General features: G+C 36.0%; 3 protein-coding genes across 3 annotated transcripts; all 3 read right to left on the bottom strand.

Annotated features, from left to right (window-relative positions):
* Positions 1–2,120: 2,120 nt before the first annotated feature.
* Positions 2,121–4,808, bottom strand: LOC137400996 (uncharacterized). Its single transcript, XM_068087337.1, has one exon. It carries the CDS (start codon positions 4,806–4,808, stop codon positions 2,121–2,123), a length of 2,688 nt encoding a protein of 895 aa, XP_067943438.1.
* Positions 4,809–7,431: 2,623 nt separating this feature from the next.
* On the bottom strand, positions 7,432–10,204 carry LOC137401040 (63 kDa sperm flagellar membrane protein-like). The gene is made up of 4 exons (XM_068087383.1): positions 10,041–10,204; positions 9,573–9,695; positions 8,763–8,897; positions 7,432–7,895 (listed from the first exon to the last, which is right to left on the bottom strand). Exons 1-4 carry the CDS (start codon positions 10,183–10,185, stop codon positions 7,729–7,731), a joined length of 570 nt encoding a protein of 189 aa, XP_067943484.1. The 5' UTR covers positions 10,186–10,204; the 3' UTR covers positions 7,432–7,728.
* A 283-nt stretch (positions 10,205–10,487) lies between these two features.
* On the bottom strand, positions 10,488–25,479 carry LOC137400997 (uncharacterized). The gene is made up of 15 exons (XM_068087338.1): positions 25,270–25,479; positions 24,990–25,076; positions 24,385–24,505; positions 20,735–20,922; positions 20,450–20,527; positions 18,982–19,151; positions 18,040–18,083; positions 17,634–17,745; positions 17,275–17,430; positions 16,574–16,715; positions 15,807–15,999; positions 14,208–14,388; positions 13,696–13,808; positions 10,682–11,655; positions 10,488–10,511 (listed from the first exon to the last, which is right to left on the bottom strand). The coding sequence occupies exons 1-15, from the start codon at positions 25,477–25,479 to the stop codon at positions 10,488–10,490; spliced, it is 2,793 nt and encodes a 930-aa protein (XP_067943439.1).
* Between the last annotated feature and the right edge of the window lie 46,610 nt (positions 25,480–72,089).

Genomic DNA, 72,089 nt, shown 5'->3' on the forward strand with positions numbered 1-72,089 from the left:
GTATCTAGTTGGTTTGCAGATTCAACAAGTGACTAACTCTGTCAGACATGTAGATTTAGGTAGCTCCAACACATACTGTATATGATCTGGCTCCTGAGACACGCCTTGCTTGCTGATGATATGTTATACAAGTTTTACAGAGGCTTCATGAAACAGACACATTTTGAGGCTCAGAGTCACTCCAGCTTCTTTGAGACATTTCAATACCTTGCATGTCTTGTCTAGTGCCTCCTCAATGTCCGTGCTAAACACCAGTACATTGTCCATATGGCAAGCTACACCATCTAGTCGATTTAGAATGTTATACATGTAGTGATGAAAGATATTTCTCCCACTGACTGAGCCAAATGGTTCTCAATTGTAGCGATAAAATGCGAGCTATGTTCTGAATGCAAACGGGAGTTGTCATTCAGCTGTATTTGTATTTGATTTTGTCATGAACTTTTCTTCTTATATTCTGGCTGGTGTGTTTTCTGCATCACCGTTTAAATCGGCATCACTTATACCTGCACTATTCCACTTATTCAAGTTAGCCCAAATGTGCATTCGAATAGTCTTTTTTCAGTACTTGCATCATGCCAAAACACCAATCAATATGGTGAGCTACTTTAAATATTTGGCACTCAATCTCGATCTCATTTAGTGTTTTTTGACTAGTGTTTGTTGTGATTGAGACACATTGTACAGTTTGTGTAATTCAACTAATTTCACATCTTCCATCAGCTGAATTCTGCACAACTCAGGGACAGTAACTTCGAGCAAACCTGAGAATATGTCAGAAAACTCACAATAGTACTTCATAGATGTACTTCATAGATATACCTTGACTAATAGTGATATTTTACACATATTTACTGTAGTATTACATTGTATGAGAGAAAAAGATATATAAGAGATATGCAAATACTTTTACATAATAAGTTCTCATTTTAATTATCTCACAAATGAACGAATTGTCAACTCTGAGCTGTATTTTGGCTACATATATCACCGAGGCTAAAAACAGTTTCCTATCTGATGATTGTAGTTTTTACTGGTCATCTTACTACATCTGCATTCTGCATACTGTTACTTCTGCATCTAAGTCTAGTTTGAGTGTTGCGTTACTACAAAATCTACTTCTCACAGTTTGTCATTCTGCTTTAAAAAATTCACTTCACCAAGGAACTCGCAATCGTTTTCAGCCGTATCAGTGATATGAGCTAATTTGTTGTGACAATTTTTAATGTTACAGTTTCATAGCTTCTGTTCAGCTAATTTGCACTAGCTAGAGTAAGATCAGGTTTAGACTGATGTAGGAGCAGAGGTTAAATTTTCATCAGAAGTATGCAACTTCAGAAAATTATTAGCAAAAGTGTAAGTTACTAAGTAAAATAACGCAGTACCAGACTGCCAGCCGTGACACTCCAAAACCTCCCCTTATGTCACCCTTACTCCACCTGCACGTTTTACCAGAAAACACCGTAGTGCCAGACTACACCAGTAGGGTTACTCACGAGTCACCAAGACTCAGAAAGACTCTTAACAATCCTTTCTCGCTACGACAGCACAGAGTCACAAGCTACGCGAACGGAGCTTGGATTCCCAATGACAACATGGCCGTTTTTACTCGTCCGGTGGCGCATGCCCACGAACCCTTCCGAGCTATCGGCGGGCACCACGTGACTACTAACTCACATTTCCCCCAGCTTTTAAGAAGCTACCAGCTATCCCTCATAGTCATCTAAATACTGGGGACGCCGTCGCTCTCGCTGCGACCGCCTGAGCATTAACGGTTGAAGCTCAGGTTCATCAGGATCTACATCCCCGGACGGAACCCCAGCAGTCTGAGGCTCACCATCCATGTTTTGAACTTCATCCTCGGCAGTCTGAGGATCGTCCTCCACATCCCCCTCCGAGACCTCAGCCACCTCACAGGGATGCAGCTGAGGCGGTGGGGGAGCAGCAGAACCGCGTAATCTATCTAGATTAGGCCGGCCGTCTTCGACCAGTTCACGGATGCCATTTTCCCTACTACGGTCAGTGCCAAACCGCCGTTTGCGGACATCCCTCACATGCCTCGGCATGCCATCCACGCACACGTTGTGCTTTGAAACGACTCCAGTAATCACTCCCGGTGCTCACTGCTGAGTGCATGACGGAGTCGAGGGTTTCACCCACACCTCATCGCCGACAGCAAACTTGCCTTGACTGACCTCATCTAACCCGCGTAGATTGACGTCAAAAGGCACTCGCCATGAATATCGATACAGATTATTCGAGGGTACCGAACCCCCATCTGTACCCTTGCGAGGCGTGACATTATACCTGAATGTCGCCTCCTCGGGGCTAATTCTTCCCCTCTCGGCAATCCTCTTGATTGTCCGGTGATTCCTCTCAACGATTCCGTTGCCACTCGGGGCGTGAGCGGCACGAAATGTCAGAGAAATCCCCCACTCGTCAGCGAACTGTGCAACAGTTGCTGACCTAAACGCCATGGAATTGTCCATTAACAATTCGTCACACGGCCCTCGCTCAATTACGATCGTGCGTAACTGAGCAACGATGTGCGCTGCCGTCTCACTTGGCAAGCGGCGCCAGATAGCGAAACGTGACGGCCCACAATCAACCATGGACAGTAACACCTGGCCACCATAGTGAGTCACGTCTATGGCCACCCGGCACCAGTTCCCCTCGACAGCCAAGCTGCCTGTTTCCACGAGGTTCTCACCTCTCGGAGCCGGGTCAACGCGCTGACAGGCCTCACAGCCAGCCAGCTCGCGTTTGACCTGCTCCCGTGTCAAGTCACTGCGTACTTGCTGAGCAAGGTACAGTGTTCTCTCAACACCCAGATGGTGAGGCAAATGAGTCGCCCACACAGCATCCCCGAGGGTTTCGCCGGTGAAGATGGCAGCAGCAATGCTCTCGGCCTCGCCTCCACTCATCCCACGATGCCCGAGCCACTTCTTGGGCACCCTCGTCATCCTATCCGCCTTGTTTTCCACAGTAGGTACAAGACGCATAGTGACCGATAGGCCGTACTCGGTGATCGTATCACGGATCACCCCCAGCCGACGCTTCACCAGCATCTCTGCAGCACCTTTCGTGCGAACACGATTGCGCCCGTCAATTGTATTTGACATCCAATTGACAACTGTGAGAGAGTCAACCGCCAAGGTGAAGGTCTTGAACCCCCACGCAATAGCCAGGTTAACACCTCGTCCCACAGCTTCCAATTCAGCAACATTGATGTGTGAATGGTCTGACTCCTTCCTCAGCCACGACGCATCCTCAACAATGCTGCCATCAACCTCGATTGCCACACCGAGGCCCAGAGAGCTAGCATCTCTCCACACAACGACCCAACCGTCCGGTTTTACGTGCCACGGACCCCTAACAGGGTCCTCCTGGCAAACCCTTGTGTAAAGCTCACTAGCTAGCGAGCTGACCTCCTTTTCAACAGGGGCATCCCAGGCTCCGTTGCATCCCAGCCGCTTCAAGAAGCTGCAATAGGGCCGCAACCACTCAGCCACTGGGTAATGACCGACAAGTCGGCCACAAAACGAGAAAAGCTCTCTCTTAGTCAGCCCAGCTGGCTCAAGATGAATTTCGGAGAGTGCAGTTCCCCTCGACATCTGCAAATGTCCACGAGCATTTCCTTTCAGAGAAATGCCCAACAACCGACCTCCATCTAGGCCCTCCGGCTCTTTCGTCACCAGTCCATACTTAGCAAGGTGCTTCCTCAGCTCCTCCACACCAAGCACAGACTCCTGCACCACTATATCGTCGATATAGTGGTCAGTCCCTCGTCGAACCCGCTCGTCGAGTGAAAGAACCTTGCCTAGGATTTTGGTCATGATCCTAGGCGCACACGAAAGCCCGAAGCCTAAACGTGTCAGCGCATAAGGGACCCCCTTATACTTCACGACCTGGTATTTCCACAGGTCTTCCGAAACATGGATTTGTAGGTACGCGGACTTGAGGTCAACTACCCCAAGTTTGCCACGCAACTGTCTCCACTTTCGGATTTTCTCGCCGCACACAGCGACCGCGTCACCTCCCGTGTGACTCTCGACAAACGCGTTCAGCTCACGGTAGTCCATGACTGGTCGCACTTTGTCCTTCGTTGGTTGGAACACAGCCAAAAGGGGGATAATACCCTCAATGGGCCGACTCCACCTTTTCAACCAACCTTTTGAGATCCAGCTCTCAATTTCAGCACAGTACCGCTCATGCAGGTTAGGTGCCCGAGTACACTTGTACTCCGCGACCCGGGTCTGCAATCCTTTCGGAGATTCCCCGGACCACCGCCAGCTAACGGTCCATCGTCCTTGGGCAAAAGTGGCAACAAAATTGGGGTCGTCGACTCGCAGTGACACCAGATCACCACCCAACCCCGACAACGGTGTCACCCTTGCCACCCCGCATGCGCAGCCAGCCCCAGTATCCTGCCCAGCAGGTACTCCACAGCATCCATTCTGATAGGGTTTCCCCCACCTGACCGAATACTTCGCATCACTTCCTCTACGGACAGTGACGCCTCCAATGTGGTCAATGACGTCGCCACCCAGCAAGCAGTCAACCCCAAGATTGCACAGCTTGTCCATAACGAGTGCCGTAACGCCGAAACAGTGTCCCTGTACACCGACGACCACCCGACACTGACCCTTCACATGAGACGCCTTACCATCCGCTGTCAACAGCGGGTGGCTCGGCCTAAGTCGGGTTGAGCCTGTCAACACCTGCGGACTTACCAGAGTCCTCTCGCTTCCAGTGTCAACCAGACACTGAAAACCGCAACCATACAGAATTGCTCGAACGACCGGCATACGACTGCTCGTCGTAGGCTCGCCAGTCGCCCCGGACAGCCAAGGACTGTCCCGCAGTACACTCTTACTGCTTGCATGTGACCTCCAGCCTCCCCCTGTCACGCCAACGCCACCTCGGGTCCCCCTGATGTTATGGGACCCCTCGTAAGCCTGGCTTACACGGTGTCCATATGAGAGGATGCGGCGCCCCGAGTTGCATCCTCCTGATGAAAACCCGGCTCATCCTCCGTGAGCCCTGCCGCCGCCCCAGGCGGTGGCCGTGCAGGGCAATCCCGTACAAAGTGCTCCGTGCTGCCGCACGGGAAACACCCGACCCTCTTGCCAGAAGAGGTCTTTTTCGCCCCCGTACCAGACGAAGGCCGCTTAATACGTGGGCAGTCCTTCACCCGGTGTGGACCCCCACATCGAAAGCAACTGTCTTTGCTTCCCGGCTGCTTGCTAGAAGCAGCCCCCAACTGCTTGTCAGAAGCAGTCGCCGGCCGGTTACCAGAACTGGCCGCTGAGCTAATTGTTGAGGGGCGACCCTCAACAGCTCTCCGGGAAACCAACTTTCCCCTCACTCGGTTCAGCACTGAACCAAAGTCAGCAGTATACGCCTGATCGTGCGTAACTGCCCACTCGTAGACTGACTCGGGCAGCCCTTCATAGAACTTGGTCCTAAAAACCAGGTCCTCCAGCGTCACCCCCAGTCTACCGCCGAGCCGCTCCAAGCGGTCCAGGTACACGTCAACTGTCTCCCCGGATTCGAGTCGACAGCTGACAAAGCGACGCCATGCCTCCTGTCGAGGCATGGCGTACTCGGCAGTCAAAACTGCCTTCACGACATCCCACTGGGATGCGTCGCCCACCCTCATGCGTCCATGCACTGTGGCAGCAGTGCCATCGAGCATGTACGCAATCAGCGTGCACGGAGCAATGTGCTCCAACTCACACAGTCGCTCGTACTGCGAGAGCCATGCGGTTACCTCAACCGCACCATCACCGGCAAATGGCTGCATCTGTCGGCTCAGCCTTTCTAAAATAGGCCCTCGTGCCTGGTTCATCATACCCGCTAAAAAGCGGCATCTAAAACCAGCGGCACTGTTACAGCGCCCGCGGCGCCCTCGGGTGGCTGACCACCTCCGCCATCGGTAGATGGCTCAGATTTTTGGCTGCTCCCGGGCACGCTCATGGCCCGCTCATGCTCACCTCAGCCCAGCTGAGTGGCACCACCTAACAACAAGGCAAAGTAAATACAAATATATAAGCCGAAATAGCTTGTAAGTTACTAAGTAAAATAACGCAGTACCAGACTGCCAGCCGTGACACTCCAAAACCTCCCCTTCCGTCACCCTTACTCTACCTGCACGTTTTACCAGAAAACACCGTAGTGCCAGACTACACCAGTAGGGTTACTCACGAGTCACCAAGACTCAGAAAGACTCTTAACAATCCTTTCTCGCTACGACAGCACAGAGTCACAAGCTACGCGAACGGAGCTTGGATTCCCAATGACAACATGGCCGTTTTTACTCGTCCGGTGGCGCATGCCCATGAACCCTTCCGAGCTATCGGCGGGCACCACGTGACTACTAACTCACAAAAAGTATTCACTTATTTTGCGGATGACAGATTGTTCATTTTGAAAAAGGTGATTAAAAAATGCTACTACAATAGGCAGTGTTTTTCATATTGATTAAAATTATCTTATGCAGTCTAGCTTTCAAAACCGAGATTTCTTTAAATACCTCTATTTTAATAGACTTGGAGAGCTTATTGTGTTTAGTTTAAGAGACTTTTGGATATTTTAAGAGTAGAAAAAATGTTTTGCAAAAAAGAGTGTAGGAAAGAGAGAAAAGAAGAGAGAATGCAAGAGAAAGAAGAGAGAAGAAGAGAGAATGAAAGAGAGAGAAAAGTAGAGCGCGGAAAGAGAAAAGGAGTGAGCTTGAGAGAGAAAAGGAGTGAGCTCGAGAGAAAAAAGGAGTGAGCTTGAGAGAGAAAAGAAGTGCGCTTGAGAGAGAAAAGGAGTGAGCTTGAGAGAGAAAATGAGTGAGCTCGAGAGAGAAAAACAAAGAGAAAAGAAAGAAAAAGAAAAACAGAGAAAAAGAGAGAGAATGAAAAGGAGGAAGAAAATGTGAAAGAAAAGGAGTGAGAGGAGAAAAGAATGAAGATTTAGAAAAATAAAAAGAAACATGAAGGAAAAAAGATAAAAAGGAAGAGAAAGAGAAAGAGAGAGGTAAGGAGAGGGAAGAATAGAGGCGGGGAAAAAGGAAAAGATAAAAAGCGAGAGAAAAGAAGACAGAGAAATAAGGTGGGTTCTGCTCAAAACGTATGTTATAAAACTTGAGATAGCAGATAAATGTAGGTCATGAGACTAGATTTTCTGAGATAAATGTAGGTCATAAAGGATAATTTGGGTCACAAGACAGACCATGTAAGATAAATACCTTTTTCCTTGATCGTTGAGAATAGTATACTATTCCAAGTAGCTAAGTTACCTTTTGTCATGTAATAGAAATGACTAATTCATGGAACTAATATAAAAACTATGTATTTGCTGCACAGAAATTCACAAGCACACTTTAAGAAAAGGCTTAAAAATGTATAAAATAAATAGAAGCTTTGAAAGTTGCACTACTTTGTTCCCCAATGTCGAAGGCAATCAGCAAGAACCAAAAAATTAACTCTAACAGTAATAAGTTTGTGAGTTATACAAAAACTACAATTAAAATGTTCTAACCATTTAATAGCAACCAATTTCATGAGTTAAAATTGTTTGAAACTTGGGTATAACAATAGATTTGGTAGAAATATTTTTAGTAGTGAGAGATTGACAGCAAATGTAAAACTGTTTATGTAAAATACTTGAGGACAAAAAGTGTGATTGTCTGAAAAGAAAACATCTTAATAGTATATTATAAGTCAGAAAAACTAAAAATAATTATGACTCATAATATGCACTGTTATCAGCTCCTCTTTTTGAGATTTTTTCTTGCTTTCTCCGGCTGCAAACACTCCCAATAATAATACCTATGATAATAATAAGAACGATGCCTCCAAGAACTCCACCCATAAGTGCCCACATCCAGATTCCGCAAAACTCTCCATCTACAATTATTAGCAGGCATGTGAGACCACTTAATGTGTAGAACAAAGCTGCTGAAATTATGTAAAGGAGTTAGCTGGCCACTACTCAGGCACGATCTAGAGTGCAAAAATTGCTGCATGAAATGCAAAAGAAGGTAAAATGATTTCGTTCGTTTTATTCAAAGGAAGTCCCAGTGTAAGGAAGTGGTGTGCCAGGATGCGAAGGAAGTGGTGTAGCCACGATTATTCTGCTCTCGTAGCAAGAGCGCTCCTATATATATGTAATTGCCCCCGTACTGTATAATGGAATCAATGGAAAATCAATGCAAAAAATATAATTAATGTGATCACTAATATTTTGGCTTAGTTTTGGCCAAACTATAAGCGTTAAAAAGTATTAGCGATATAAACGCATAATAAAGACTGAAATAATATACAAAAAGTAATGCAAAATATATAAAAACAATACATGAACTTAGACTAAATTACTTTTCAGAGAATTTTCAGCAATAATCTCATATGCGTTCCCATATTTTCCCTTTTTTTCAAAATAAGCTCTCGACCAATAAATATGTGAGTGTTCAAATTATGATTGTCAGAACTTGTGTGTTCCAGTTTTTGTGTAGAAGCTTCAGTTGGATATAATTGAGAAGGTTACAGCTCAGGAAGCTAGTAGACTTTCTACTATTATGAGTGGTAATTGTAAACCAAGTGTTCACAACTCAACTTTAAATGTGAAGCTGCTCAGTTTTAAATCTGACCTTCAGAAATTATCTACTGCACCGTATAAGACTATCAACTTAAGCTGGTTTTTATACTTTTTAGTATTTATATTACTTGTAAACTATTAAAGAGTAGCCTTATAACTGGTATAATGAAAAATATTACCTTTACACAAACAAAGGGGTTCTGATTCAGGTTGGACTTCACATCTCTCTACCTCTCTGCAGTGATCAGCAGGGCAAGGCTTAGCACAAACCCGACCTAACTCATCTCTGTTTTCTGATAGGTCGACTTGATAATCTGCAGCAGAAAAAACCTACCTATTGTTCAACAAAGCATCTGCTGAAGTTTATGGAAATTTAAATATTACTTAGCGTAAGCTGTCAGTTCATCAGAGTCGCATACAAAAACAAGTGTGCAGCTATAGTAACATTTAATGGAAACGAACTCTCATGATAACAGCGTAACAGTATAAATATTTGACTATTGTTGTATTATGAGTACAAGTATTTGCAAAGATTTGTTTGTTTTGTTATATGTGCCTTCTGAAGTTTTACTGCATTTATTATGTTAGTAAGGGGTATGAAAACTTAGAGATAAAGACACAAGGAAAAAGAAACACTGGTAACCAGAACAACTTCTATCTGCTAAGTGCAATACAGAGAAGTTTCAGTTAGGCATTTTTACACTTCATTGAACCGTCAAAGACCTTGAGACACTATCAAGCATTGACCACTATGGCAACATGTTTAAAACTGGCACACAAAGATGCTATAATAACCACTAAATTGTTAGTAGATATTATTAAAGTGACTAGCACAATCTAGTTTTGATGACATATTGTGCATCATCAAGGATGAGCAAGCTCTATTTAAATTTAATATACATGTAGCTCAAATTTGGTTAGGTGGAATCATGTTGTTAAATATAAGATAAGCTTTCAACATAACCTTAGTTTTGAATACATGCACACACCTTGTTTACAAGTGCAAAAGTAAGATCCATCTGTATTGGTACAAATAGAGTTGATACTGCAGTTATTGAGAGTCGGGTCCTCACATTCATTGATGTCAGTAACTGTGGGCATTTCTCTCACAACTGAAACATGAAATAGATCCTGAATTACTTGTACTAGCAACTGAAACTATTTTGAGGTACTTCATATGAGGTTCAAGTTTCTCACTATCAATTGAAGAGCCCATTAACAAAACTCTGATTTGAAACTCAATTAAAAGTAGGTCTCTTCATAAAACATTCAGAAAGCGATGATTGGTTTGTTGCATCTTGTTAACAAAGTATAAAATGTAATAGTGATGTCTTTGCTTAACATGTTTTGGTTTGAGCTTAACATTTAGTTTTTCAAGTTTTCAAAACAGTCACTTAGATAAATTATCAAGAAAAATGAAAGATGCAAACTGTTTCAAATCTCCGACAGGTACTCACTAATTTCAGGATCATTGACTATGCTAGCAATATCTGCCCGTAAATCTGCTGAGCTCGAAGGACCAGCAGATTCTGAATCTTCTCCATTTCTCTGCTCGACTTCTAACTCGACATCGGCTATAATACTTCCACATCTGGTCATCATCGAGAGACATGTTGTCTTGTTTACGTGCCTTTGTATTGCCTCACATACTGCTGCCTGTTATACAAATCAGAGCTTATTAGCAAGACCACATCTGGTCATCATCGAGAGACATGTTGTCTTGTTTACATGCCTTTGTATTGCCTCACATACTGCTGCCTGTTATACAAATCAAAGCTTATTAGCAAGATGCTAAGTCGTAAACTTATTTCTATTCAAACTACACAGCAAGTCTTTTATAAGATAATACGTTGTCTGTCATAAACTACAAACTTGAAACGTCGATATTGCACCTTAGTTTGTATTCAGCTTGGTAACGATTTAAGTTCCTAAGAAGCAAAAATACATAAACACACACGATGACCCTCGAATATACATGTGGCACAATTACATGAGCAGTTAGTTGGTCAGTTTCTAAAAGGTCAAAAAGTTTATTACATAATTTTTCATTTGTCTACAATCAATTTTCCAATTGCTGTAAAATACTAAAAAAACTTACTGAGAAACTTTGGAATGTTTCTGTGATTGGAACTTGCAGATCAGGATCCTCACAGGAAAAATTCATAGACTGAAATCCAAGGATGCGCATTGACAAATCGAAACGCAGCTTGCGCAATCCACTAATTTCGGTTTTTGTTGTGGTTGTAGTTGTGGATATTTCTGTACTCAAATCAGAAGTGGCAACTAAGAGAGTGGATAATCTGATTGTAGTTTTAGAGGTCATCACAGGTTTTAGCGTTGTAGGTTTTGTCGTAGGTTTTAGAGTTAATATTTTTGTGGTTGGTTTAGGAGTTGATGTCGCCATCGGTTTTAGTGTTGATGTTTTTGTTGTAGATTCTAGGGTTGATGTTTTTGTTGTAGGTCTTAGAGTTGTGTTTTCTGTGATTGGCTTTGGAGTTGATGTCGCTGTTTTTTGTGTTGATGTTTTTGTCGTAAGCTTTGGGGTTGATGTTTTTTTCGTAGGTTTTAGAGTTGTTGTCTTTGTGGTTGGTTTTGGAGTTGATGTCGTTGTTTTTTGTGTTGATGTTTTTATCGTAGGCCCTGGAGTTGATGTTTTTGTTGTAGGTTTCAGAGTTGTTGTTTTTGTGGTTGGTTTTGGAGTTGATGTCGTTGTTTTTTGTGTTGATGTTTTTATCGTAGGCTCTGGAGTTGATGTTTTTGTTGTAGGTTTCAGAGTTGTTGTTTTTGTGGTTGGTTTTGGAGTTGATGTCGTTGTTTTTTGTGTTGATGTTTTTATCGTAGGCTCTGGGGTTGATGTTTTTATCGTAGGCTCTGGGGTTGATGTTTTTGTTGTTGGTTTTGGAGTTGTTGTCTTTGTGGTTGGTTTTGGAGTTGTTGTCTTTGTGGTAGGTTTTGGAGTTGATGTTTTGGTTGTGGGCTTTGGAGTAGAAGTTTTAATTGTAGATGTTGGAGCTATTGTTTTGCTTGTAGGCATTGGCGTTAAGCTGGTAGTTGGCTGATTTGGTGTTGTAGCTACAAAAACAGAAATTTTACAAACCATTTGATACAATGAAACTATCAATTGAAAATGGGTTTTTCCAAAGTGATAATGGAAAAAGAAAGAGTACTGTCGGTTGAGAATTGCAATATTAGCAGTCAAATTGTATTGCAGTGCAATAGGAAAACTGCAATGGTAGTTGCAATGGTAGCTGTAATGTACTGGGTGTTATTATGTACAACAAACAGCAATAATGAAAGGAAAAGATGATATGTTTATATCTCCCTCTTGCAATAAGAGAAATGCAATGTTAGAAGTAAAATGTCAAGCTGCTGTGTAATATACACAGGCCTGGGAGGGGGCTGTATATCATTGGTGATAGCAACCAATATCAAGAAGTTGTGATATTTATCTAAATTTCTGTATTTATAACAAAAAAATTATGCTGAATTTAAAAATCTAAACAGATTTTCGCTGGTTGTCATAGAAATAGATGTATATCTATAAAAAATTGTAGGTCTATTACTTAATTTTGCAGATATTAAAAACGGCTTAGCAGTACCACGATATTGGGCAGAGCCGCAGTATCATCAACAAAATCTTTAGAAAAATAATAACAGTAACATAGTGCACACCATCGGTCACTATATACTTCGATCTTGTAAATTCGAATGAATATTATTATAATTAAATCTTATAATAATTCTATAAAACCGAATAATTATTCTTATGATTAGATATTGTAATAATCTTATAAGAATCGTTACAAAAATATAATCACCATTTCCTTTACTTTCACTGCTTTGGACATCAGTTGGAATACCAAAGTACTCATTATAGGTTTCCAAAATGTCAGAGTCCGGTAGAATTGGCAAAAAAGAAATGATTACTTTTCAGTACTTCTACGTTAATTACAGAAACCTTCGGCAGTTGGACAATGCCATTGACTTGTGAAATGTGCACGTTTTTCTCGTGAAATGCGCATGACTTAACGGTTCTACTCTCTGTCACACGACCTTATCGACGTTTTGTTTGCTGGTCCTAATTTTGATTAAAAACCGCTATTCAAGTTGAAATGGCGGTTTTAGGCTAAATTGATCTGTCTAGTTATGTATAATCCGATCATATGGGTAAGTTTTAAGATATTGCAGTGACTTTTCAAAAACTTGGTAACATATTTAAATAGGTTTATGTGTGTTTTGTATCATTATTATACGTAAACGACTCTAAACAAAATGGTTAAACCTTTTGATTGGATTTCGGTACAAGGGTTTGGTAACGGCCGTTAACGGATAATTTTTCGGGAGTTGTGTGGGCATATGCATTTATCATAAAGCTCCCAAACATTTTCTTTGCTCGTGTTTGGTCATGGGATTATTAATTGAAAATAGGTTTTTTCAAAGTTTCAGATCATCATAAAATTTTTATGCCATGAATTAATTTTCTACTGTTGATGTTATAAATGTGCCCTAGTGTCTTTAGGCTGTAGTAGTTAGAATAATTGAAATAACAATAATGATATTGATGACAGTAGATGACAGTATAATAAAACAAGATAAATAGATGTAATGTGTTAGTGATAACATAAAATCAATAACATGTTAGTTATTGCCTCAACAGTTGTCAAAGATGGTAAGATATAAATGTAAATAATAAAATAAGCAACAAATAAAATTTGGTATACTTTCTGAGGTAACTTTATCATAACTCAATACAAATAGGTTGATTCAGACACAAGTTTAGAGTGCTCAGGATCAGCATTCCAATATAAGGGTTCAAGGCTCAAAGATTTGAATTTCAGGACAATTACAGGCAGACCTTAAAAAGCTCAAGTTAAAGGGAAAAGAACAAGCCATGAAAGTGTGTTAAAAGAACAACCAAATAAGTGATACAAGAGAAAAGTGAGCAATCCAAAATAAGAAATCAAATAAGTCCACTTAACCGGAATCTAGTTCAAAAAACTTTTGCAAAAGAGAAGTTAATGTAAGCAATAAGTACACTAGTAATCAGTAGAACCTGTGAATAGAGAAAATATAGAAGAAACCTGAAACTAGATTGTACATAACAATACTCACTGTAGCAGAGTTGTCCTTCATCTGATTCATCAAAACAGTCTGGCTCACCATCACAGATCCATACATCAGGCACACAAACAGAGGGAACCTGCTCAATAGCGTATTTGGACATTCTAAAAAAGACATACAGGAATCAAGTGAGGGAAAAAGAGCAATAATATCAAATCGGTTCCTTCTTTACTAATTCAAGCCATCTAATTTGTTCAAAAATTGTGTACTAAAATATAAATTTACGGTTATCAACACTTTTCATGCAAGTTCCATAAACAACGCTTACGAAACATTGCTTTGATGAGTTGGAATATTTAACCAATATTCTCAAAGAATAGTACTCTGTGGGGCCGAGTAAATTTTGCAACACAACCTTATATTGCATTACCAAATAAGACCCTTTTTTACTAATGACACATGAGGACAAGTTATTTTACATTGTGTGACATGAAGGTGCTTCTGATCTGACTATTCTGAGTATGCTTACCAAATACTACTAGTGTCACAACTTGTCAGCTTACCCATTTAAGCACTGTGTAAAGCCCTCTGGGCAGCTGAATTCTGGACAATCTAACTCATCACTTCCATCAAAACACTGTTCAATCTGGTCACATCTTTGACTCTCTCTGTAGCAGTAGAATAGTTGAGGTGTGCGTGACACCCCACCATCACATCTTGTCTCATTGCCATAACAATCTCGGACTAAAAGAAGATGTGGCTACCACTATTGACATCGAGATCACAGTAAATGCACTCTCCATACATTAATGTTTGCTGTCTGAAGTTGAAGGATACTCTGAACAATTTGAGTTACTAAAGAGCTTGTAATTCATGTACGCTATTATATATATGATAAATTATTAAGGTACAAAAAGGAACTAACAACTCAATATAACTTATGGCAGAACTAACAACTCAATATAACACAAGACTGAACTAACAACTCAATATAACATAAGTCTGAACTAACAACCCAATATGACACAAAACTGAACTAATAACCCAATTTAACACCTGACTTCAATGCTAGAAACTGGCTTGAGTAAAAATTTATAACCTTATCTTGTTTATGTTTACCTTATTTTTAATTTATAACCTTATATTAAACATAATCAGTAGACAGTGCAATAAATACTCTACATAAGTGAAATGGAGGGTAAATATGAGTATATACAAGTTAGCTATGCATATTCAATTTATATATAGTCTGAGATTTTCTGAGTAAAACACATAAGCAGACTTGCGCCTCTCTGCTAAATCTTATCATAAGCCTCTCCCTTGCGTAAGACGAAAGTAAAAGGCAACTTTACTGATGGTGAGCTCAATATTTTAATAATTTACATGCTAAAAGCTCACAAAGCACATAAAATATTTAAAAATTTACCTAGTTAGCTTAAAGTTGTGTAGCCTTTTAATGTTGACATTTAATATCAAACGCTCAAAGCAAGTGTGAGAAATTTATTCACAATGTAATACTGTCATGTATGAAGCTTCACTTTGTAAAACTGTGAGTGCATGTCAGACTATCATGATATTCTACTGCTGTATTCAACATTCTGCAGTAGTATATCATGCAATAGCAGCTTGTTGTTATAAGCTTTACTGCATTTGTATAAAGCATGCCTTTACGTTTGTATTAGCTCAGTGTTGTGTAGTCTGTTTTCTTATGCTGGCATTTCAGATCAAAATGCTCTAAACTATGTTTAAAAATGTATTCATAGTGTAAATATAATTGAGGTTACTTTCAGTAAAACCAATAATGCTAGGTAGTTATGTTATTTACTGTTGTGTTCAATATTCACTTGAAAACCACAATATTAAAAAGTTTTTTTTATCCGTTTTATTGTATTTAAGTAAACACACGTTTATTCATATGACAGATCTGAAACCCCTGTATAGGGAAAAAAGGTAAGATTATCATGAAACTTAGAACATCTTGTCAATGATGGCTGGTGACTTCACTAATTAAACTGTTCGAGACTAGTTGCACTATGTGATATCACGCAATGCAAGACATGAAATCTTTAAGATGGTGCTGTAATTAAGATCATTACAAGCATTCACACACTGTCATTATATTTCACAAGTGTGAACTACATGTGTAACACAATATCACATACCATTGCAGTTCTGGTCTAAAGTTTGATAGACAGTATCCTCTGGTACACACTCTCCTCTGTAGCACCATTGATTCTCACCACATTTAGTACCGTCTGCGGGGGCGATATACTGTGACCCACATTGTCCGGGCTGATTAGGTAGAGTGCAGTATAGGTTAAGGCACATTTCTATACCTCGTTCAGCGTAATATTCCTTAAAATAAGTATTTGAAAATTCCATTAAACAATAATATGGAAGTTTCATTAATGTACGTTTGTAAGCATTTACTTGTTCAGTTGTACGAAACAGTTTAGTGGTAAGGAATAATAGAAATAACTTGTATATTGTAAACAGGACTGTAGATCTACCCAACTTTGCTTCACTTTCTAAATAGCATCAATGTTACTTGAGAACTAAGGCTAACCTGGGCCTTTATTTTATTACAAATAGAGCTGTCAGAAACCTTGAAAACTTTGGTTCATTACTAGTCAGAAAAAGGCATAGAAATATCAAGCATAATAATCAGGGGCATAAAATAGCTCGCGATGACACCCGCTAGTCCCTGTCATACTGCACTGAACATGTGGAGTCTTGTGTGAGGTCACATCTCTATAAGCAACGTAGAGGCTTACGTTAACTTTAAAACTGGAAAGTTGCCAAGTTGCAGTATATGTATAATTTTTGGATAGCTCTACCAAAAGAATTAGGTTGCTATGAACTCCATAACTTCTCTCCTATACATCTTATCATGACTACTAGTGAAATACATACTTTGATTTTAACTTACTTCATAGCAAGCCTCAGTTCCTACAATCATGTAGCACTGATCATCTGCATCATAGATCTGTCCAGGGAGATATTGTGCTATGCTCTCTGCGATGTCATTAGAATAATTTGGCATAGCAGTCATCTCTCCTAAGCACTCGACACTAAAGATATGCAAGGTTTTTTTAAATGGGGACCATTATGGGTAAGGGACAGGGACGAGGGCACCCTTGAACCCATCAACATGTTTATATCGAAAGGCTATTGTTCTCTGTAAATAAATCAACTTACTAAAGCTATGAGTTGAACAGTGAAAACAAATTTAATCAGTGAAAATGTAGTATGTGTGTTAGAGAGTTTATTCGCTACCACAGGCAGTGTCCATCAAACATTAGTACAATAGTAATAAATATATAAACCTGTTTGACCTGTTAAAAATTATTTCTATGCAGAAAACCGAAATAACATTGTCTGAATCTTAGCAGACGTTTAAACTCATGACAGTAAGTGGACAAGATGTTCTACACGGGGTTAAGGCAGCATTTTCTTGCATTGGATATATATGGTCGTTAAGCAAGCAATGCGCAAGGAGGCAAGCCATATTTCACCAGTTTAACAAAGACAAGAGAGTGTTATACTTGTACAGCTACTGCTAAAGAAATATTACAATGAAGCACATAAAAAGCAAGAAATGAAATTAAAATGTTGTAAAGCAGGACATACTCTGAAATGACGCCATAGAAACTTCTCTGGGAGCAGCAGGAGAAGAGAAATTTGTTTGTCAGCATATCGGGGTTGCCCGCACTTGCTGCCATTACATAGTTGTCATCTGGACACGATTCCGAGTTTCCCCAAAGACTGTCGTGGCTTGACCCGAGGCTAATAAACACACACTAATATACTATACTGGTATAGACTATTACTAAACTTTAGTCTATTAAAACTGTGTGCTTGTAGCAGTGAGATAGGCTGGTGAGCACAGGCTTTCTCTGTGTTACCTATTCACTCAGAGACAGACTCTTAACCGATCAGCTAATGATTTAGACTTTGGTCCAACCTTTGGCGTGAATTGTAAATCTCACCTGTGACCGAGCTCATGCGCTGCCGTGAAAGCGTTGTAAGTCAGCAAACCTTTCATTTCAACGAATGAGCTAGAGAGCTCTGGATCACAGATTGTTCCCACCCATGCCAGACCTAAAATTATAGTAGAGTTAATATACTGTCACTTAGCTGCTAAAGTCTTCCACTTCAGGGCATGAGTATGAAGCCCGTTTAGCGTTTATTCTTGTTGAGCTCCAGCTATTCATGAAACAATCATTTTATAGCTGTTTTGCTTTACCAATCTTATTCCTCCTATTTTATTTACTTATCATTGTTATTTTTGAAAAATAATTTCCCAATTAATCTTCATCTGCAGGTTTATCAATAAATAGATCTCCCAAATAGATTCTACACAAAAGACTTAAGAGTTTTGGAAATTTCTCTTACCCAGAATGCCTTCTGATAAAGAGTCCTCATCGTACATGTCATATCTGTAGAACAATATAATGAGTTAAATAGACTAATTTAATTCACTACTGGCTTGTAGTAGGTCTAAACTACATGCATATAGCTTAAATGAACACGGTTATATAATGGTTTTCTATTTAAACTCCAAAGAAAGTTCCGATTATTATTAAAAAAGTTTACGGCTAACTTTGGACATAATATTAGTCAAGTGTCATGGGAATTTATTGTAGTCTACTTTCTCTAATAAATTTACAGAATGATGAGCTTTTGTAATGATTGTAGTATTAATAAACTATGTTTAACATTTTTGGCTTAAATCAGTGATTAAAACACCCAATGCAACTGTATCAGAATTATCTTTACCTGAATAAAGCATTCGCTGGTGTGTCTTTCAAACCTCAAGCTTATAGGCGTAATTTAGAGTTGTACCCACTACTGAGACTGGCATTATAAATATCTGCTAAAACCTTTACTCACAAAAACATTAAAATGAACTTTCGTTAAAAGATCATAATTTTGTTGCAGTCAGCTAAATTTTGACAATAGCCAGTTGCAAGCCTAATTAAAATTCCACGTACACTGAAAACATTTGAAAGCTGTGATAGTATATGTTAGATTAGCTGAAAGAAATTGTGTACTAAAAATATACAGGATACAACAGGATATTACAAACTATTTTATGTTTTCATTTTTTCACTACCTTTATAATTACTTCTAAACATAAATCTAGACATTCTATTTTCATAGTAGCTACTCTTTCTCAGTAGCTAATACTAACCACTAAATTCAAGATGACGTAGACATCAGTTTATATGTAGAGGTTATACTTGATACTAGATGACATAGACATCAGTTTATATGTAAAGGTTATACTTGATACTAGATGGCATAGACATCAGTTTATATGCAGAGGTTACATACGTTGTCAGCAGCATCACATGATCATGTGGAGGAAGGATGTTTGCTGATTCGTCTGTCCCTAGCCAATCGCTGAGTCTGGATAAAGCGCCACTGGCTCCTATATATGTCTCTCCCAACTGTGCTAGGTAAATACTGTAGTCTTCTGTTAAGTTAGAAAGTATGGTTGGATCCTGGATAGGAAGAGGTCAAAGTGAACAACAAAGATTTTCACGATTCTAGGCTGATAATTTATTATATAAAATATCGGTGCCGGTTCATCTTAGGTCGGTACAACGTGCATACAACACATGCACAACGCACATTCAAGGCACTTGCAACGCACAAACATTGTGGATACAACGCGCATACGCTATCATTACAATGCGCATAAAACGGTCAATAGAAAATAAATAAAATACTTTGTGTAATGTTTTAGACCTGTTTTATTAACAGACAATAAATATAAATAGAATATTGAATAATAATATAATATTATTACTACTATTATTATTATTATTACACATTAATATTTTGGCGCATGCGTTGTTAATTACTTGTGTCGGCGTTGTATCTGCAAGGTTTGTACAGTGCAAGTGCCTTGTATGTGCGTTGCGCTTGTGTTGTACGCGCGTTGTGCCGACCTAAGATGCACCATTACCAAAATATCTGTGTATATTATCAGACATGACAGACTTCTTTGAAAAGATAGTTACTAATAAACTACTTTTATTCTATGGAAAATGCTAATAATCATCCAGAAGAACCGTCATAGCCTAGAGATTTGAGCGGCTGATCAGAGATAAACAGTTTAAGGTTATGAATCTAAAGATGTGAAGTTCAAAGGTGATGGCAAGAAAGGGAGCAAACATTTAATTGCTTCAAACAAGGATATAATGGCCATGAACTCTTTATCTCACAAATTCATGAGAATATTTACTGCTGTGCTATTTGGAAAGTCTGATATAATATAAAGGCTGTTAATATGCTGATTGGTTGATACTCTGATTAGGTTACATGGTGATTGGTTCACCCATTTATCAGCTCACGTGGTGATTGGTTCACATATTTATTAGTTCTCATGCTGGTTGGTTCACCTATTTATTAGTTCACATGCTCATTGGTTCATATATTTACTGCTTATTTACTACTTGGTCATATATCTATAATTAGTTCAGATGCTGGTTGGCTCATATATCTATTAGTTCAGATGTCAATTGGCTCATATACTAAGCATAACAAGCTGACTGGCACATATTCATGATATTCAGTAGTTCATATTTTGATTAAGTTAAACACTCGTTGGTTCAAATGCTGACTGATTCGCATGCTGATTGATTCAAATTTTGAGTTTTTTACTGTAAGTAATGACTAATTTCAGTCAAGTACAAGATAAGTACAGTAAACAACAAGCAAAAGACGTTTATTATTAATACTACAGCAAAAGTTACACACCAAATGTTATTACCAAACTGTATGACTGGTTACTCACAGTTATAGCGACAATTCCAGCTAGCTTCACGGAGATAGCTATATCATCATTCTGCATTGTGTTGTAGTGTGCATCCATCTAAAACATACACTTAACTACTTAGAGTCAACACTAGATACTGTCTCCTTTGGGTTAACTACTACTTAATTATAGTACACATGCTACAATAAAACACTCATTTACAGAAGGAAGTTATAGCTTACAGTGCAGTAGTAAAACATGGCTCAACACGTGCACCCTGTCTGCAAACACAAACCACCTGTCCTACTCTGTCAACAGACTTACAATGACACTCATGTGGGCGAGGTAAAGTAGAAGGTTTGTCATATAGTCTGAAGCTCCTTCTCCTCGAATTTCTATCAGCTCAAAGAACTTCCAGACAGAATAATCTGCTAGCATTACAAGTTCTACCTCTGCTGAAATTGGAGCTATCTCCTCGACTTGCCTTCGTTTTCTTTGCAAGTCAACTTTTACTGAAATAGACAAAATAATGCTAAAAGGACTAACTAGTTTGACAAACTTATCAATAGAATTATCTATAAAAAAGTATATGATCTGGTGTTTTACGTGAGTACATTAATGTTCGGAGATGTATAAGATGGACCAGAACAATACCAAACATAAACGACAAGCATTAACTTAACTATAAAGAGGAAATATTAATAAAGTTGTTTATCAATAGAAACTATTCTAAGGAAACTGCGTCTTCCTTCCTTCTTTCATAGAATTGATAGCACTCACAACAAAACTGATGAAGAATCCACCGTGGTATACTTTCATGAACAAATAAATATAAGGCTAAATATTCTATACAAGAGCAGTCTAAAATTGTTTGGAAAAACCAAGAAAGATATAGAATCACCAAGGAATACAGATTGTGTTTAGTAATTACATAACTATACAGTTTAGAGAGGACGAATGCTTGTAACCATTTTGAACAGGAACAAAATGAACAAATAAACTAGCAACCTTACACAATCATGTGGAGAAATAACAACAGCCTTACACTACTATGTGGTGAGATAACGCCAGCCTTACAGTACCATGTGGTGAGATAACGACAGCCTTACAGTACCATGTGGTGAGATAACGTCAGCCTTACACTACCATGTGGTGAGATAACAACAGCTTTACACTACCATGTGGTGAGATAACTTCAGCCTTACACTACCTATCATGTGGTGAGAAAACAATAGGTTTTACACAAATGTGCTGTAAGAGTACAACAGCATTACACTACTGCGTGGGTGAGAAAACAACAGCATTTCACTACCATGTGTTGAGATAGAAGCAGTCTTACACTACCTATCATGTAGTGAGAAAACAACTGCCTTACACTTCGTGTGTTGAGAATAAATTACTGGCTACATTACTGGGTGATGAAAAAACAGCCTTACTCTATGTACTACTGTATGTAGTAAAAAAACAAAAGACTTATGTAATTTCATAGTGAGATAATAACAGCCATACAATACCGTCTGGTGAGAAGACAACATGCTAACACTATTGCGTGGTGAGAAAACAACAGTCTTACCCTAGCTTGCGATGAGATAACAACAGCCTTGAGCTACTATGTGGAAAGAAATCAACAGCCTCATACTAGCATGTGGTGTACCACCATGTGGTCTTGTACATACAAGCAGGTCTTCTGACCTTAGACAGTATTAATAGCTTTCCAACAACTGTGGAAGCACTTAAAATAGTAAAATTACTTCTGAATCAAATAACACATTGAAGCTTCAAGCTTGCAAAAATCAATAAAAAAAACACCAATCGATTAGATTATTATTATATTTCTTTTCACACTCTTTCAAAGAAGTGATGGTTGAGAGAAAACTGAAGAAGAATAATGATTGCAGTATAGTGAGTCTGATGGCATATTTATATTTATTACGAATAAAAGCAAATAGCTTAGTGCACAGCTTTTGCTACTAAACATAAGAAACTTGCTATCTAAAGAAGTTCATCTAGTGTGTCATTACATAGTAACATTCTGTAAGCAGCCATATATTATTTTCTATAGTTGAAAAGAAGTGCTCCTGGTAATTTGGCGATATCTTCAGAATTAATAAACAAATTACCTTGAAATTCTGGAATTTTGCTCGCAACATATTACTCACAACATATTACACACAACATATTAAGCGCAATCAATGTTATACAGCCCCCACAGGATAGGCGACGGCTATCATGTGGACAGGGCTTAACGATCGAGCTCTGTTGGGATGAACCCGAACATAGCACCAAAACAAACAAGTATGCTGAATAAAGCCCCTTGTAAATTTACAAATGTTATGAACAATTGTGGTTATTTTACTGATCTGTCAGTTTCATTTTGTTGTCAAATAAATATAGTTGCCCAATATTGTCACCGTTATAATCAGTCAGTTGCTATTCACAAGCATTCACGATATTAGTAATCGTAAAATAGCCCAAATTCGGTTTTATATTTAGATTTTTAGTATGAAAACTACACTCCACAGCTTTGCCTGCTGTCCCATCTTATTGGCCAAGTAAAACAATGTGACAACGATAAAAGACTTTGCCATTTTATATTAGGGGTTCCAAAGTATTAATCAAAAACTAGGAAAAAAAGGCCGTTGTTCGGGTGATTTTGGGTAAATTATATTCAACTTTAAGCATATACTACAACCCCTACCTACTTCAAAATTAGTAAAAGTAGATAATTTGAAATGTTTTATTTTACATGGATCCATTTTTTAAGTTAGGTGTTACTCCTACATTGCAGAAGTTCAAGGTTTGCTATTGTGAACCGCGGGGCCTACTGACTGAATGAGCTGATGACATGATAACAGCGAGTCGTGTTTTCCAAAACCTAACAAGGCAACACGACCACCCCGCGAGAACTGTGTTGGCTCCGAAACCCAGGCTAGCACAATCCCAACAGAGCACGATCATTAAACCCCGCCCATATGATAGCCATTGCCTATTCTTGGGGCTGTATATCATTGGCGCAATGTATTATGTGCAATGTATTATGCACAACGTATTACAAACCATGTATTACGCACAATGTATTATGCTCAATGCATTACGCACAACGTATTATGCACAATATATTATGAACAACGTACTAATCACAATGTATGACACACACCTTATTACTCCCAATTTATTACACGAAACGTATTACGCGCAACGTATTACGCTCAATGTATTACATGCAACGTATTACGCGCAATTTACTATGGGCAACGTATTACGCACAACAGATTAGGCACCACATATTACGCTCAACGTATTATGCACAACTTATTATTTACAATGTATTACGCACAACATATTACGCGCAACATAAGTACTATATGATGTATTATGCAAAATACGTCATGCACATTTTACCCAGAATTTCATATTCTTACATAAACTGGAGATGAAATAAACAAAGTGTAACTACACAGCCAAGTTTACTCAGGCTAAGGTAAGGATCAGGTGGGAAAGCAACTCCCCAAATAACCTCAGGCCCTGGCTTCAAAGTGTTAAAATTCAAATACTAAGGATGACTCATTTTACTCTAAAAATAGCTGCAGACAATAATGTATACCTGTAAAAACTATGAAAACATGGGAATGGCATCTTATTGTGTAAATATTGAGCAAAGCAGCTTGTGAGATTCCTTCAACAACAGATGCTAATGATGACTTAGTTTACTCTAATCAGCAAACAAGGAAGACAGGCTATCTAAGTTGAGGAGCCATGATTGAATGACAGCATTGCTAGCACACCCTAGGAACCTTTTACAAGACACAATAACTTGAATAGGCTAGTAAACATTATAAACTAATGATTCAATAGATATATAACTTATAATCAGCTTACGAGTTTTACCATAAGACCAAGCCTGTGCAACTCAACTGTTAAACTAATAGAACAGCCCTTGAAATTCTATGAGGTAAGACGTTGTTAAACTGTACCTCCATCATTTCCGTAATTGGCTCTTTCTCGAATAGCTCTCTTAGAAACCATAACCTTATTCTTGCTGACCTTGTGTGGTTTAATGTGGAACTCATGAGCTCCTAGCCGAAAGACTCCTCCCTGGTAGTAAAGAGATATTAATTATAGCTCCTCTCATAGTCAGAGCAACTCAACAGAATCTGGCGAAGCGATGTTTGCCAGTGACCAGCAGTTTAGAGAATATGTATAGTATTCATGAACAAAATTATATAAAAACCTATGACATACATTAATAAATGTGAATAAAAGAAATGACAGTTTGTGAAATCTTTGTACACAAAATTAAGGACAGTTCTCTAAGTGGATTAATGAGGTGTCACAACAAACATTGAATGCACATCTGTTAGAGTTTAATAGAAAATTACATGAATAGCTCTATGGGTATTGTATATATAGATAAATTAGTCATCAATTTTACAGGCTTCTTTTAGGACAGGATTTTTCGACAGGCTAAACATATCTAGTACTTCTACCGTAGTTATTGATTAGACTTGAAAATTACTTATTACCCAATAGTTTTCAAGTAGTTAATAAACTCTAGAATTTGATGGAACTAAATTATTACCTGTAGAATGGGCTCCACTTCATCTCTCTCTCCATACTCGACAGCAACTGCAGCACCATGTTTCACGTCTTTCACTAGTTTCACATGCTACAAGTTTAGGTATGAAACAATAATATAATATTGATACTAGAGGTTTCATTTTGTTTTAACTTTCTTTTGAAAAAAAAATTTATTTATGTGATTGCAAATGATTTGGAGTTACTACACCTTCAATGTTTATACTTACAGTAGAAATAAAACAACAACAAATACTGGTAAATAACTGTAAAACTATACTAACTTTTACTCTATTCTTGACTTTCTCTGTCTCACTCTCTGACATTCCTAGAAAGTTCAAAGAGATTTCACTGAGGTTCTGTTTGCTTTCCTGGAGCATAAGCTTGTGTCGCCTTCCGTGTGACGTGAAGTCCAACTCTAAGCCGTCACTTCTTCTCTCGAGCTTTATGTCTACCAGCTCATCTGGCTGTAACATCTCTTCATTTCTTGTCATTCCTCTCTCATGAGCTAACACTATGCCTTCAGAGTGAAGCTTTTTCAGTTTTTGCCAATCTTCTAAAATATTCTTTTAAGTTTAGACAACTAGCCACTTAGAATAAAGTATAGGAAAAAGATTCTTTATCTGAACGCTCCAATATTTTAATTTAAACATGTATTTGATAAGCTAAAGCTTGCTTAAGATCCTTGCTTGCACTGGGCTATTGTAACCTTTGCCATACCAGCCTATGCGAATGTGTATCATAGGCTAGAGTGGAGAGAAATAAAACCACTATACCTACTATAACAAGCTTAAATTAGTGCATCATGTGATAGGACCATCTGTCAAGTTGTAGACAAAATATCTAATTGAAGATTTCCGTAATCAATTGATTTAAAATTTATTTAGTTTTAAAGGTATTGTAAAGCCAACAAGGTTGCCAGCGCAGTAATAATAAATAGATATGCTCTAGCAGTACACACTAATAACAGATAATAAATAGATATGCTCTAGCGGTACAAACTAATATCAAATAACAGATGCACAGCTTTATTTGACCTTGTAAATTCTTCAAACTTTTAGCTAGTTCTCTATCTATATAATACTTACACTTATATACTATTTACACATACATGATATTTACATCTACTTAATATTTACACTGTAGACGAAGCTGATTGTGTCATGAACACATAATAAAAAATTCTTGTACCATATATGATGTCTGTATGAAACAGATATATTAATACTAACACGAAACATAAGAATGTTAGCAAATGGAAAATGTAACATATGAATGTGCAAATGTGAAATTTAGATATTATCATATAACATGTAAATGTTTAAGTTTAACATATAAATGGTAACATGTAACACAAATGCTTTCTCATTATCTCTATGAAAACATTTATGCATTGTCCGCTACATCAGGGTAAGAATATTCATTGAAACCCACCTGAGAGGGCTGTCATTCCTCTCAGAAAAGCAATTGAGAAAACGCATTGCAATATCAATCTAAGGTTCCCTTCCATTGTGTTCAGAATAAGTGAACAGGGACTGACCGCTACCCTGTTTAAATAAAAACCAACTGCGCTGCTCTAGCTGCACTAACGGATTCAATCGTTGACGTAATTCAACATAGCCTGATACTGAATGACACAATAGGGGGAAACTAATGGAGGATAAAGGAGAAAAACAAATAGACGCCCAACTACTCGACGCTTGGCCTACTTGAATGATTCCGTAATACTAAACTTTTTTGTTAACTCATATACCGAACATAACATATGAAACCAGCTGCAGTGAATCACAATTTTCGTGCTTGACTGTATTGTTCATAGCGTGAAACTAGCGAAAGAATATGACACTACTGTATACAGTTGCATCTAGAGCAATTAGCAAATTTTTGAATATGGAAACACCCCTTAACCTAACCATTACTCAAAACACTGGTAAATTTTTCTAAAAAAGTCTAAGTAGCCTTTTACTGAACCAATACAAACTATAAAAGATTTATCACAAAGGATAGAAAAGTCAATAACAAACGAGAATCCTTTGAGTTATCTTCTCACAACCCAAATAGCTTGCAGAAATATTAGTAAAAAAAGAGCTTGTGATCAAATGGCTGAAAGAAATTGCTGAAGATTGATAAAGCGAAGAGCATGCTTGACATTGATAGAATAATGTACTCAAGCAATACTCCATAGACCTTTACACAGGTAGAAAATTGATACCATTTTACAACTGTTAAGTAATTATTGGCCCATGCATCTGCTAGCAGGCGCTACTAGGTGACAGAAGCTGTATTATTACTTTTCAACCAAATTTTATAAAGACATCTAGCATAGTACATGTTACAATTGTTGAGTAAGGGGTAGTTGAGTGACTCACTATGAAGGTGGCATGAAGTGTTTGGTAAACATCTAGGTGCTTAATGCTGTTTGCATCTATTTATGGAAAGATGATAAATGCTGAACCTTTGTAAAGTTACAGATGTTTGCTTCATATGTTCCACCTTGTGCAGTATATTTGGTAGATGCCTGCCTTTGGCCTACTTGACAGCCTTGTTATACATTTACCTTTGGTGTTGAATAATAGTCAGAATGAATATAACATAGCGAATCACAATACAAGTACGTGACTGTATTGTTCATAACACGATACTAGTGAAAAAATATGATGAAACAGTATACGGTACTGTTGAAACTGGAGCAAAAGTTCAAATTTTGGGAAAAGGAAACATCCCTTAGCCTAGCCATTACTCAACATGTTTATCATTCCTCACAGTAACCCTGTGACAAAAGAATGATAGAAATGTTTCTAATATACTTCCGATAAGGAATAGAATGAATGCGCATATCAAAGTCAGTTGTTCCGGTTATTAATCACTTTAAGCGTGGCCAGCGTATCGCACCACCGATATGTCGACAAAAATTCTTATATCAATTGTTTACTAAAATGAGTAGATGAGACGGTTATTAGTCAGAATTGTCCCATCTCTCGTCAGAGTACATCGCTCTTTCGTTCCTCAATAACTTATGCTGTCAAAGATAACCGGTGGTCAAGAGCACCTGACTCGCGATTGCAACTTAAAATTCATTATCCGAAAAGATCACTGGTGATCTACTCTTCAGTTTGTAGACAAATCCCTAAAGTAGACTCGTCTACAAACTGATAAACAAATGTAACTGTAGTTTGGTGAAACAAAGTGAGATCTGGGAGTTAGGGCGTGAAGAGGGGGTAAGGAAACATCCCTCAATCTAGCCATTACTCGACAGGTTTATCATTCCTTACAAAAACCTTGTGAAAAAAGAGCGATAGAAACGCTTCTAATATACTTAAATAAGGAATAGAATGAATTCGCATACTAAAAGAGGTTACTCCGGTTATTGAATGCTTCAGCTCAAGTGCAGTCAGCATATTACATCACTAGTATGTTGACATAAATTCTTATATTCCTTGTTTACTTGAAGAATGAAGGAGTGAAAGAGACAATAGACAGCACTATTTAAGGCATATGGCCTTTTAATTCCTCACTGACTTAAGCTGTCAAAAATAACCGGCAATCCAAAGAACTGACTCCAAAGTCCCTCCCCCCCCCCCCGACCTGTAAATGACAGTTTCAAAGTCAATATACAGACAGGTCATAGGTCATGGTTGAAAGTGAGTCTGACCTTAACTTTCCTTCTAACAAATTAACCGAGTAGACTTGCCTAGACTCTAAGAGGCGAGTCTAAGTGAAGTTGATAAGATAAGGAAAAGATGTAAAGTCTTCAGGCAGTTTCTCAAAGATTTAGCATGACCTCTGCTTAGCTCACTTCAAATATAAACTACCCTTACAGTAAACTAAATAGCATGCAAACAAAGACTGTGTGTTTTTAGGAGAATTATTACAAAAACTATGTCTCTTTGATCTTGGCTAGACATGTCTGAGTCCAGTGCCAAGGAGACCTCAATGACTGGAGACATGTCCGTTTGCACGGAAATTTAAGGTTGGATGTCATTCCTATCACGCTAGGGGCCTTTTTTGGGAATTGAACCCCAGTTTGTTGCTTGCCGATCAGGTGTTCTAGACTACTAGATTTAAAGTTATTGCGAGCAAAACGGCGTAAATCAAAACAATATTCCTGAAAGATGGAATTTTGGCTGTCTTTGATTGGTAAATGTTGCCAAAGCATTAGGCAAGGTTCTGCAATAATACAATAACTGGCCTCTCAAAAGACCCATTGTACATTGATGGAGCCAAGAACTGGCCTCTCAAAAGACCCATTGTACATTGATGGAGCCAAGAACTGGCCTCTCAAAAGACCCATTGTACATTGATGGAGCCAAGAACTGGCCTCTCAAAAGACCCATTGTACATTGATGGAGCCAAGAACTGGCCTCTCAAAAGACCCATTGTACATTGATGGAGCCAAGAACTGGCCTCTCAAAAGACCCATTGTACATTGATGGAGCATTACTAGATGCTCTGGCTCAAATCCATGCACCATTTAAACAAATCTCCAACATAATATAGCTTGATGGAAATATAGCGCCTGACTTGTAATTCTGTATTTAGTTTTTCTCAACCCTTATAAACGCTTGCAGTCGATGTTGCCTAACCAAGTTGTGCTGCTGTTTCATTATATCTGATATACTGCTGCAATTTTTAGCACATGTTGCAACCTTCTGTATAACACTTGTAGCTATTGAGAGTGTGTTGAGATTTGATAGATAGTCTGTATAATACCGCCTATGAGCTACTGGGATTTAAGTATAATCGTTATCATTAAACTAGTTCATCTTTTGTTGGTAAACTATAAAAGTTTATGGTTTTCGTTTTGTGGTTAAATGTGAAAACGGATAAGCAGAGGAGAGGAGGTCAAAGTGCAAGCTCTAAAGACTGCTTGCTTACCAGAAAAAATTTGAAAAGTCAACATAAAGATGTAGGATGCACCAGCACAGTACTGACATATCAACAACAAAACTCATGTTTGCAGGTTCCTGTGCAAACCTTCATCTACTTGATGTACTTTTTTCGAAACTGACTATTCATTATCGGTTTATGAAAATGCTGGAAAAGGTTTAATTTTAAAACATGTGTAAAAGTAGATTTATCATATTTGCTTAGAACGCTAAATTTCAACAGCTGTACCGTCATTGTTGTAAGGGAAGATTCACTGAAAAGTGTTTTGGTAAACTGATGCTAGACTACTAACATCTGATTGGTTGAAACTTGAATGAAGTTGAGCTGAGCTACACACTATAATACTCTTGTTAAAACATCAAACAGGCGTTGGCAGATATAGTGAGTTATTGTATGCAGGTTTATTTGGCGAGGCTTTACTAGTGAGTAAAGTGCAAATAGCAGATTTTTGCTTTGAAACTTCCTAAGAAAACCTCCCAAGTGAAGACAACCCTATAACAAAGAGAGCATTCAAAATGCCAACTTCACTGGTGACTCCCGTAAAGCCAGCATATTTTTTTAATTTGGAATCTGTTGTAACTTATAAAATGTATTCTGTATACACAAATAGATAAAATACAATTATGAAGCCTATCTATTTTTGATATAACTAACATTAAATCTGACAAAGCATGGGTATTCTTCCTTTTACAATGAAGTAGCATGCTAGTGGGTGTTTAAAGGTAGACTTGCAACAAAATTCACATTACAGTTATTTGGTATCAAAAGATTCACCATGTCTTACTCTGTTGTGTGGTAGGTGCAAAATATGTGGAAATGTGATTACAAGCTTTTAAAAGCTCAAAAACGAAAAGCCGCCGTAGACTGAAATCTGTTTATTTATCGGATGTAGTCATTGCAGTTTGGCTATTGTCTTGTCACGTGATGTTCTCACGTGAATTGAAAGGCCAATAAAAAGCTCAATATAAAACTTGTCGTAGCACTAGTTTATGACAAACACTTCAGGTTTTACTGAGGACCCCGTATCAATTATAGATGTATATTGTAGATGTATTATATATATAAATATATATATATATATAAATATATTTATATATAGATATAATGCATGAGTATATGCTCCCTCACTTCGGTTTGGTTGAGCACTCTGTGAGAGGTGCGGCACTATTAGCCTTTGTGCAAAGCTCATCACTTTTGTGATTTGAGCACTCTGGTGTCAGCGCATTGACTTTCTTAAAGTCTGTGAGGCAACTTAGTTGTTTCATGGCAGGAAGTCAACTCTCATTGGTAATGGGATTTGCATCCCTTGCCTAAGCTCTGAGCTGCACTGATGAGGCTTCAATAGCCGAAACAGTACTGTCTGTAGCATGAGTATATATATATATATATATATATATATATATATATATATATATATATATATATATATATATATATATATATATATACAATAAAGTATAGGCTAAAAGTCAGCATAAAGTGCTCGATACTAAAGTAGAGCTTACTATAAATTTGGTAAGAAATTTATTAAAATTTGACTAAGCAAAAAATTACTAAAAGTTTCGTATTACACAAAAGGTGTGTAACACTCATCAGATAAAATGCTTAGTGAGGACTATACACAAGATTCTGCATTAGCTGGTAAGCTGAAATAAAAGCTCAGGTATTAAAAGCTAGATGGATAAGATCTATTATGTAATGCTATTTCGTAAAAGGTGTTTCTTAGCATGTCTACATGTAGATATAAGTTCACTACGTTTGTTAAGAGTTGCCTTCTCAGGTCTGTAAATGATGAAATATTTTTCTAATGTACATAATCTGCACTTTCCGGTGCTTTTAGAGTATGGCTTGGCGTGTGATAAAATCTTCCAGGCTATGTTGTAGTCAGCGCCGCTTTCCTTGAGTTCCCATATGTGGCTGCTTAGCTCGGTAGAGTAGCGTTTAGAAATGTCCTTGAATGTGGATTTGTGAAGGTTATATCTAGTTTTGAAGCTGTTTTCGGTTAGCCCTACATATGTGGCTGCAGGTTTATTGTTATCAGTGGTAGTTACGCTTGCCTGGTATATCACTGATTTTGCTAAGCAATTGTCTGGTAATTGCTTAGCAAAATCAGTGATATACCAGGCAAGCGTAACTACCACTGATAACAATAAACCTGCAGCCACATATGTAGGGCTAACCGAAAACAGCTTCAAAACTAGATATAACCTTCACAAATCCACATTCAAGGACATTTCTAAACGCTACTCTACCGAGCTAAGCAGCCACATATGGGAACTCAAGGAAAGCGGCGCTGACTACAACATAGCCTGGAAGATTTTATCACACGCCAAGCCATACTCTAAAAGCACCGGAAAGTGCAGATTATGTACATTAGAAAAATATTTCATCATTTACAGACCTGAGAAGGCAACTCTTAACAAACGTAGTGAACTTATATCTACATGTAGACATGCTAAGAAACACCTTTTACGAAATAGCATTACATAATAGATCTTATCCATCTAGCTTTTAATACCTGAGCTTTTATTTCAGCTTACCAGCTAATGCAGAATCTTGTGTATAGTCCTCACTAAGCATTTTATCTGATGAGTGTTACACACCTTTTGTGTAATACGAAACTTTTAGTAATTTTTTGCTTAGTCAAATTTTAATAAATTTCTTACCAAATTTATATATATATATATATATATATATATATATATATATATATATATATATATATATATATACATATATACTCATGCTACATGCTATATATATATATATATACTCATGTATATATATATATATATATATACTCATATATATATATATATATATATATATATATGCTATAATTCTATATATATATATATATATATATAGAATTACACACACACGCGCACACACGCACACACGCGTGCACACACGCACACTATGTATATTATATATCATATATATAATGATTATTGCATTGCAATATAAAACTAATAGTAATAAAATTGTTTTAAACTTGACTTAAACTTTCGTCTTACTTAATTTTATACATGTGTACATATATTTGTATGTATATATATATAAAACAAAAAAAGGCTTTTCTTATCATAAGCTGGTGTTGATTAAACAAATAAACAGAGCATTGAGTTTATATATTATGCTATTGGCAATAATTTATTTTCAAATAAAAATGTTTTACAAATTATGCTATAGAACAACATTACAACAAAAAAGGACAAAAGGCGTAAGTTAGCCACTAAAATCAATAAGTGGTTTGACATGGAATGTTTAAAATACTTTTCTCTGTTAAAAGAACGGATAATAGGTGCGAGATTGTTAAGCCACTAGCAATGATATTTTGGGCAATGTAGTTGTTAGTTGCTGTATGCAATTTGTTCATATCATGTAAGTTGAAATGAGTTAAAAACTTGTACATGTAGCTGTTTGATAGAATACAAGGACACAAACCATAAAATACCCTTGAAACTTTTAGTAGGCGTGTATCAAACAATCAGTATAAGTCAAGTAAGAAGATGCAAAGATTTAGGAAAACTGTTCGTTGGAATAAGATATGCTGGAATATAAATTAGATTTGCAATTAAATGGGATGCTTATGTTTAATAAAACGTTTAACCAGAAATATAAGTCAAATGAAACCTTCTAAGATGTGAAACATTTTCAAACTAGCATCTTTTAGCTTTGTTAGAAAGATCACTGTCAACAGACACCCATCTCTGCAACTTCCTATTTTGTTTAGCCTCATGCCTCGTCACATCATTCTCCCTAAAATTCTTTACTTTCACCATTTTTATTCATAACATTAGTCTTTCAGTGCCCTTTTTATCTGAGACAAATGGCTTACTGAGGCATAATAATTGAATATTGGGTGCCACATAAAGACATGTAATTATAAAATGACTTCCTGCTTTTATTCATGACAATCCTTATGTTAAGAGTTATCCTACCTATCACAGCAGATTGACTAAATACCAAAGCTCTTACTCATTGTTTTAAAATAGTTTTGAGGACCAAGCTATAAAAACCCTAGCTAATCAGCAAACTGCTATACAGTTTTTTGTGTTTCTAAACTTGTTTTTACATCAACTTGAGACAAATCGTTGTTAGACCAATTGGTATATTAAGCGTGTCGGTTTTGTACTGAATGTCTTTAGCCGAATTGGTGTATTAGATATTGGTTTATTAGTCTCAAAATAACATTCAATAAACATAGGTTGGTGTGACTTCCAGAGTTCCTGATGTAAAATTTCTAGCTGCTGTTTCACTAGATGACTGTGTCATTTCTGATAATCAAAGCCTCAGAGTTGAGCTAGGTAGAATAGATATTGATTGAATTTTTTACAAACTGTTCCAGTGTTAGTATTGGTTTTATAGGATCTGCAAGATAGATATTGAAGAACTGTATCAAGTTTGTTAAAGTCACGTATATAAACCTGATCACCTTTGTTGAGCTCGGATAGCTCCTTAGCATTGTGACGATTGTCATATGAGTGTTTCATTTTGACTTTATAGTTTATCTTTCTTCCAGCGATGAGGTAATGATCTGGAGTGTGATGAATGAGATTGTTCAGTTCTGTAAGAGTCATCTACCCATGAGCATTTATGCTAGAAAATATCTGTTTTGAATCTTTGCGCTGTGGTAAGAGAGTAGAGCAAGAAAAAAATCAGCAGCTTTCTTGATGCTTATCGTTTTTATAGTTTGGGCAAGTTTCTCTGCTTCACTGTTTGCTTGTGAAAACCAAGGAAAGGTAATAATGTTTTGGAAGCAATATTCGCATGTAAACCTTTTGAACTCCTGACTGGCATAACAAGGTCTGTTATTGAAATACCAAAGAGGAATGCTTTGGATATCCTGCGTCTGGCGAGTTTTAATTTCATAGATTTAATACAGCAGTACTCATCAGGTTGGTGAACTCGAGAATTCTACTCATCTGGAGTAGTAGTCCACAACTTGTTGGCATCCGAGACTCACAAAGTTTTGGCTGGCGTTGCTGAAAGGTTTTGCTGGTTTTCACCATCTCAATTACATTTGGTCATGTTCTAGGCATTTTTCATATTCATTTTGCAGTTTCAGATTGATGAGTTTTTTCTCTGCTTTTCTGAGTTGCTAAATGGCTAGTATTAATGTGCTTTAGTCCATCACTTCTTTTTCTAATCAGTATCACTATTTTTTTATTGTTTAGCAGTAGACTGTTGACAGGTGTAAACTTTGGAGTTGAAGATTTTAAAGAGTGGTTTGCAATCAGTATCAAATGTTACATGTAGGTGTCGTAAAATGGTCATCTCAAATTTTGAGCACACCCATGCTATACATATATGTATATGTTACAAGCCCATCTAACTTCTGTATTGGTCAAACTTATAGGTTTAGACTCAATGAGCTATTGTGACCCATCAGGGTGTATATCTAAAATAATATGCTTCCTAATCTTTAGTTAAAAACATCAATCATGAGGATGATAAGTTTTTTTACGCCATACCATTTAAGACAAGAAACTTTGGTGAGTTTTTCTATATATTCCTAATAGCTTGCATCAAATCGATATCTCGGTTCCTTTTTTCTTTCGATTCAGTAATGCACATAGTACATTGTAGTTTGGTTAAGTTGAAGTTCCTAAAAGATAATTTATCTAGTCTGTTTGCAGATCCAAAAAATGACTCTTTCATAGATGTAGAGTAGAGTAACTCTAAAATATACTGTAAAAGGTCTGATTCTCAAGGCCCGTTTCACTTGCTGATGACACGTTCTGTGAATTTCATTGAGGTTTCATTAAATACACAAGTTTTAAGGTTCAGAGTCACCTCCAATTCTTTGAGACATGTCAGCATCTTGCATGTCCTCTTGTCTAGTTTTCTTTCAATGTTCACGCGAAACACCACTACATTGCCCGTATAGCACAGTACACCGTCTAGTTTATCCAAAATGTCATACATGCAGCACTGAAACCTATTTCTTGCACTGACTAAGCCAAACGGTACTCAATTGTGGCAATAAAATCTGAGTTCAGTAATGAATTCAAACGGGAGTTGTCCTTCAGTTGTATTTTAAATTTGTATTTGATTTTGTCATGAACTTTGCTTCTTACATTCTGGCTGGTGTGTTTTCTACTGCACTGTTTGAATGGGCATCACTTATAACTGCACTATCCACTTAGTCAGATTAGCACAAATGTAAATTTAATTAGATTCCCTTTTCAGTACTTGCATCATGCCAGAACACCAATCAGTATGGAGAGCTACTTTAAATATTTGGCATTTAATCTCCATCTCATCTAGTGTTTTTTGACTAGTGATAGTTGTGATTGAGACACATTGTACAGTTTGTGTAATTCAACTGATTTCACATCTTCCATCAACTAGAATGTAAAACTCGGTGAAATTGACTTTGAGCAAACCTGGGAATATGTCAGAAAACTCATGATAGAACTTTATAGATGTACCTCGACTAGTAGTAATATATTACACATGCATGTATTTACTGTAGATTGCAGTGTATGAGACCAAAATATACATGAGAGATATACACACATTTTTGCTCAATGAGTTTATATTCCGATTACTTCACAAATAGACTGATTGTCAGCCCTGTTTTTTAGCTACACATATCACCTACATGTAGACTGAACAGTTATTATCTGATGAGCTGTGTTTTAGCCCCACATGTCACCTACATGTAGACTGAACAGTTATTATCTGATTGATGAGCTGTGTTTTAGCCCCACATGTCACCTACATGTAGGCTAAACAGTTATTACCTGATGAGCTGTGTTTTGGCTACATATATCACCGAGGCTAAAGAACAGTTTCCTATCTGATGGTTGTAGTTTTTTTTAGTCATCTTACTACATCTGCATTCTATATACTGTTAGTTTGGCATCGGAGTTCAATTTTAACTATGCTAAGCGTTCTGTGCTATTACTAAATCTGATGCATAAATATGCTCTCCATGGTTTGTCATTCTGCTCCTAACAATTCACTTCACTGCCGAATACTGTGTCATATTTATTTCGTCGAATATAGTGATATAAGTTTGTCTGTTGAGATAAACTTTCCCACAATGTCCCAGCTTTTCTCAGCATTGGCATTTGATTTGCTGTCTGATCATCTAGACCTCTTGTGAGCATTTCCTCTACACCCGTTGCATTTGGTTTGTTTGCTGTCGGACTTGGACACTGAGTTGTGCTGAATACTTTTAGGTTTTTGTTTGCTCCGGTTTGCTGCTTCATACCTTCTGCTCAACTGAGCTGCGTTAGCCAGAGGAAGAACAAGTTCCGACTGAAGTAGGACTGTTAATCTTTTACCAGGAGTGTGCAGATACTAAGTATTATCAGCAAAACATTCATTTTTATTTTGCAGATGGCATGTTGTTCTTTTTGAAAAAGGTGATTAAGAAATGCTGCCAAAATAGGCTGTGCTCATTATATTGGTTAAAATTATATTAAGCAGTTTTGTTCTTGAGACAATAGTTTCTCTAAATACCTTTATTCTACCTTTTGAAAGGCTTTGAAAGCGCCAAGTGACTTTCGAATACTTTAAGAGCAACAAAGATGCTTTGCGAAAAGGGTGGAAGAAACAAAAAGGGGAAAAAATGCAGCAAAGAAAACAGGAGAGAGTTGGAAAAATAAAATGAAAAGAGAAAGGTAGAGAGAAAAGTTGAAAAAAAAAATTAAGAAGAGAAATAAAAGAGAAAGAAGAAAAAAAGGGAAAAAGAAGGTTAGGTAGAAAAGGGAAGAGAGGTGGAGAAAAAGAGGGAGCGGGAGAGAAGGATTCAGTTCTAAAACTCCGTTATAAAACTGGAGAGGAAAAATAAATATAGCTCATGAGGTAAAATGTTCTGAAAAAGAATAGATAATGAGACATAGGGGATAGTTCAAGTTGGGAGAGAGTTTGTAGGGTATTTATGATATTTATGATATTTACCTGTATAAATGTCTATTGCCTTCACCCTTGAGCATAAAAGACCATCCCCAAGTAGTTAATTTACTTTTTGCTATCTGATAGAAATAACTAAAACTAATTTATTAAATTAATATAAATATTATGTATTTGCTGCATAGAGTTACAAAAATAAAGTTTAATAAAAGGCTTAGAAAATGTAGAAACATACATATAAACTGTAAAAGTTGCACTACTTTTTTCACCATCAAATGTAAAATAGTATATATGAATATACTAATGTTGAAGGAAACCGGCATAAAACATAAAATCATCTCCTAACAATAATAACTATGAGCTATGCAAACACTATGATTAACATTTTGCAATCATAAAATAGTGACAAATTTTATGAGATGAAATTGTTTAAAAAACTTGAATGATAATAATAGATTTGGTAGAAATAGTTTTAGTAGTGAGAAATTGCCAGCAAGTGTAAAAGTTTATGTAAAGTGCTAGAGGACAAAAAGTGTGATTGTCTGAAAAGAAAATATCTTAATAATATATTATATTACTGGTCAGAAAAACTAAAAATAATTACGACTCATAATATGCACTGTTATCAGCTCCTCTTTTTGAGATTTTTTCCTGCTTTCCCCGGCTGCAAACACTCCCAATAACAATGCCTATGATAATAATAAGTACGATGCCTCCAAGAACTCCACCCATAAGTGCCCACATATAGATTTCACAATACTCTCCATCTGCAATTATAAGCAGGCATGTGAGACCACTTGGGGTGTAAGAAAAAACTGCTGAAATCCATAAACTTAGAATAGAACAGAAAAAAAAACTTTTGCAAAATTTTCATATCAGTTGCCATAATTTTCACATTTTCTACATATTTTTTCAATTAGGCTTTACACCAATAAATATATGGTGTTCCAGTTTTTGTTTAGAATTTTTATTTAGATATAATTGGGAAGGTTACAATCACACTTATTCCAATAAGTGCAAGAAATTAAAGTAGAAAGATTATAAGGGGGAACAGAATGAAAATGCTGGGGCTATTCACTGGAGGTGCATGAAAGCATTCATTCTAACACATTCTGACACTTGACATTGGAATTAGCAACGAATATTGGGAAAAATAAGTATTTTAGAATCTTGTTAGATAAACGCATTACCAAGAGGAGACAGAACACTATCTTAGTAAAAAACGGAAAGAAAGTGCATTTTTGTTGAAATAGAAGATAAAATTTATGTTCATATTTTGAGCAGAAAGGAGGAAAAATTGCAGACATATTCCAACCTGAAAAACAAAGTGTCAAGATTGTGGACTTTAAATAAAAACAACAGTATTATCAATATTATTGGTGCTCTTACTAAGAAATTGGTGTTTCGTCTTTTTATGTTGAAACTAGCTTTACTATACAGAAGTCAGCATTTCTTCCCAGTTCAACAATATCGAGCAAGTTTTTCGAAAATTAATAAGAAAATAGGCTTCTGGTGACTAGAGTCCCTCGGAGAGATTTTAGTTTCTGCCAACTACGGTATATGATTTTCTGAAAAAAGGGGAGTAATGCTAATGAAAATAATACTATAGAAAATCTATATTAGTATTAATAACATATGAAGTATATAGAGAGAAAGGAATGACCGTATCAGATAAAAGATTGCTACATGATCTCAAAGATAGATATTGTAAGTATCTGGAAGTTTGTGAAGCTAGTTGAACTGAATAAAATAATAGAAAAAGTCAAAATGGATGATGAAAGTTTTTGAATCAGAACTGACTAGAGGCTGTGTAATTAGCTTGATGCACAGACATGAAATGAATGGTTTGCTTATTTAGTAGTTTACATGCTAATTGGTTCGTTTTTTTACTAGTTCATATGCTGATTGGTTCTGGAAGTGATAGAAGTTAATTGGATGAAACTGAATAAATAATAGAGAAAATCAAAATGGACAATGAAAGTTTTAGAGTCAGAACTGACTAGCGGCTGTGTAATTAACTTGATGCACAGACATAAAATGAATGGTTTGCTTATTTAGTAGTTTACATGCTAATTGGTTCGTTTCTTTACTAGTTCATATGCTGATTGGTTCTGGAAGTGATAGAAGTTAATTGGATGAAACTGAATAAATAATAGAGAAAATCAAAATGGACAATGAAAGTTTTAGAGTCAGAACTGACTAGCGGCTGTGTAATTAACTTGATACACAGACAGCTGCAGAGGAGCATTGTACAACTGAGATACTTGACTGAACAGTTGGTGAATTAGAGGAAATTAACTGAAAAAACAAGAAAACTGATTTTGTGAAATTAAATGTAGATGTAAACAATATTGTATATCAGTAGGAACCATGAAGGTATGGGAATGACATTTTATTGTGTAAATATTGAGCAAATTAGCTTGTGAGATTTTTTAAACAACAGGTGCTTGTGATGTCTCAACTTAGTCTGATCAGCAAACAAGGAAGACTGGCTATATAAGACGAGAAGCCATCATTAGATGACAGCATTACCAGTGCCTCCTAAAAACTTTTTACAATATGTAACCACTTGAACATTTGCGCTAATGAATATTATAAACTACTAGCTGTGCTTTCCGGTGTTGCCCTGGTACTAAAAACCAGCTTATAAACAATGAGAATTAATGAAAGCTGTCTGCCACTTGCTATTAGCCTGGCGCAATGCTAATGGACAATTTTAGTAAGCTTAGTGATGGGAGCCATTCGTCTCACATTGCGGGAGACGATCACCCAACCACCCTGCGTAGTACGCAAATCCGTTGGGTATTTCCTCTCATATAGCGACATATATCAGCCAGTGAGCTAATCAATCTCTGTGGTCTAATGGGTATGGCATCGGACTGGTGAACAGGAGGGTCCAAGATTAAATCTTCTTCGGTATGATTCTTTATTCCAAGAGTTTAATAGCTATAGCCGAAATGACTGACAGATTCACAGACTTTGAGAAATATATACATAGATTGATTCAATAGATATATAACTTATAATCACCGTACGCGCTTTACCGTGAAACCCAACTCTATGCAACTCGTCTGCTAAACTAATAGAACAGTCCTTGAAATTCTGTGATGTAAGAAGTTGTTAAACTGTACCTCTATCATTTCCGTAATTAGCTCTTTCTGGAATAGCTCTCTTAGAAATCATAACCTTATTCTTGCTGACCTTGTGTGGTTTAATGTGGAACTCATGAGCTCCTAGCCGAAACACTCCTCCCTGGTAGTAAAGAGACATTAATTGTAGCACCTCGCATAGTCAGAGCAGTTCAACAGAATCTGGTGAAGCGATGTTTGCCAGTGAGCAACAGTTTAGAGAATATGTAGAACAATCACAAAAATATATAATTATTTAAAACACCTAAGACATACATTAATAGCTGCTATAAAAATACTACTTTCTGGCATCTTTGTACACAAACTTAAAGGCTGTTTGATAAGTCGGTTGGTGAAACTACCCAATTAACATTGAATGCATTTCTGTTAGAACTCTATAGAAAGTTTTATAAAAAGCTCTATAAACAGTGTATATATATATATATATATATATATATATATATATATATATATATATATATATATATATATATATAGTGAAACTCGAATAACTCAAACTTCAAGGGACCGAGCAAAAGTGTTCGAATTATCAGAGTGTTCAAGTTATCAGAGCACTGTCACAAGTTCATGTATTTACTTATTTATTAGTAGATACATGAACATATACATACTATAATATAAATCAAAAGCACAAATGGCTTGTTTCAAATTAAATGCTTCTAATGTAAAGTTTAAAACATTTTTATCAAAAAGTATAGAGACTTTTTTATCACTTGAGATTGGTTTGTTGTTTGAGGTGATGTTATTGCCAGGACGTTTTTAGATTGACATTGGCAAAACTTGATCGTTGCTGAAATGCTCAAAGAGAAGACATCTTTTTCTTTTGAGCGTTTTACCCACGATCAATTTTGCCGATTTTTCTTGAAGTTTATGCAAAGATTACCTTACTTTACCTGGGATTCGTTAAGAGCAACACTCCGAGGCAGTTCAATTAAAAGTTATACGAGGTTTTACGGTACACTGTATATCACTCACGCTTTTTGAATGGATACTTATTGAATGTACACACGTATTTTGTGTTTAGGTCAAACGATGAATAGTTTTTTTTAGCTAAGACAAAGTATACGTTTGATTTCAACAATTTTTAAGACAATTTAAACATTCAACATTCCGACGTTAATTCAACGCGGAATCAACGTCGGATATATATATATATATATATATATAAATAAATCTATATTTATTACCATCAATTATAAACGGTGTATATATATATAAATAAATCTATTAGCAGGTTTACAAGCTTCTTTTAAAACATAATTCCTCCAGAGGCTAAAAATATCCAGTACTTCTGCCGCAACAATTAAATGGGTTTAGGAATTACTTATTACGCAGCTGAGAGTTTTCAAGTAGCTTGTGTTCTTTTGCTTTTGCTGGAATAATAAATTATTATCTGTAGAATGGGCTCCACTTCATTTCCCTTTCCATACTCGATAGCAATTGCTGCATCATGTTTTACATCTTTTACTAGTTTCACACGCTAGGAGTTTAGGTACAAAATAATATTAAAATAATAATATTAAAACTTTTATTTTGTTTACATTCTTTTTAAAAAGAAGCAATTTTTCCCTAACATTGCGAATGATTTGGAGTTACTATGTGTATAGATAATTTACTTTATTGGCAATAATTTCATTTCAAATAAAAATGTTTTTTAAATTATACCATATAGCTATAATCTAACAAAAAAGAAAAAGGGCAACGGTTAGCCACTCAAATGAAATGAATGGCTTGACATATAGTGTTTAAAATACCTTTCTCTGCTAGGAGAATGAATAATAAAAAGCAACCCAGACAAGTAAATACATGTAACTGTAAGACTATACCAACTTTCACTCTATTCTTGACTTTCTCTGTTTCACTCTCTGACATTCCTAGAAAGGTCAAAAAGATTTCACTGAGGTTCTGTTTGCTTTTCTGGAGCATAAGCTTTGTGTCACCTTCTGTGTGACGTGAAGTCCAACTCTAAGCCATCGCTTCTTCTCTCGAGCTTTATGTCTACCAGCTCATCTGGCTGTAACATTTCTTCATTTCTTGTCATTCCTCTCTCATGAGCTAACTCTATACCTTCAGAGTGAAGCTTTTTCAGTTTTTGCCAATCTTCTAAAATGTTAATTTAGGTTTAGACAACTAGTCACTTAAAATAAAGCACAAAAATGATTCTACAGCCGGTCACTCTAACAGCCGGTCACTCTAACAGCCGGTCACTCTAACATTTTGAGACATACATGTATTCGATAAACTGATTTAATGATATAAGATATTTGATGAAGCTTGCCTAAGTTTTGTGTTTGAAGGGGGCTACTATAACTCATGCTGTACCAACTTACATATTTATGTTTGATAAGCTAGGTAAAAAAGAATTCATGCACAGTGTAACTGTTTAAAGTATGAAGTAAAAAAAGCTTGGCAGCTAAAACTACTATAGCTACTATAGCAAGCTTACATTAGTGCATCATATGATAGGACTATCTGTCAAGCTGTAGACAAGATATTTAATTGAAGATTTCCGTAATAAATCAAGTTAAAATTTATTTAGTTTTAAAGGCATTGTAAACCCAAAATGGTTGTCAGTGCAGTGATAATAAGATTTATTATCACTGTACTGACAACCATCTATTTAATATATATGCTCTAGCAATACACATTTATAACAGATAATAAATATATATGTTTTAGTATTACATATTAATAACAGATAATAAGTAGATAATCTCTAGCAATACACATTTATCATATATAATGAATAGATATGCTCTAGTGATGCACATAAATAACAGATAATAAATACACAGTTTTAAACGACCGTGTAAATTCCTTATACTTTCAGCTTGTTATCTCCCTATGCTAAACTTATACTTATTTGATACTTCCACTGTATACATAGCTGATCATGTGATGAACGCATAATAAACATATCATAGCTGATCATGTGATGAACACATAATAAACATATCATAGCTGATCATGTGATGAACACATAATAAACATATCATAGCTGATCATGTGATGAACACATAATAAACATATCATAGCTGATCATGTGATGAACACATAATAAATTTATCATAGCTGATCATGTGATGAACACATAATAAACATATCATAGCTGACCATGTGATGAACACATAATAAACATATCATAGCTGATCATGTGATGAACACATAATAAATATATCAATGGCTCGTATGTAACACAGATGTTAATAAGCAACATGTGAATGTTTACAAATAATATATGGATATTATTATGTGAAAAATGTAACATATAGTTGTTATCATTTAACATATGGATGTGAACATGTGACATTTGTATAGTTGCATGTAACATATAGGCGTTATCATGTAACATATGGATGTGAACATGTGACATTTGTATAGTTGCATGTAACATATAGTTGTTATCATGTAACATATGGATGTGAACATGTGACACTTGTATAGTTGCATGTAACATATAGGCGTTATCATGTAACATATGGATGTGAACATGCGACATTGGTATAGTTGCATGTAACATATAGTTGTTATCATGTAACATATGGATGTGAACATGTGACATTTGTATAGTTGCATGTAACATATAGTTGTTATCATGTAACATATGGATGTGAACATGTGACATTTGTATAGTTGCATGTAACATATGAAAGCTATGAAAATATTTATGCATTATTCCCTACATTCGTGTGGGAATATTCATTGAAACCAACCTGAGAGGACTGTCATTCCTCTCAGAAAAGCAATTGAAAAAATCCATTGCAATATTAATCTATGCTTTTTTTCCATTGTAATCGGAATAAGTGAGAAAGGACTGATCACTACCCTATTTAAATAAAAATAACTGCGCTTTTTTAGTCGCACTGAGGAATTCAAGCTATGACGTCATTTGGTATAGCCTGATTTTGACACTATAGGGAAAAACTTATTAAGCATAGAGGAAAAAACAAATAGACGGGCAATTATCTTTACGCATGACCCGCTTGAATGATTTTCTTATAATAAACTTACTTAATAGGTAGTGTGAACATAATGTATGACCCACTGTCGGGATTCACAATCTTTGCACTTGAGTGCATTATCTGTAACATGAAACTAACAAAAGATTATGATAATATGTATGATGACAAATACTGTGTGGAAACTGAGGGAAATTTAAAAATTCGGGATTAAGAAACATCCCCTTAACCTAACCATTACGCAATGCATTATTAACTTTTTTAAAATGTTGTAGATGGCCTGTTACTAAACCAAAACACCGTAAAAAAGAATTTATTACAAAGGATAACGAGGTTGATAATAAAACAAAAGTCCCGTAAATTGTTATTTTTCATTGCCCTTAAAGATTGTAGAAACATTAAAAAGGAAAAAAAAGTATGTGTTAGACTGGCTGTTTTGCTAAAAAAATTATGCAATTGGGCAGAGGTTGAGAAAAAAAAATACATGCTTAATATTGATAGAAAATTGTACTCAAGCAAAATTCCATAGACATTGACCCTGGTACCAAAATAAATAATGGGCTACCAGGCTCTGGCAGGTTCTAGCAGGTGCTAGCAGGTGCTGTATTATTACTTTTCAAACAAATTTGGTAAGGACATCTAGTATATTACAGCGATTACAAGTGCTGATTAAAAGGTGAATGAATGACTCACTATAAAAGTAGCATGAAAGATGTGATAAACATTCAAAGAGTTCCATGCTGACTGCATTTATCTATGGTGAGATATGATAACTGCTAAATATTTTTAGAGTCATGTATGGTTGTTCATATGGTCCAGCTTGTGAAGATCTGTGGTAGATGTTCTAGTCTGCTTTTGACCTACTTGACAGCTTTGCTTTACGTTTCACCTGTTGTGTTAAATAATAGATGGAATAAATATAACATAGTGAATCACAATAAAAGCATGTGACAGTATTGTTCATAACAGAATATTAGTGAAAGAATATGATGATACAGTATACTGTTGAAACTGGAGCAAAAGTTCAAATTTTGGGATAAAGAAACATCCCTTAGCCTAGCCATTACTCAACATGTTTATCATTCCTCACAGTAACCCTGTGACAAAAGAATGATAGAAATGTTTCTAATATACTTCCGATAAGGAATAGAATGAATGCGCATATCAAAAGAGGTTATTCCAGTTATTGAATGCTCAAATTTAAGTCTGGTCAACACATTACATCACCGATATGTTGACATAAATTCTTATTTTGGTTGTTTGTTTTAAAAATTAATGGATGAAAGAGACAATAGTCAGCACTATTGCACCTATTTTTAAGGCTCATGGCCTTTTCATTCTTCACTGACTTAGACTATCAAAAATAACCGGCGGTCATAACCTGCGAATGGCAGTTTAAAAATCAATATCCAGACAGGTCATTGGTCTTGATTGAAAGTGAATCTGACCTTAACTTTCTCTCTAACAAATTAATAACTTTCTCTTTAACAAACTCTGAAAGGCAAGTCTAACTGGAAGCTGATGAGAGAAAAGAGATGTAGAGCCGTGTGAGGAAAGAACCAGTTCGATGTTTGCTTGGCTTACTGCAAGTAAAGACTGGGTGTGCTTTTTAGAGTATCGTTACACAAACAATGACTCTGTGATCTTGGCTGAACATGTTTGAATTCAGTGGTAAAAGAACATGAACATCTAGAGATTCCCAGTTTAAACAATTTGTGGCCTTTTAGGAATTGAACCCTAACCTGTTGTTTGCAGGTGATGTGTTCTAGAGCACAAGATATATAGTTACTATAATATTACTTAAGAGGAACTATTTTGGTTGCCTCCGATATATAAATTTTCTCAAATTATTAAACAGAGTTCTACCATAATACAGCAATTAGCATCTCAAAAGATCTGTAGCACCATGATGGAGCATTACTCTATTTCCTGGCTCAAACCCATGCCAATCTAATTCAATTTCTAACATAATTATTAATGTTTGATAGATATTTAGTGACTGACTTGTAACTCAGTTTTAAGTTTTTTCCCTACAGCTAGTAATTCTACAGGAAGAAAATGACCAGCTGGTATAAGTTTGCTAGTCTTGCTAAAGCTTCACCGCTGCTTCCTAATATCTAATATTGTGTTGCATTTTTAAAGTATCTGGCAGTTTTTTGTATAACACTCTTAACTATAGAAAGTGTGTTTAGACTTGCTAGATAGTCAGTATATTACATGTGCTACGTGTAATGTTAGTGATGTGATGATACACTCCCACACGCCCAGCAACACTGATACAATGACAAAGTGATATTTATTAATATATATTTTATAATATATTTTATTATTATATAAATATTGTATATTATAATAATTATATATAATCCCACGACTAAACGAGCGGAGCGAACTTGAGAGTTTTTATGAAAAATGCATGTGCACACAACTTACGAAAATTTTTCATCATCAACTTCGCAAACCTTTGTATCAAAATCTCATCAACAAATTTAACCATTTTTTTGTAGAGTCGTTAAATTATAATTACGATACAAAACACATATAAGCCTATTTAATTATGTTACCAAGTCTTGGGAAATTGTCGACATATTCCTAAACCTTACCCATCTGATCAGATTATACACAAATAGCCACATTAATTTGGCCGAAAATCTTTATTAAAACTGGCCAAGCCTTACTTTTATCAAAATTAAGACCGGCAAACAAAACTTCGAGCGACAGAGAATAGAACCAAATTTCACCAGTCTATAGCATTGTCGAATTGCCGAAGGTTTCTGTAATTAGCGTAGAAGTACAAAAAGCGTTTCTTTTTTGCCTATTTCAAAGTAACTGACATTTTGAAAACTTTTGAGTACATTGGTATTCTAAATGATGCCTAAAGCAGTGAAAGTAAAGGAAATGACGATGATATTTTTTTCTAACGATTCTTATGAGATTATCACAACTTCTTGATATTGTTAGCTATGACGTTTTGAAATTTAAACAAAATTGTGCATTGGTTTTCTATTATTACTGTATTACTGTATTAATAATTTTGGTTATTCTAATAATATCAGTGCATTTTACTTCTAATATTGCATTTCTCCTATTGCAGGAAGAGAGATGTAAACATATTATCTTTTCTCTTCATTATTGCTGTTTGTTGTATATAATAACACCCACACCCAGTACATTACAGCTACCACTGCAGTTATCCTATCGCACTGCAGTGCCATTTGGCTGCTAATATTGCATTTCTCAACCATCAGTACCCTTTCTTTTTCCAATATCACTTTGGTCGTGGGCTGTATGACAGGGGAATTTCTAGTAAATTAAATTTATATTTATATACAATATATGCCACCGAAGTGAATAATTATCTAATGTTAAGAATATTCAACATTTAAAGTTTAATACCCAAACCAAGTGGTCAAATATACAAGTTTGAAGACAACAATAGAGTTAGTACACCTTTTATATAAAGTTTGTATAGCATAGAATACTAGAGACTTTTAAACAATAGAAAAACCTGAATTTTTATGTTGGATACAAGCAATAAATTTGCTACTTTGAGTTAAAATGGTTGGTGGTTAAAATCTGTTTTAAGCCTCAAGACTATAGCTAACAATTATCACTAAATTTTTATACCTGAGAAAGGTTCACCAGATTAGAACAGATTTTTTGCAGACATAAAATGAGTTATTAATAAAAAAAACTTTCTAAGCTGTTATCTTTATACAACTCAGCAAGTTTAAAAAACCTTTAGAAGAAAATAAACTGCAAAAACTAAAAAATAGGTATATTTTGAAAGAAAAGCATTATATCGTCAACCGGCTAATTAAGGTAGCCTAAATAATGGCTGGCTACCTTTTTGATACAAGCTATGTGATTGGCTACTTTTCTGATACAAGCTATGTGAGTGACTGATTGATGAAGCAAAGTGTAGGTTTGGTGACATTGATGAAAACAGTGTGCTCAACCACTATTCCAGAGATGCTAAAATTATATATAAAACAAATAAGGTTTCAAACTTATATTCTATGCAGACTCTATTTCATCATTGTATTATCGGCTATTAAACAATTATTATAAGTTACAACATATTCCTAATTTAGGGACGATGTTGGTTTCAGTGAGGCTACTAGTAAAATTGGAACTTTGACATGTTTTCTGATGTTAAAGGGCTGTCTTTTCTGTGTGCTACTTTCCTGGTTAGTTTTAAAGCTAAGAAAGATGAAGACTTACCCGCAGCACGAGTAAAATCGGCGTAACTGCTTTCTTTCATAATAGTTAGGTTTTTGCTTGAGACTTTTTCCTAGTCTGTTTCAAAACCAAAAAAGTTGCTGGGTTTACCAGCACCCCTACTAGAATCAGTATATGGACACGCTCTTATTGTTGTAGAGTTGTTTCCACTTGGGTAATCTTTTTCAGCCAGTTCAAAAATCAAGGCAGGTGCTGGGTTCACTAAAACCACCAGTTTTAAAAATTTGAAAGTCAGCAGTAAAAGACTAATAGCTTGTGATAGGTTCTAACCAAATAAAGCCCAGGCCTGGAACTAATTTGAGTTTACTGTCAAACCAAGAGCCAAATTTAATTTGACCTTTTTATGAGCCTCTCTTATAGAAACTTATTTCCCTCTAATAACCCAGTTTGTCCAAGACCATAGTGAACAGTCTATGTTTGTTTCTAGATCAATCAGTATTCTGTAATCTTAGCATAAACTTTAGATGTCACGTCAAATATACCATAATCAGACCTACTGATCTGGATCAAGGAGTTTGGGCTATTAAGCCCTGGTTAAAGGAAATGTAGGTTTATGTGGCCTTACCAGCATTACCACCGGAATTTGCTTTTCAAATTCAGATTTAAAAACACGTTTTGTGTTTTATCGTATATTATTAACCTGAAAATCTGTAGTAGGTGTTCATAGAGTGAATTGGCAGAATTAAGCAGAACCTGTGGGAACAGCCCGACTTGGCTGGTCAATCTGGGATTAACAGAGGGAGGGTCTGGCTAGTGATTCTTAGGTTAATCATTTTTCTAGAAAAGGTTCTTTTCTTATCTCAGACTTTTGCTACCGTCAACTGAGTTGCTGTTTTTTTAAACCCAAGTGTTTTTAATATCGCGGTGAGTAGCTGAGGGAAAACAACTCCCAAATAATAGAAGATAAAATTAGATGATCATAATTATCATGCAACAACCTACATAAAGACACTCAAGTAGACTACTATTGCTAAAAATGTGCAGCAGAGTTTGTGAAGTGTGATGCTTACTGCTTTAGTAAGAGTGGTTATTACAATGAACGAAAAGCCCAAATCAATCTAGGTGACTGATTTAAATGCAGGTTTCTCACTCTTACTACAACCACCCTACGCTTCCTTTCTTTTGAGATTCCCTTGACCAACTATGTTTTCCTTTTCCTTCTTTAATCCCGCATTTTCTCAGCCTACTCTAAGGTTATTTATTTGTAAATATGTAGATGTTATTCAACTTTGCTCAACTCGACGCAGTGACTAATTTTGGTATGGAAAAATAAAAAACAAATTTTTTGTAGGAAAGACTTACCTAAAACATTGCGGTGGATAGAAAAGTAAGTCTTACAAGATAAATATTATAAATCAATGAATACATAAAGTGTACTTTAAGGAAGCATTGAGAGTTTTCTTCTCATGCGTACACCCAGTGCGCACAGAATTCTTGCTATACAAACCTACGTATATTAGGTTCCACCTGTCCTCTATAAACTGTGCAAAAGCTGAAAACAACAAGCAGGTGCTGCACTTAACTTCTTCTTATCAAAACATAATGCTTGAAAATGAATAACTGAGTTTAGTAAAATTTATTAAAAACTTCAAAGATGTGAAACATTATCAAGCTAGCAGCTTTTAGCTTTGATAGGAAGATCACTCACTGCCAACAAACAGCCATCTCAGCCACTTCCTATTTTGTTTAGCTTCATGCCTCGTCACATTTTCCTCCAAAAAATTTTAAACTTTCACCATTTTTATTCATAACATTAGTCTTTCAGTGCTCCTTTTATCTGAGACACATGGCTGACTGAGACATGATAATTGAATATTGGGCGTGACATAAAAATACGTACTCGTAAAATGGCTGCATGCTTTTGTTCATGACAACCCAATTGTTAAAAATCATATGATTATCACCGCCTATTGAATAGATACCAAAGTGGTTGAACAGCACTGTGAAATAGATTTGATGACGAAACTATACAAAGCCTAATTAGTCAGCAAGCTGCCAGACCGTTTTTGTATTTATATATTTTTCTTTATATCAACTTGAGGCTAGTTGTCATTAGACCAATTGGTATATTGGATGAATCAATTTTATACTGAATTTCTTTAGGCGAGCTGGTCTATTAGACCAATTGGTGTATTGGGCGTGTCGGTTTTATGCTGAATGTGTTTGGACAAGCCGGTCTATGAAATCAATTGGTGTATTGGGCATGTCGGTCTTATACTGAATGTCTTTGGACGAGTTGAACTATTACACAACTGGATTTGGCCTAATCTGTATTAGATCAGCTGGTGTTAAACCAAGTGCAATTAACCTAATTTGACAATTTGAGTAAGGAATGTTCTCTAAAAGAAAAGTTTCAGAAGCTGTAAGTTTTCAACTGTAAGAGTTATTTTCCCTTTCACCATTACCCTTGGTTATGCCAATAACTATAGGCGTAGCTTCATCAATGTACCAATCACAGAGCTTGGACGAGAAAGACAGCCATAAGTTCTCTGCTTTATTTAGCAGGTTGATAATATACTCCCATGTTTTTTCAACTTTTTATTTTTTTGCAGCTCATTTTCTTTTTCTTAATTTTTCTTTTTCTTCTGTAAACTTTTTGGGTTGTATAAAGATAACCGCCCAGAAGATTGTTTTTTATTGCCAACTGTTTTTTCGTTTGTGACAAATATTTTCTAGTCTCACCACTGCACTTTTAATAAAGATAATAATTGAATGAAAACGCTTAGCTATAGTTTTGGGACTTGAAAGTTGTTTGGCTGCCACTCTTTTTAACTTGATGTATCAAATTCATTGCTTGAATTCTACCTAAACATCCAGGCTTCCTATTGCTTAAAGGCCCCTACTACTTCATGCTATGCAAGTTTCCAGTGCGATGTGCTAACTCTATTTCTATAGTCAAACTTGTAAATTTGACTGCTTGGCTTGGGTACCATCTTATCATTATTTAGCATTATTTCTACTGAAAACATATTGAATTAAAATTAAACTGGTAAAAATGCATTTACAGCAGAAAAGATTTTACAAAGTGCAATGATTGATAGATAAATCTTATTTTTCGCAATGATGTATTGCAAAAACACTCTTTGCTAAAACACTTTTTTCCTCAATTTGGATTTCCGAGTGCTTCGAGTGCACTATAAAAGGGCTCTTGAAGCACTTGTACTCTACTCAGGTACCTCTAACAACTTTCATCAATCTGCAGTAGCTTTTATTTTGATTGAGATATTTAAAAGTTTGCGATAATTCCATCAAATTAGTTTTGTTGATAGAAAATGGGGGAATGCGTCATTAATAGCCGTGACCTGAGATATTCATTCATATTTTAATGTTTTCAAGCTATGAAAACCCAATGCCTGCTTTATAGCAAATCCCATAAACATTTGCTAAAAATTTTTTAATAGATTTTTCAATGGTCATTAATTAGATTAATTGTGTATTGATCATGTATCACTTAAAGTGGCATACAAAAGACATGTCCATGCTTATTGATACATGTAAGGCTAGCGGATTATTATTATGAAAATCATTCTGTAATAGATACGTTGTTGCTCCTATAAAGTAGACAATCTGAACATGTCAGCAGTGAAAGTGCTTTCTGCTCATGCAGTGCACAAAGCTGACAGAACAAAAAATACTTCGATGTCAAATAACGGTGGGTAGACTTCAATAGTTGTGTACAACAACATAAAGCTACCTGATGCTACATTCAAGCTATCGTTTACTTTATATCAAGTTGCGCAACAGAATACTTTGTAATTAAAGGGTGGTGATTGATAATCCCCACATGACTGCAGCATGCCTCAGTAAAGATATTGGTCTACTGGGTGGGGTAACTCAACACATAATGAATCTATACAATTCATAACAAAAGAAAGTTATTTTGCTCAATACGTAATACAAAGGAACCTCTTTGGAGCTTTTTGTAATACTTAGACGCTTCAGAAAAGCATGCTATAACAATACCTATAAACTTTATTTCTCAGTAAGTTTACTTCAGGCAGCTCTCCGCATGACATGAACATTACATGTATCTACATTTATACTGACTGAGTGGCTGTCTTTTAGCAGCAGCATGCTCCGGCAGCATAACCTGCTAAATCTCTTTTTGGCGTTCATGCTAGTTTCTGCTACTTCATCTAAAGGTTAGTTTTTTCTACTATTGATTTTAGTTGGACTTTCTCTGTGGCTCCCAGTTTTCTATCTTTTCTCTCTCTGTGGCTCCCAGTTTGCTACCTTTTCTCTCTCTGTGGCTCCCAGTTTGCTATCTTTTCTCTCTCTGTGGCTCCCAGTTTGCTATCTTTTCTCTCTCTGTGGCTCCCAGTTTGCTACCTTTTCTCTCTCTGTGGCTCCCAGTTTGCTACCTTTTCTCTCTCTGTGGCTCCCAGTTTGCTACCTTTTCTCTCTCTGTGGCTCCCAGTTTGCTACCTTTTCTCTCTCTGTGGCTCCCAGTTTGCTACCTTTTCTCTCTCTGTGGCTCCCAGTTTGCTACCTTTTCTCTCTCTGTGGCTCCCAGTTTGCTACCTTTTCTCTCTCTGTGGCTCCCAGTTTGCTACCTTTTTCTTGTTTGTTTCTTTTTCTTAGCAATACTTTGCTCTGTTTTTGATGTACGGAGCAAATGCCCTTGACCTGAGCACAAAAGTTGAAAAGTGTTTTACTTTTTGAGACGATGTCGGTATCTTCTTACAAATAACCTTAAAGCTATTACAGAATGCATGATAGATTCCAGTATGACAAACAAATCTATTTACAGACAGAAACCGCTTGCAATGTTTTTTATAAACTGGTTTGGGAAAGCAAAAATAGTCTTTGACTGACAACAGCTCTAATTTTTAAAAAACTGTGAATAAATAAACACACTTATTGCGGTTTGATGCAGGTTAGTAAACCAGAGTAGGCTATTATCCACAAGTTTGAGTATAAAAACAGAGTTATTATACACAAAGTTTGTACAGTAAAAGATACTAGCAACCTTCAAACATTAGGAAAATCTGGATGTTTCTGCTTGATACAGAGAATAAACCTCAGATTCGAGTTAAAATGGTAAATGGTTAATATTTGTTCAAGTATCTCGACTACAGCCAATCTTTGTCACTCAATGTTAATATTTATAAAAGACTCAGCGATGTAATAAGTAGGCATATAACTGAGTCACTTATTAAACAGACCAGAGAACTTTTTCAAAAAAGAAGTTATATTTAAACCAAAGATCTACTTCGCTGATATTTTTTGGAGCAATCTCAGGCTTGGGTCTTTAACATATCAAGCTTGGCTTTTGAACATATCGGGTCTATGCAGACTTTGATCTTGTGTGGTTAAATCTTTTTAATGCGCATAATTTTAATTTATCTATAAACATACTAAACCTCTTCACTTTTTCATTTTCATGAAAAATCTCTCTAAGCTCTTTTATGAATTTTGCCATTTCCTGTGTCACTGTAGCTGTTTATATTCAGTGCACAAAAGGTTTTAACATTATTGTCAACATAAACAGAAATATCTGAGAAGGCTTTATCCGCAACGGTCTTTCAATTGCTACACTTTGCATTGCATGTAAGAGATTACTGAGGAGTTCATAGTAGTATGACCAGCCAATCAAATAATTTGTTGAACTCTTGCTGAGTAAGCCAAAAACTTACAGTCTTTTGCATATTGAAAACTAGGCCAGCTTCTCTAGTCAAGCCTGTTTTCAACAAAATAAAACTAAATATAATTGTATTTGTTATTAATACTGACAATAATCAAGCTCAAAACACTACTTTCTAATATATCAAACATCCCCAACAAAAGTTTTGAATGATTGGATTTGTTATAAATATCATTTATAACAAATCCAATAATACAAAACTTATGGAAACATGAAAACTTACACATTTTTAAATTTAGGCTAGGTTTACCCTTAAATTTTTTTTAAAAACTGACAAAAAAAGATAGAGAAGCATTGAATGTTTCAGACCCCCAGTTGCCTGCCAAGATACTGAAGGAATCTAAACACACAGCAATAAAAGATGGAGAAATTGAAGGTGATGGAACTAATATCAGTCAATCTGAACCACCACCGACAGAGAGATCACCTCTTCTTCCTAACGCAACGGAAATCGATGAGCTAGTAGACGTAAAAGTCAGCAAAGAAGCGAGTGGAAAGATGAAATTAGACTTTGTGTCCCACGGCCGATTCCACAGCCTCAGTTTGACTGAGAGCAGGCAGAGGCTTAGTGATATATCTGCCCGATTTCTTGGCTTGTCAGATGAAACCCACACCAAGTTCAAGAAGAAGCTAAAAGCAAGTTTATACTATTCATAGCAGCTATGATGATGAGACAGCAGCATTTAATATTATAAACAACTAACAGTTGTAGAAATATTGCTAGAAGTAGTTGTGTCAGGTAAATACTAATATAATGCAAGACCTTATTATTGAACATGAAGAGAGAGTAAAAATTGAAAAAATTGGGTTTGCTCCTTGAACTAGTCACATGTGGCGATATAGAGTGTAAAACATTGGGGCTAGTATTATTAGGATGGTATTATATAGTAGTAGTGTTAGTATTAGTATTAGTAATAGTATTAGTATTAATGGTATTAGTAGCAGTAGTAGCAGTAGTAGCAGTAGTAGCAGTAGTAGCAGTAGTAGCAGTAGTAGCAGTAGTAGCAGTAGTAGCAGTAGTAGCAGTAGTAGCAGTAGTAGTATTAGTAGTAGTAGTAATAACAGTAGGAGTAATAGTATTGGTAATAGTTATTGCAACAATAATGGTAATACTAACACGAATAATGATAATAGTTATGGTGGTAGTAACAGTAATAGCAATAGAAATAGTATTAATAATAGTAACAGTAGTAGTAAGAGTACTGATCCAATTAGTATATTCAATAGACTTTTTCACTTGTATTGCGTCTTCATTCAAGTTATTTTGACTCCAGTTTTGTCTTTACTTAGCGGGAAAGTAACCTATGGCCACCTGCTGCATATATCTATTTTGCATGATTGCCGTATAGAACGGAATGTTTGCATTTAGCTGATCTCTATCTATTCAAATAATTATAGCTTAGACAAGCTGCGACAAGTGTTTGCTTAATGCTAGTGAAAAGCTGTTTTGAATAGATATTGCACACATACATGTACATGTAAAATGTAAAGCACTGACATATTACATGTAAACAGTAAAATCACAGGGCAAAGATTAATTATAATAACTTTTGGACACACTAAGAATATTTTCAAAGCTGTCAAAGAAAAAACTACATTTTTGTAAAATGTCTTTGACTGTCAATAACAGATTTTGTGTGAAGTCAAGCTATATGTATTTATGGTTGAAATAATACTTGTTTATCTGTAAAAGTCGAATTAAATTTTACGGTTGTATTAATATTATTCTAAACAGTTACTGTAAAATATTTTTAATTTTCACTGAAATTTCAGAAAATAAAGATGATGAGGGACATCAAGCATGGGGCTACAATAGCCATGAGTTTTGATGAAGAAGGCAATGCAGAGCCTATAATCCAGGTATGAGTTTTTAATACATAGTTTACTGATCGAGTCTGTTCTAGTCACAAATATCCTATTGATGTCTGTGTCTATGTGTGTGACATCCTATGGTTGTCTATGTTTCTGAGTGACATCCTATGATTGTCTGTGTCCGTATTTGTGACATCCTATGGTTGTCTGTGCCCATGTGTGTGACATCATATGGTTGTCTGTGTCCATGTGTGTGACATTTTATGGTTGTCTATGTTTCTGTGTGACATCCTATGGTTGTCTGGGTCCATGTTTGTGACATCCTATGATTGTCTGTGTTCATATTTGTGACATCCTATGGTTGTCTGTGCCCATGTGTGTGACATCCTATGGTTGTCTGTGTCCATGTGTGTGACACCTATGGTTGCCTGTGTCTATGTGTGTTACATCCTATGATTGTCTGTGTCCATATTTGTGACATCTTATGGTTGTCTGAGTCCATGTATGTGACATCCTATGGTTGTCTGTGTTCATATGTGTGACATGCTATGGTTGTCTGTGTCTATGTGTGTGAAATCGTATGGTTGTCTGTCTCCATGTGTTTGAAATCCTATGGTTGTCTGTGCCCATGTGTGTGACATACTATGGTTGTCTGTGTCCATTAGTGTGACATCCTATAGTTGTCTGTGCCCATGTGTGTGACATGCTATGGTTGTCTGTGCCCATGTGTATGACTTCCTATAGTTGTCGTGCCCATGTGTATGACATCCTATGGCTATATGTGTCCACATGTGTGACATACTACGGTTGTCTATGTTCATGTGTGTGATATCTTATGGTTGTCTGTGTCTATGTTTGTGACATCATATGGTTGTCTGTATGTGACAGCTTTAAAAAACTAAGCATAGTGCAAATCAATTATATAAACAATCCTATTCCCAAAACTGACAATAATTATGGCGAGTTTAAATATTTTTGTAAAATATAAACAGTCTGTGAGCTATGCTACATTTTTTTTAAAACTGAGAGATTTTCTAAACTGAAACAAACAAAAGAAAACTAAAGTGACTGGCAATCATAACTTTGTGGTTACCTTCGTTAATCACATTGTAAAGCTAAAAAAATCTACAGATGTTTAAGAGTGGTTTATCAGCCATACAAAACTCCTTTAGTTTTCTATTTACCATAAAAATTAATCAAACTATTTGTATGCCATATTGTGATTATAGAAATCAATATAAATCGCTTAAAACTTATCAAAAATTGTCATTTAGTATAATAGCAGAGTAATTATCACTTTAATAATATTGACCAATATAAATGCTAGTGATATAGGTAAAGAATGTACACTCCCCTGATCAAAATATGCTACGTGCTGTATGTATGCGCATCTCATAAGGGACTGACATAGATATAAAGAAAGCCACGCTTTCCCACTCTTACGCATGGACCGGAAATGATTCGGGGAGTTGTTTTCTTCCGAGTATTCTACTCCCGAGTAAACGCGGTTTTGTAAGATTGTTTTGTTTTTCATACTTCCAGTTTAGACAAGATTATATAATTCTTATATGTTTGTAGGATGATTCTAAAGTTTTAAGTTGATTAAATGATTAGTTTTGGAAATATTGCTAAAATACCGAGGGAGCTCCCGATTGACCGATAAATGAAAAATTTCTGCCGACAGAACATTACTTTCTAATCACATAGTGATTGAAATTCTTAGTAATGACGATCAAAAGCAGACAAAACCAAAAAGCTTTTCTTCAGCAACAAGAGCTTTACACTCAAACTGCTCGTCTTTTTATTTATAATAAACATACAGACTTTATCATACTCGCCGACCATCAACCAATCAGACTCGCCGATCATCAACCAATCAGACTCGCTGATCATCAACCAATCAGACTCGCCGACCATAAACCAACCAGACTCGCCGATCATCAACCAATCAGACTCGCTGATCATCAACCAATCAGACTCGCCAACCATAAACCAATCAGACTCGCCGATCATCAACCAATCAGACTCACTGATCATCAACCTTTCTGTTTCTTCAGTTGCCTCTAAAACATTACATCTTAAAAACTATTTAATTTATTTTATTTCTGTTTTTTTTTAAATTTTGTTCCATGAGCTTGAACTTTGAAATAATACTCAGCCAAAAAGGAATTGGGCTATTCTAAGTAATTTCACAGTCAACTAAAAGTTGTTAGTGTAGTCTAGGATAAGGGGATTTGTTTTTGTATGCAAGGTTAGGCTTCGAAGAGTTAACCAATATAAATACATGTTTATGTGCATTTATGTAGAAACATGTTCTGCTTTCATAATTTACCAAAACCCAACTTATAGAGCGACTAGCTTCATAAGAGGCCATAAGCAATTACTGTGTCATGATAAAATTGCATGTAGCACAATGACCTCTCATTTTGGTGGTTGAAGTTCTCATCGTTCGTCGGAAACTGAAGTGGATTATCATATCTAGATGTACGCCACTTATTATGTGTGTGACTTACTAACTTGATTCATATTTTGTTTTTGCTAGATATAAAATTGTAGCCTTGAAAAAACATATTTGAAGATGCAAGTACTTATCTCCATTTAGTTTAAAAAAGCTGTGCTGGTTGGTTCATGCCCAACTAGGTCAGTATGAAAGTGTCAGCATACTAGTTGAGATCAAACAAATCAGTATAATAGTCAGCCATTGTACCAGCCAGTCAATATTATGGTCAATCGGTATTCAGGCCAGTGAGTAGGTAGGTCAGAGTTCTGACCAATCAGAGAAGGGGCCAACCTACTGACACATTGTATTGACCAGTATTCCATTCAGTAAACCTTGACATATTCTCATGAATGAACTTGTAGTTGTGTCTTTAAATTTGGCATCTGTCTCTTGGCAATAGACGCAGTGATTTTACGTTTCAGCGTTACGTTTTATATCATATTTTGCCATGTTGCTATTAATTCCATTTTGGGGAAAGGAATGTGCACTCACACTACTGGTGATACGAGCCGACAAGGTAGCTTAAGAATAATCGAGATTCAATGTTATCCTTTACACCATCAAAAACCTATTGTAAGGGTCCAATACTTGGTCTACTTGCTTGGCCCTGTTTCGTGTAAGCCATGTTTGCTCTTTAGATATAAGACTTGGTCTCAATCTTTTTTTTAATTTTGTATTCAGAAGAGAGTGAGCTGGCCAAACCAAATACCAAAAAGGCGGATATGTAACAGTTTAAAGCCTAGGCTCAAGAAAATTTGAGTTGTCATTCTGTTTAAATCCTCTGTTTGAAAACTCTTCTGCGCAGTTGTTTTTCAGTTTATTTTACTTCTAGTATGCTAGAATTGCAAAAATTGGGTCACTTTGTACAAAATATGTTTTTAGTATAATTCCAAAGTTTTAAATTTAGTGAACTACTATTTTTTGAGATATCACAAATATACTGCCAAAATTTAAAACTAACTAAGGAATGAAAAATGACTGCTAACAGGATGGTTTCATATTATGCACTGATTGAAATTCTTGGTAATGAAAGCTCAGAAATACCCAAAGATAATAAATTTTCTCTCATCAGCAAAAAGAGCTTTATATTAAAACTATCTGCTTTTCTATTCATAACGAATTTACACGCCGTATCAGGCTCGGTGTAACGAATATACACACCGTATCAGACTCTGTGCAACAAATATACACACCGTATCAGACTCGGTGTAACGAATATGCACACCGTATCAGACTCGGTGTAACGAATATGCACACCGTATCAGACTCAGTGTAACGAATATACACACTGTATTAGACTCGGTGTAACGAATATACACACTGTATCAGACTCGGTGTAACGAATATGCACACCATATCAGACTCGGTGTAACGAATATACACACTGTATCAGACTCGGTGTAACGAATATACACACCGCATCAGACTCTGTGTAACAAATATACACACCGTATCAGACTCATTGTAACGAATATACACACCATATCAGACTCGGTGTAACGAATATACACACCGTATCAGACTCGGTGTAACGAATATACACACCGTATCAGACTCGGTGTAACGAATATACACACCATATCAGACTCGGTGTAACGAATATACACACCGTATCAGACTCGGTGTAATGAATTTACACACTCTATCAGACTCGGTGTATTGAATTTACACACTCTATCAGACTCGGTCTACTGCAACCATTGTTTCTTCAGTTACCTCTGAAACATCAATTATTTGAAAGAGTGTGAAATAAGAACTATCCACTCTATATTACTGTATTTCTATTATTTTACTGTTTTTTAAAAGTTAGAGCATTAGAACGATATTCAGTTGAAAAGGATATGCGGGGCATTCTAAATGCTTTTATAGTTGATGGAATGTTGTTGATGCTGTCTACAATCAGAGATTTGCTTGTGTATACCCATGTGTATACCCATGTGTATACTCATGTGTATACTCATGTGTATACTCATGTGTATACTCATGTGTATACCCATGTGTATACTCATGTACAATAATATGCTTGTGTATACATGTACAATACCCGGCTTCAAGGTGTTAATAAGTAAAAGTAAGACTAGAATTTATGGACAATCCCAAAGTTTAAATAAATAATATCTCTGATATAACTCTGATATGTGAATGATTATGCAGGGAGGAGTCTTCAGGCTAGGAAAGCATGAGTTCAAACTGAATAAAGGAGAAGACAGTCAGAAGATGCGAATTTCCAAGCGTGCGATTGACACCAGAGTCGAGCTGGGCAGTGACGGAGGTTAACTTCATTGTAATACAATCATTAGCATCTTATGGCTCAATGCTCTAGCATGCAATTTATCTTGTGCAATCACCGATAGGAATCTCCTTATTTGAGCTGTGTGTTTATCCAAATCCGCTTTCTATGTCAACTCTATTACGTTGACGGAAGGCATGGGCTTCCGTCAATGTAATAGAGAAAATAATTATAGTTTTCTGTTAACGACAAGAATATATTTTATTATAAGCCATAACGTTTCTGATTTTGAAACATATTTCTTCATAACAGTTTTATCTAATAGGGACACTAGTTCTTCATGTTGACTGATATGGTCTATTATATACATTGTATATCATTCTTTTAGCAACAACTATGAACATAAAATTATTTTAGCTCACACCTCCTACCTGTCGATGAGATGCACCCTCCTGCTGACAGTGGCTATGAGCTTAAATAAACCCTTATGTTACACCTTATGTTCCCTTTTGCTATGGTGTACCCTCTTCTTGACAGCTCCTTCAGGCTGAAAATAGCCTTAGATTACATCTCTTACCTGACGGTGTCGGTTGCAGTGTTATACTATACTCTTTTTAGTTCATGTTGACCTGCAAAGAAAGAAAAGACAACTCAATGTTGAAGTGACACCAATATCATCCGTGGTAGAAACAGTCATGATAGTCGACTATTCTATTTGGGCTAAAATGTCTTCTGAAGAGATCAGGGCGGAAGGAATAGACGATCACATGATAAACGTGGTCCTCTACTTTGCACACCTCACAGAGATCGTAAGTATGCTGCTATGTATGGATGACATGACAGATTCAGTAGATTCGACAAATATTAAGAACTCTAAAGTCTAATTAATTAACATATACGAAGTCCAATTAAGACACCGAAATATATGACTAACTAAAATCCTAGACAATCGTTCTAAAGATTTGCTAAACCTAAACAAATTTTAGATGCACAAATACTGAAAAATAACTGAACTTTATGACATATTATTATAATATATTATTATAACATATTATTTAAACCAGTATGTTAACAGACAGTCAAGGTAACGAAAAGTCTTTAAGCAAAAAGTTTCATAGACTGTAAGCTTTCAACTGGAAGAGCTATGTTCTGTTATACCATCATCCTTTGTTATTGTTATGCCGATCTTAATTTTGAAAGACATTCCTAATGTATTAAACTACATGTACAATAAAGAGACAGCTGATCCTATCAGCACTTAAACCTATTGATAATATTAGAATACAAGCCTAGTGATCATATTACATGCCTATTTAATGAATACCTATTTCGCAACTTTTGTTATCGCCATTTACATGCGTAGGACTTGTGCAAGACAAAACAAGGTAACTAGAGCGCAAATGGATGCAACAGTTTAGAAAACATACTGAATCATGCACATGTCAGCTTAGTATTCTTATATATTTGAGAAGCAAATTGGGTGTTATTTTTGTTTCTCAATTGTGAAAAGCCGACACACCTTCATCATTCTTTACAAAAGCAAGAGGTTACACAACTTTAAACTGTCATTGATCAGTGGTAAAAACAACTTTAGAAACATGAGTATTAGGGTACTTTTGGATTTGTTACATATAGGGGGTAAATATTATGGTACACACAAGGGAGTACACATAGGGAGTACATGTAGGGGTACACATAGAGGTACACATTTTGGGTACACATATGTGGTATACATTATGGAAATACATAGGGGGTACAGAGAGGGGGTAAACATATGGAGTACACATAAGGGAAATACAAATGGGGTACAGAAAGGGAGTACACATAGGGAGTCCAATTAGGGGCACACATAAGTACACATAAGGGGAATACACAGAGGTGATACACATAGGAAATATACATAAGGAGTATACCTAGAGAGTACACATAGGAGGTACACATTTAGGATACACATAGGGAGTACACATAGGGGTACACATAGGGGGTACGCGTAGGAAGTACACATAAAACTAGGTGTACACAATGAGCCTCGAAGATTATAATTGAAAACTCAACATTTTATGAGAACTGTGACGGTTTTTGCCATAGCGGAGAGACAAGGATACAATAAGGGTTTGTCAACAGTAGATAACCACACACATGGTGATGCAGCATTAAATGCAACAGATTAAAATATTAATCACTATTTTGTTGTGTTTATATTGACAACTGAATATTTTAATAAACACAATAATGTTTGTCAAAACTGTATTGATGGATACATTCCCTAGTTATGCATAGAGTAATTTCTGTACCAGTCAATGATGCTGAAAGCAGCATATAGAGAATAACTCCAAAATTATGGATATGTGTATGATTAATGCTTGCTTTCACGATACATGCTTTTGATAATCAGTCATGTGTACCCTTTAAAGTCCACACTGTGAGTACTGAAAGCAGCACTAGTCTAATATAATATTATAGGAATATTATATAAATATTCCTATAATATTTTCCAATTTAAGACTAGCTGTAAGGTAGGCTATGTCTGGCATTTCTTTCATTTTTTATCACATAGCCCGCAGGTAGCCCGCAGGTGAATGTTTAGAAGGCTGGTTCTCAATGATCAGACAGAGTTTTAAAACCAAATATTTTTGTGACTTAGTGGAAGGCCTGCAACAAATGTGTGTAAAGTTTGGATAAAATAAGTCACAAAACGTGGAAATGTAGTGTTCACGAAAACTAACAAACACACACAATGACAAAATGGAATTAAAAATTATAGTTATAGAGATGGCTGTTTGCAGAACAGGCAGATATAAATAGCACACATACATGTAGAAAATAAAACTACCCCACTCTAAACGATTAACGTTTCTAGGACTGTTGTGAACATTACAGACAAAATTGATTTAGTAATCATTGTTCCGCATGACAAGCTATTAAGCATCAAAATGGAGTATGTTTTAGACAGATGCCTCTAACTTTGGCTTTCTCTGTAGACTATTAGGCTAGTGAAACATTTCCATCTTACCTCATAAGTTATTATGTCATAACATATACTTTGTCTCTTTCAAATTGTTCAACAAATACGAATTGATTATCGCAGCCATTATTATTGATTAAGCATTTCGCAATCATACTGAACAATGAGTCATGAGGTATTGCGAGTCCAATTATGATCCTTGCACTATTCTTTACCAGATGGTTCTCAAGTCTTAGAAAAGATAATAATAAATGGTAATACACCGCAGTAGTTTGCTTCCTGTTTACAAACTGAGACTTCAAGTATTTTACAAGAGCTGACAATGTGACCATGCGGTGATTATCCATTAGAGTTGCTTACCCACTGCTATGATAAAATTCATATTTCATTTCAGCTTTATCATTTGCTCTTGTATCACATGATGCGAAAAATCACACATATGTGTACTTTTAGATGGATGGCTACTATGGTACAATGCAAAACGATGACATCCAGATACAAGTCAACTTGGCTGGAATTCTTGTACTTACTGTAAGTGTTTTATTGAATTATCACTCCGTCAATGAACTTGCTTTATTTTTTTTAAAGTACTTCAACTTTTTCTCAATATATTATCATCACGATCAACATTCCTAACATTGTCATCGTCATTGCTATGCTGTTGACATCATCGTCGTTATTGTTTTTGTCATGGTCTTTTTCAACTTCATCATCATCAACTCCATCATCACCAACTCCATCATCACCAACTCCATCATCATCAACTCTATCATCATCAACTCCATCATCATCAACTCCATCATTATCAACTCCATCATCATCAACTCCATCATCATCAACTCCATCATCATCAACTCCATCATCATCAACTCCATCATCATCAACTCCATCATCATCAACTCCATCATCATCATCAACATCATCATCAACTCCATCCATCATCAACTCCATCATCATCAACTCCATCATCATCAACTCCATCATCATCAACTCCATCATCATCAACATCATCATCAACTCCATCATCAACTCCATCATCATCAACTCCATCATCATCAACTCCATCATCATCAACTCCATCATCATCAACTCCATCATTATCAACATCATCATCATCAACTCCATCATCATCAACTCCATCATCATCAACTCCATCATCATCAACTCCATCATCATCAACTCCATCATCATCAACTCCATCATCATCAACTCCATCATCAACTCCATCATCATCAACTCCATCATCATCAACTCCATTATCATCAACTCCATCATCATCAACTCCATCATCATCAACTCCATCATTATCAACATCATCATCATCAACTCCATCATCATCAACTCCATCATCATCAACTCCATCATCATCAACTCCATCATCAACTCCATCATCATCAACTCCATTATCATCAACTCCATCATCATCAACTCCATCCATCATCAACATCATCATCAACTCCATCATCATCAACTCCATCATCATCAACTCCATCATCATCAACTCCATCATTATCAACTCCATCATCATCAACTCCATCCATCATCAACTCCATCATCATCAACTCCATCATCATCAACTCCATCATCATCAACTCCATCCATCATCAACTCCATCATCAACTCCATCATCATCAACTCCATCATTATCAACTCCATCCATCATCAACTCCATCATCATCAACTCCATCATTATCAACTCCATCCATCATCAACTCCATCATTATCAACTCCATCCATCATCAACTCCATCATCATCAACTCCATCATCAACTCCATCATCATCAACTCCATCCATCATCAACTCCATCATCAACTCCATCATCATCAACTCCATCATTATCAACTCCATCCATCATCAACTCCATCATCATCAACTCCATCATTATCAACTCCATCCATCATCAACTCCATCATTATCAACTCCATCATCATCAACTCCATCATTATCAACTCCATCCATCATCAACTCCATCATCATCAACTCCATCATCAACTCCATCATCATCAACTCCATCCATCATCAACTCCATCATCAACTCCATCATCATCAACTCCATCATTATCAACATCATCATCATCAACTCCATCATCATCAACTCCATCATCATCAACTCCATCATCATCAACTCCATCATCAACTCCATCATCATCAACTCCATCATCATCAACTCCATCATCATCAACATCATCATCAACTCCATCATCATCAACATCAACTCCATCATTATCAACTCCATCATCATCAACTCCATCATCAACTCCATAATCATCAACTCCATCATCATCAACTCCATCATCATCAACTCCATCATCATCAACTCCACCATTATCAACATCATCATCATCAACTCCATCATCATCAACTCCATCATCATCAACTCCATCATCAACTCCATCATCATCAACTCCATCATCATCAACTCCATCATCATCAACTCCATCATCAACTCCATCATCATCAACTCCATCATCATCAACTCCATCATCATCAACTCCATCATCATCAACTCCATCATCAACTCCATCCATCATCAACTCCATCATCATCAACTCCATCATCATCAACTCTATCATCATCAACTCCATCATCATCAACTCCATCATCAACTCCATCCATCATCAACTCCATCATTATCAACTCCATCATCATCAACTCCATCCATCATCATCAACATCATCATCATTACCATCTTCATCATCAATCCCATCATTCAATTCATGATCATCATCAAAATACTACAATCTTTTTTCTATTTTACAATTTTCACAACAGTTAGCCATGTTGCTATATTAAGCTGTGGCTGCTCTCTTATATATTTTGTGGCAAAAATTGCTATTTTTTCAATTATACTACTGCTTACAGTGTTAAAACAAACATTTTCTTTTTGTATGGCTAGAGCTCAACCAGCCTGACCAACCTCATAGAAGGATACAAAGTAGCATCTGGATCAAGTTACAACATAGACTCAGAGTCTACACTGACAAGACTTAAGGACTGGTTAGGTTTGGGTGAAGCACAGGAGCTACTGCCTCCATATGACCATGTCATGTTACACACTAAGTAAGTCCATTAACTGCGTAGAAAAAAGAAAATTAAAATTTTCAGACTCTTGATTGACAAAAAAGGAAGACTGAAAGAAGGGAACTGGCTATCTCAACCCAGTTTGCACATTATATATATATTTATATAATAAATAAACGTATATTCACCGCTTTAAGATATTCTAAATTTATCATCTTTGCTCCCTTTGCTACTTTTTAGGCAAGTTTCTGTAAAACATTTTCATCAAATGAGATTTATCTTGCCTATATAATCCCACAACCAAACAGGAGTAAAGCGATTGTTTGGGAGATTTAGAATAAATGCATATGTGCACACAACTCTTGAAAAATTATCCGTTAACGGCCATGACCAAACCCTTGTACCAAAATCTCTTCAACAAATTTAACCATTTTTGTGTAGAGCCGTTTAAGGATAATAATGATACAAAACACATATAAACCTATTTAAATATGTTACCAAGTCTTTGAAAGGTTACCGAAATATCTGAAAACTAACCCATCTGATCGGGTTATACATAAATAGACAGATTTTTTTGGCCTAAAATCGAAATACAAACTTGCCAAGCCTATTTTAATCAAATTTAAGACCGGCCAACGAAACGCCGATAAGGCGGTGCGACAGAGAGTAGAACTATTTAGTCATGCGCATTTCATGAAAAAAGCGTGCACGTTTCACCAGTCTATCACATTGTCCAATTGCCGAAGGTTTCTGTGATAAACGTTAAAGTACTGAAAAGTAATCATTTCTTTGCCGATTCTACTGGCCTCTAACATTTTGGACAGTTATAATGAGTACTTTGGTATTCCAACTGATGTCCAAAACAGTGAAAGTAAAGGAAATGGCGATGATATTTTTCTAATGTTTCTTTTTTTATTCTTACGATTTATAACGATACAATACATAATTAACGTAGAAGTGCTGGAAAGTTATTGTTTCTTTTTGCCGGTTCTACAAGGCTGACATTTTGGATACTTACAATGAGTAATGTGGTATTCTAACTGATGTCCAAAGCAGTGAAAGTAAAGGAAACGACGATGATATTTTTTTAACGATTCTTATAAGATTATTACAATATTTAATTGTAAGAATAATTATTCGATTTTATAAGATTTAGTTATAAGAATAATCGTTTGAATTTACAAGATCGAAGTGTATAGTGACCGATGGTGTGCAATATGTTACTGTTATTTCTTTTCTAAAGTATTTGTTGATGGTACTACGGCTGTGCCCAACTTTGCGGTAATGCCAAGCCGTTTTTAATATCTGCAAAATTAAATAATAGGTTTACATTTTTTTAAAGACACACATCTATTTCTATGAAAACCAGCTAAAAAAACTCTGTTTAGATTTTTAAACTCAGCATAATTTTTTAGATATAAATACAGAGATCTAGATAAATATCACAACCTCTTGATATTGGTTGCTATGACCTGGTATGCTATGGTTGCTATATATAGCTCCCAGCTACATACAGTCAAACAAGGATAACTCGTCCACGGATAGCTCGAACACATGGTTAATTCGAACATTTCCTTTGGTCCGTTCCCACGTAATGATAAATTGCTATAGATAACTCGAACTCAACACTGTTAATTCAAACTGTTTTTTTGCCCAACGGTACCGAAACGGTTGTTATCGCTTTAGAAAATCACTTTATTCAAAGCCATAGAGGTAAACTTCATCTTTTCGTAATTCATAAGCGTCGTTATTACCACCATCGGCAAAATATTTTTGTCAACGACTTTTCTAAAAGTTTGGTGAAATTTGAGTTATACTGCGATACGATGAATAGCACGGGCTAGCCGGGTCACGCGCGCAAGGATTTTTGCCACGCACATACAAAACAAAAATCGCATGTTGTTTTGTATGTGCGTGGCGAAAATCCTTGAGTGCGTGACCCGGCTAGCCCATGATGAATAGTTTTCCGATGTTGATTCCGTGTTGAATCAACGTCGGAATGTTGAATGTTTAAAACGTCTTAAAAAATGTTGTAATTAAACGTATACGTTGTCTGAGCTACAAAAAACTATTCATCGTTTGACCTAAACACAGAATACGTGTGTACATTCAATAAGTATCTATTAAAAAAGCGTGAGTGATATAGAATGTACCGTAAAACCTCGTAAAACCTCTAATTGAACTGCCTCGGAGTGTTGCTCTTAGCGAATACCAGGTAAAGTAAGGTAATCTTTGCATAAACTTTAAGAAAAAACGGCAAAATTGATCGTGGGTAAAACCCCAAAAGAAAAAAATGTCTTTTCTTTTGAGAATTTCAACAACGATCAAGTTTTGCCAATGTCAATCTGAAAAACGTCCTGGCAATAACATCACCTCAAACAACAAACCAATCTCAAGTGATAGAAAAATCTCCATACTTTTTCATGAAAACGTTTTAAACTTTACATTAGAAGCATTTAATTTGAAACAAGCCATTTGTGCTTTTGATTTATATTATAGTTTGTATATGTACATGTATCTACTAATAAATAAGTAAATATATGGACTTGTGACAGTGCTCTGATAACTTGAACGCTCTGATAATTCGAACACTTTTGCTCGGTCCCTTGAAGTTCGAGTTATCCATGTTTGACTGTATATATATATATATATATATATATATATATATATATATATATATATATATATATGTATGTATATATATATATGTATGTACATTACACAGTACCTTGCCATTTTACTTCTAATATTGCATTTCTCCTATTGCAGGGAGAGATATAAACATCATATTTTCCTTTCATTATTGCTGTTTGTTGTACATAATAACACCCAGTACATTACAGCTACCATTGCAGCTACCATTGCAGCTACCATTACAACTACCATTGTAGCTACTATTGCAGTTCTCCTATTGCACTGCACTGCCATTCGACTGCTAATATTGCATTTCTCAACCAGCAGTACCCTTTCTTTTTCCATTATCACTTTGGTCGTGGGCTGTGTGACAGAGGAATTTCTAGTATTACCAAATGATATATATCTATTATTATCAAATATTAAATATAATGTAAATGTTTGAAAGTCAGTTGAATGACTCGGTAATTAAACCGAGACATAACTGGTAATGAATCCAGTATCAATGATAAAAGTATAATGCTTTGTTAAAAAGAAAAGCTAAGTAATTGTAAAGAGGCAGAGAGTTAATTTGGGAGATAAAACAGTATATAATAATAAATATAGTTACTTTTATCTGTTTAAATTTGTTTCTCATTTACACTAGTAGCTAACTTGTCATTTACACCACTCTTTTGTTCCAGCTACAATCTGTATGACCAAGCAACGGGCAGTCAGGGAACTCTGGGTAAGAACTATATCATTTCATTATTTATTTTATGACTGACAAATACAAGTTTTATTGTGTTTGTCATAACTGATAACAGTTTAGAACTATTGCCTCTGTACTCATACAGTGAAACATTATTAAAAGAACCTTTCACGAGTCAGAGGTCATCATTTTTTTGGAAACTTTGATAGTATTGACCACCTATGCACACACGATTTATCATTGCAGTTATTAAAAAGTTATTATAAGTTATTAAATATTTAGGTTAACATCTTTTGACAAGCGCAGTGACTTGAGCGTTTAAAGTAGAGATTAGGCTTTTGCAGTAAGTAAGAAATTGTGAAAATGACAGTTTTCGGTCTTTCAAAAAATTCCAACCATAGCTCACAAAAAGATTTTCTTAGTGAAATATAATCCAGCAAACAAAATTCAATGCAACACATTTTTTAGGTGTAAAATGTATAATACATGTATGATAGTTTTAAAAATATGAAAACTTATTACATGTGATATAATAATGTTATTCATGGAGTGAGTTTGAAATGTGAGTGTGTTGATAGCGTGCTAGTCTATAGCTAGTCTATAGCTAGTCTACAGCTAGTCTATAGCTAGTCTGTAACTAGTCTATAGCTAGTCTATAGCTAGTCCATAGCTAGTCTATAGCTAGTCTATAGCTAGTCTATAGCTAGTCTGTAGCTAGTCTATAGCTAGTCCATAGCTAGTCTATAACTAGTCTACAGCTAGTCTACAGCTAGTCTATAGCTAGTCTGTAGCTAGTCTATAGCTAGTCCATAGCTAGTCTATAGCTAGTCTGTAGCTAGTTTATAGCTAGTCTATAGCTAGTCTATAGCTAGTCTACAGCTAGTCTATAGCAAGTCTATAGCTAGTCTGTAGCTAGTCTATAGCTAGTCTATAGCTAGTCTGTAGCTAGTCTATAGCTAGTCCATAGCTAGTCTATAACTAGTCTACAGCTAGTCTACAGCTAGTCTATAGCTAGTCTGTAGCTAGTCTATAGCTAGTCCATAGCTAGTCTATAGCTAGTCTGTAGCTAGTTTATAGCTAGTCTATAGCTAGTCTATAGCTAGTTTACAGCTAGTCTATAGCAAGTCTATAGCTAGTCTGTAGCTAGTCTATAGCTAGTTTATAGCTAGTCTATAGCTAGTCTATAGCTAGTCTACAGCTAGTCTATAGCAAGTCCATAGCTAGTCTGTAGCTAGTCTATAGCTAGTCTATAGCTAGTCTGTAGCTAGTCTATAGCTAGTCTATAGCTATCTTAAGACACCCAGCATTTATTGTGGCTTTAAAAATAAATTTTTTCTGTTGATATTAAATACTATTTGACCGCAAACAGCGCTTTCTAGTCAATTTTTATTCTTGGTATTCACAGCAGACTAACTGATATTGTTGGTTTTGATAGAGGAAGCATCTTAAAGATGAATGTCTTTCTGTCATCTTCTGTAGCTTTATAAGAGTTGAAACACA

The sequence above is a fragment of the Watersipora subatra genome, chromosome 7, assembly GCF_963576615.1.
Source record: "Watersipora subatra chromosome 7, tzWatSuba1.1, whole genome shotgun sequence".
Classification (NCBI taxonomy): Eukaryota; Metazoa; Bryozoa; class Gymnolaemata; order Cheilostomatida; family Watersiporidae; genus Watersipora; species Watersipora subatra.

Bases quoted from the DNA above. Each gene is read 5' to 3' on its own strand.
- LOC137400996 (XM_068087337.1), bottom strand. From the start codon at position 4,808: ATGCCGGTCGTTCGAGCAATTCTGTATGGTTGCGGTTTTCAGTGTCTG.
- LOC137401040 (XM_068087383.1), bottom strand. From the start codon at position 10,185: ATGATGACCAGATGTGGAAGTATTATAGCCGATGTCGAGTTAGAAGTC. The intron at 9,696-10,040 runs GTGAGTACCTGT...TTCATGTTTCAG, and splicing joins AGTCAATGATCCTGAAATTA to TTGTGAGAGAAATGCCCACA. The intron at 7,896-8,762 runs GTAATATTTTTC...TAATAATTGTAG, and splicing joins ACCCCTTTGTTTGTGTAAAG to ATGGAGAGTTTTGCGGAATC.
- LOC137400997 (XM_068087338.1), bottom strand. From the start codon at position 25,479: ATGACAAGAAATGAAGAGATGTTACAGCCAGATGAGCTGGTAGACATA. The intron at 20,923-24,384 runs GTACAGTTTAAC...TGTCTATTTCAG, and splicing joins CAATTACGGAAATGATGGAG to TAAAAGTTGACTTGCAAAGA. The intron at 20,528-20,734 runs GTAAGTCTGTTG...TGTATGTTTTAG, and splicing joins TCGCCCACATGAGTGTCATT to ATGGATGCACACTACAACAC.